The sequence below is a fragment of the Rana temporaria genome, chromosome 2 (assembly GCF_905171775.1).
Source record: "Rana temporaria chromosome 2, aRanTem1.1, whole genome shotgun sequence".
In the NCBI taxonomy this organism is placed as follows: domain Eukaryota; kingdom Metazoa; phylum Chordata; class Amphibia; order Anura; family Ranidae; genus Rana; species Rana temporaria.
In genome coordinates, this window is record NC_053490.1 from 261,893,979 (window position 1) to 261,966,067 (window position 72,089).

The 72,089-nt window shown below is 44.5% G+C and overlaps 1 protein-coding gene across 1 annotated transcript; it reads left to right on the plus strand.

Annotated features, from left to right (window-relative positions):
* The first annotated feature begins 23,303 nt into the window (after window positions 1-23,303).
* Window positions 23,304-57,108, plus strand: UPK3B (uroplakin 3B). The gene is made up of 6 exons (XM_040336867.1): window positions 23,304-23,455; window positions 29,814-29,957; window positions 30,053-30,251; window positions 35,495-35,574; window positions 37,488-37,617; window positions 56,804-57,108. Exons 1-6 carry the CDS (start codon window positions 23,401-23,403, stop codon window positions 56,925-56,927), a joined length of 732 nt encoding a protein of 243 aa, XP_040192801.1. The 5' UTR covers window positions 23,304-23,400; the 3' UTR covers window positions 56,928-57,108.
* Window positions 57,109-72,089: the final 14,981 nt, after the last annotated feature.

The window sequence follows — 72,089 nt, forward strand, 5'->3', positions numbered from 1 at the left end:
GGGGGAACCCCATGTCATTTTATTTTTAAAATTGACCGCGGGATTCCCCTTAATATCCATACCAGACCTGAAGGGCCTGGTAATTGAATTTGGGGGGACCCCCACGCTTTTTTTTAATGAATGAATTCTCTCTGAATTGCCGGGAGCCGACAATTCATTTTGGCCGCGAGTCCGGTTTTAAAGAGACAGTTCTAAGTACGGGAAACATGCGCTTTTTCACATGCTTTCTTTACACCCCCCCCCCCAGGTGCGAAATTTAAAGGAATATTTCACTTTTATTGTTTCACTCTAAGCATTTTTAAATTCACTGCTCCCGAAAAAACGTCCGTTTTTAAAACTTTTTTTGCATTGATACATGTCCCCTGGGGCAGGACCCAGGTCCCCAAACACTTTTTAGGACAATAACTTGCATATTAGCCTTTAAAATTAGCACTTTCGATTTCTCCCATAGACTTTAACAGGGTGTTCTGCGGCTTTTCGAATTTGCCGCGAACACCCCAAATTGTTCGTTGTTCGCCGAACAGGCGAACAGGCAATATTCGAGTCGAACATGACTTCGACTCGAACTCGAAGCTCATCCCTAGTCAGCGGGCTAAAACAGGCAAAGGCATGAAAATATTGAAGAATACATAGTGCACTTGTCATATTTATTCTACATACTGTAAGCAGATGTGAGTGTTTTATATTTGATAGACATGGGGTTTACAACTACTTTAAAGTGATTGCAAAGCTTTGATTCAAAATAAATAAAAAACATGTCATACTTACCTCCACTGTGCAGCTCGTTTTACACAGAGTGGCCCGATCCTCGACTTCTGGGGTCCATCAAGCTCTAGCGCTTCCTCCCTGCATCGTATAACCCCCTAGGAGAAGCGCTCTCCTGGGGGTTTACCTTGTGGGCGTGCTCCTGAGTCCATCATTCGGCGGGGGCTGTAATGGCCGACACTTACCGTATTTATCGAGCTATAACGCGCCCCGGCGTATAGCGCGCACCCCCGAACTTCAAGGAAGATTCCTGCAAAAAAAAAAATACTTACAGTTTGGATGCCCCTCGTCGGTGTCTTGCCCATCGTCCATCGCGTCCTGCCCATTGTCCAGCGCGTCTATCGGCGGCCTCGTCCGGTTCGGCTTCCTTCTGCGGCCATCCCGCTCGATCCCCGCTTCCCGCGCTGTGTTCGAACCACGATGTGATCGCGAGAGGAGCCGAGCCTGCCCGACTATACCCGAGTGTACTGCGCTCGGTATATGTCGGCGCAGTGGTTCGAACAAAGCGCGGGAAGCGGGTATCGGCGTATATCGCGCACCCACGATTTTGCCCTGTTTTTCAGGGCAAAAAAGTGTGCGGTATACGCCGATAAATACGGTACTTTTGTATCCGTTCAATGCCTAATGAACCACCAGCCACAGAATACAAAGTTGTTTGCTGTCCGGTGAACGCCTGTGGCCGTGCGCTAATTTTTGGGGCCTGTAATGGCTGACACTTACTTCTGTATCCGTTGAATGCCTAATGTACCACCAGCCACAGAATACAAAGTTGTTTGCTGTCCGGTGAACGCCTGTGGCCGTGGGCTAATTTTTAGGGCATATAATGGGCGGCACTTACTTCTGTATCCCGTGAATGCCTATTGTACCGCCAGCCACGGAATACAAAGTTGTTTGCTGTCAGGTGAACGCCTGTGGCCGTGGGCTAATACTATATGTACTCTCAAAGTACCTGAGCTATATTGCCTCTCATACACAATTAATACTTCTTACTACAAATACTATATGTACTCTCAAAGTACCTGAGCTATATTGCCTCTCATATGCAATTAATTCTTGTTACTACTAATACTATATGTACTCTCAAAGTACCTGAGCTATATTGCCTCTCAATATGCAATTAATACTTGTTACTACTAATACTATATGTACTCTCAAAGTACCTGAGCTATATTGCCTCTCAATATGCAATTAATACTTGTTACTACTAATACTATATGTACTCTTAAAGTACCTGAGCTATATTGCCTCTCATACACAATTAATACTTATTACTACTAATACTATATGTACTCTCAAAGTACCTGAGCTATATTGCCTCTCATATGGAATTAATACTTGTTACTACTAATACTATATGTACTCTCAAAGTACCTGAGCTATATTGCCTCTCATATGCAATTAATACTTGTTACTACAAATACTATATGTACTCTAAAAAATACCTGAGCTATATTGCCTCTCATATGCAATTAATACTTGTTACTACAAATACTATATGTACGCTCAAAATACCTGAGCTATATTGCCTCTCATACATTTCTATTAGTTGCCAGTACAACTTGTGTATTATACGTGTATCCTCAAAGTACCTGAGCTACACTATCTCTCGTATGTAATTAATACTTGTTACTACAAATACAATTTACTACGTGCTTGACAGAAGTATAAAATACTTATAGGCCTCATTCTGATTGTTGAACATGTTCGCTCTAACTTTTCTATGCTAGGGGTTGATCCTATTTCATAGCATCTTCCCTAGTGGCCTAAATGCATCTCTACATGGTAAAGTTGATATGATGTAGAGAACCCCCAAACTCCTGTTGCTAGGCGTGACACCTGGGGTCCCTTACTGATAATCACCTGCATGTAGTGGTGTATTGGGATATTGACCTTGAACTAATTTTAAACGCTAAGCCTTGGTCGCATGTTGTAATGCGTCCATGCTTAGTAGCTCAACGCCTTTCTATATGTGACACAGAGATGATGTATATATCCCCCAAACTCCTGTTGCAAGGAGTGACGCCTGGGGCCTAATACTAACTTGTCACATAGAGAATCGCATTGAATTCCTTGCTAAACGCAGTTGTGGTTCATGCCGTTCACCAGTGCTGTTACAATGCCTAATGTAACACCAGCCACAGAATACAAGGTTGTTTGCTGTCAGGTGAACGCCTGTGGGCGTGGGTCAATTTTTGGGGCCTGGAATGGCCGACACTTACTTCTGTATCCGGTGAATGCCTAATGTACAATACCACCAGCCACAGAATACAAGGTTGTTTGCTGTCAGGTGAACAACTGTGGGCTAATTTTTAGGGCCTGTAATGGCCGACACTTACTTCTGTATGCAGTGAATGGCTTAATGTTCCTCCAGCCACAGAATACAAAGTTGTTTGCTGTCAGGTGAATGCCTGTCGGCTAATTTTTGGGGCTTGTAATGGCCGGCACTTACTTATGTATCCCGTTTTTCACTTAATACTTCTGGTAGGTCAGTGTCCATGTTGTGGGACTATTTGTGCACAGCTAGTAAGTATTTTGTGGCTGCAAATATGACCTGAAGGTTTTTAATATTCGCCTGCCATCAAAGTCAATGGGGACATTTGCGATTGTTCGCTGTTAGCGTTTGCAAACCGTCCCGTCGGATGTTCGTCCATCACTAGTTAGGACAGCTCACTCCCACGTATTCATGGCTCTGTCCCTTTGTTGTGGAGTTGACGGGAATATTTTTATTTACAGGGTACTGTATTTTGGGGTTATATACACATTAGAATAGATCTATGTGTTATTCAAGCAGGCCAAAGTAATAAGTCCACTTAAATATCAGACCCTTCTATTGCTTATTGCTCACCCATCCATTTTCCTGCAGGCAATGGTTATTTCTATGGCCCCCATTGCTCAGATAAACGTATCTCTAATGTCAAATGCAGATATCTAGAGAATTGCTGTAAAGATAATTTTATCTTTTCTGTGAGCCCCTCCCTGCTACCGTACATAGTTGTGGAATGATAGATTTATCTTAGTCCATGTCGAACAGGTTTAACATGTTTCAGAAAAACAACACAGTATTTTTATTAGGGTACTTAATCCATGATTTCCTAGAGGCAACTATTATATCTGATTAGACATCTCATGCTCACTCACTTGTAGTTATTTGCTAAAGGAGTAGCTCTTAACTTTAGTAAACCAATTTTGACTTTCGACATTCAACCTTGTGCAAGACAGGTTTCTGTAATGGACTAGGGATTTTAAGTGAAGACAGGTTTACCTAAACCAATAATATGATATCCATGTATGTGATATATGAATGGTAACTATAATTACAGTACATCTAAGCAGTGGCGTAGCGTGGGGGGGCAGGGGGGCCATGGCCCTGGGTGCAACATTTTAGGGGACAAAATTCTGGCTCTGTCCCCAAACTTTTAATTGTTTGTGTCCCCGCGCCCTGCGCTCCAGCCGCCATGTTTAGTCTCCGGCTGCCCCTGTGATTGGGCGAATGTGGTCATGTGCCTATGCGGCTTTTCTCTTCTACCTACCGCTCGACGCTGACGTAATTTTAGCGCACCGCACACCTTCAGCTCAGCTCCCCTGAGACAAGGCTCTGACCGACACCCCGGGCCCTTGGACACCAGCTTGGCCTAGGCCGCCCGCCTGCGGGGGGCTTTTCTTGTCAGAACACTGGCCCCCACATCCTCAGTGTAGTGTAGTATGTGTTGCAGTGGTCAGTGTAGTGTAGTGTGTGTTGCAGTGGGTAGTGTAGTCTGTGTTGCAGTGGGCAGTGTAGTGTAGTCTGTGTTGCAGTGGTCAGTGTAGTGTAGTCTGTGTTGCAGTGGTCAGTGTAGTGTAGTCTGTGTTGCAGTGGTCAGTGTAATGTAGTCTGTGTTGCAGTGGTCAATGTAGTGTAGTCTGTGTTGCAGTGGTCAGTGTAGTGTGTGTGTTGCAGTGGTCAGTGTAGTGTAGTGTGTGTTGCAGTGGTCAGTGTAATGTGTGTGGGCTGCAGTGGTTAGTGTAGTGTAGTCTGTGTTGCAGTTGTCAGTGTAATGTAGTCTGTGTTGCAGTGGTCAGTGTAGTGTGTGTTGCAGTGGTCAGTGTAGTCTGTGTTGCAGTGGTCAGTGTAGTCTGTGTTGCAGTGGTCAGTGTAGTGTGTGTTGTAGTGGTTAGTGTAGTGTAGTATGTGTTGCAGTGATCAGTGTAGTCTGTGAGTTGCAGTGGTCAGTGTAGTGTAGTCTGTGTTGCAGTGGTCAAGGTAGTGTGTGGGTTGCAGTGGTCAGTGTAGTGTAGTCTGTGTTGCAGTGGTTAGTGTAGTATATTCTGTGTTGCAATGGTTAGTGTAGTCTGTGTTGCAGTGGTCAGTGTAGTGTGTGGATTGCAATGGGCAGTGTAGTGTAGTCTGTGTTGCAGTGGTCAGTGTAGTGTAGTCTGTGTTGCAGTGGTCAGTGTAGTGTAGTCTGTGTTGCAGTGGTCAGTGTAGTGTAGGCTGTGTTGCAGTGGTCAGTGTAGTGTAGTCTGTGTTGCAGTGGTCAGTGTAATGTAGTCTGTGTTGCAGTGGTCAGTGTAGCGTAGTCTGTGTTGCAGTGGTCAGTGTAGTGTGTGTTGCAGTGGTCAGTGTAGTGTAGTCTGTGTTGCAGTGGTCAGTGTAATGTAGTCTGTGTTGCAGTGGTCAGTGTAGTGTGTGGTGTAGTGTGTATTGTAGTGGTCAGTGGACAGTGTAGTAATCAGTTTAATGTAGTGTGGACAGTTTAGTGTAGTGGTCAATGTAGTGGACAGGTAGGTCAGTGTAATGGTCAGTATAGGAATCAGGTTAGTCAGTGTAGTGGTCAGCACTGGAATCGGGTAGGTCAGTGCGGTGGACAGTTAGGTAATTGTAGTGATCAGTCTAGGAATCATGTAGGTCAGTGTAGAGGTTAGTGTAGTGGTCATTGTAGGAATTTGGCTGGACAGTACTATTGTTGGAAGGGAAGGGACTCAGGGAGTGCTAAAAGTCCATATGTTAGGGGGGGGGGCGCAAATTTCTTGCCTTGCCCCGGGCGCTGACAACCCACGCTACGCCACTGCATCTAAGGCCTCGTACACACGACCAAAACATGTCCGTGGACCGTTTTCATCGGACATGTCTGCTGGGATCATTTGGTCTGATGTGTGTACACACCATCAGACCAAATTCCCCGCGGACAGAATACGCGGTGACGTGGCGGCGACAATGAATCGGCGACGTGTGCGCACCAGGAAGTTCAATGCTTCCACGTATGCGTCGAATCACTTCGACGCATGCGTGGGATTTCGGGCCAGCGGACATGTCCAGTGAGTCGTACTGACCATCGGACATGTCCGACGGACAGGCTTCCAGCGGACAAGTTTCTTAGCATGCTAAGAAACTTTTGTCCGCTGGAAACCTGTCCGCTAGGCCGGAAAACTGTCCGGTAGGCCCTACACACGGTCGGACATGTCCGCGGAAACTGGTCCGACAGACCAGTTTCAGCGGACATGTTCGGTCGTGTGTACAAGGCCTAAGGGGTTCTGTGTGGCAGCCCAAGTAGGTCTCAAATTCATTTACTGTGATGCAAGAGCTTATAAAGATTATAAGCATAACATTTATTTTACCACCCTTGTGTCAGCCAAACCTCTTTAATTTGGGTCTTACACACACCTCCTCAAACGTTGAAGGGTTCTGACAAACCAGAAAGTAGTGGGCAGGACTAGGTGTCACCAGCTGCTGATTGACAAGCTATAGGCTTATGAATTAGTAGTGATGATACTGATATTTACTCCCCCGCAATATCTTTTCATCACACTGTAGTGCAGGCAGTTACAGCCTACATGAGGGACAACGCTGCTTTGAATTCAGCAGTAGTACAGCAGCATTGTCCCCCATCATAAGAAGCTACATGGGGTAGACTTTACTTCCAGGATTTGTGAGTTTTTTTTAGGGGGACTAAGGGAAACCGATAAATGCAGATGCACTTACAAGTACTTCAGCATATACTGTATTTGAAGGCGTTATTTTACATTTAGAGCATATGCATTCGATTTTGTGCTTGTCCCCCCAAAAAAAAACAATAAAAAGCATCCTTCATAATATGCTTTTTCACTTCCCCAGAAAAACGTCAAAAGGCATGTGTGAGTTCTTCAGTTCACCAAAGCACAACATTTCAATGCAATATTTTCAGCACCATTTTTAAACACAGGGAAATTGGTTCATTGTGTTCTAGTGCTAAAGCTAGCCATAGATGGTTCAAATCTTGGTCAGTTCAGCAGGCTATAACTGGTAGCAATAAACACTGGGGTAGATTCAGGTACGACTTGCCCATTTCTTACGGAGGCGCAGTGTACCGTTTTAACACTGCGCCTCCGTAAATTTCCTGCGCTACGCTTGATTCACTGAGCAGTAGCTCCGTAATTTGCGTGGGCGCTCCTGAAAAATGCCCGGCGTAAGCGCGCGTAATTTAAATGATCCCATAGGGGGCGTGGATCATTTAAATTAGGCGCGTTCCCGCGCCGAACGTAGTGCGCATGCTCCGTCGGGAAACTTTCCCGACGTGCATTGCGGCAAATGATGTCGCAAGGACATCATTTGCTTCAAAGTGAACGTAAATGGGGTCCAGCGCCATTCACGATTCACTTACACAAACGACGTTAAATTTTAAATTCGCGACGCGGGAACGACGGGTATACGTAGCATTGGCTGCCCCTGCTAATAGCAGGAGCAGCCTTACGCGGAACCCGACGAACGGAAACAACGTAAACTGCGTACGCAGGGCTCGCATAGGGTTGTGAATCGGCGTTAGTATGCAATTTGCATACTATACGCTGACCACTACGGGAACGCCCCCTAGCGGCCATCGTAAGAATGCAGCCTTCAATATGACTGGCATAAGAGCCTTATGCTAGTCATATCTTAGGCTGCAGTCGGTGTATCGAGCTTCCTGAATCAGGAGCAGTCGATACGCCGGCGCAACTAAGCAATTGCGCTGCGTAACTATGGTTACGCAGATGCAATTGCTTGTTGAATCTACCCCACTGTGTTCTCCCAGCAGGGAAGGTCCCCACAGCCCCGTGCAGGGAGAACACAATAGCTCTGCAAGAGGGATTCCCCCCATTATCACTGATTTTGTTGATGGGGGAAAGAAAATTGTTATGGCCAGCCTAAGATGTCTGTTGTTAATATTTTGGTTAATGATTAAGGTTGTGATAGAATTAGGAGATGGGTTAGTTTTAGGCCGTGTACACACCAGAAAACATGTACGATGAAACCGGTCCGCCGGACCGTTTTCACCGTACATGTCTGCCCAGGGCTTTCTGTACGATGGCTGTACTAACCATCGTACAGAAAGCCGCGCGTAAACAATACGCGGGGCGTGTCTGCGGTGTCGCCGCGTCGATGACGCGGTGTCGCCGAGACAATGACGCGGCGACGTGGGCGGGCCTGCCAGTTAAATGCTTCCACGCATGCGTCGAAGTCATTCGACGCATGCGAGGGATGGTGGGCGCTCGGACATGTACGGTAGGTCTGTACAGACGACCGAACATGTCCGAGCGGGCAGGATTCCAGCGGACTGTCTTAAAACAAGTCCAGGAATATTTGTCCGCTGGGAAAAGGCCCGGCGGGCAAATGTTTGCTGGAATCCTGCACGCTCGGGCCTACACACGACCGAACATGTCTGCTGAAACTTTTCAGTGACATGTTTGGTCATCTGTACGGGGCCTTAGGCCCCGTACACACGACCAAACATGTCTGCTGAAACTGGTCCGCGGGCCAGTTTCAGCAGACATGTTCGGTCGTGTGTAGTTACGAGCGTACAGAATTTCAGCGTACATTTGCCCGCCGGGCCATTTTTCAGCAGACATTTATTTCCAAACTTGTTTTAAAACCGTCCGCTGAAATCCTGTCCGCACGGACATGTTTGGTGGTTAGTACACAAAAGCAACTTACAAAAACCCCGCACATGCTCAGACTAAATGAGGCCACGGGAGCGCTTGTTCAGGTAAAACTCACGTTTGTTTGGGATATGGCACATTCGTCAATAGAAAGATTAATTCTAGCAATAGAACACTGAAGAAAACGAGCCAATAAACAACAGTTGATGCCGTCGTTTTATTCATTCTTCTCTTGCTAGAATAAACTGTTCCATACTGAAAAGTGACATTTGTTGCTTGGGATGTAGTAAGATTTTAGCAATCTTTTATAGGCCAGACGTCTCATGTTTTTTAGGGTCCTCCACATGTATATCTTATTTTAGGTTTTCTTTAATGTTTATCTTTGCCACTTTTTTTATGTGTTTATAGTTATGTCACCATTTAGAATTTTGTGTTACGTAATTTTTTTTATTTTGCTTTTGTTTGTATTTTTTCCTTGATTATTTTTAAGGTTGTTTCAATTGTCTACCATGTTGGCACACCAAATGCACCCCCCCCCCCCACAGGACTTTGTGTAATTTTTAAATGAAACATTGGATTTGTTTGGAATGTTTGATGCCTAAAATAATCCCCACAGTATAACAAACAATAGGCACGTTTTTAAATTAAACAAAAAGCCATTTATTTTTTGCAAATGTTAAAAAGGAAATAAAACAAAATGGCAGCACTTGAACAGCTAGCAAAATACATGCAGACTTGCATTTCAAACATGGTGAAGGATAAACTAGCAAACCTCAGGAGGCAAACAAACAAAAATCTGAAGCAGCAGCACATAACCAAAGGAACCCAAGCTGTGGTAGTCCAAACAAGATGCCATTTGTGGGGGATCAAATGGAAGGCAGGGAATCACCGTCTCCTCTTCCTTGCAACCTTCCCTCCAGGCTTCCTTTCAGTGGGTCTTCCCTGGCCCCTTGCAGGTGGGGATGATGTGGCAGCAGGAGGATGGTGTTCAGCAAGCCGGGCCGGGTCACATAGCCCAGTGTCTTTGGTCAGCAGCTCCCTCTCCATCCACCAAAGGGCCTGGTTGATCACGCCCTTTGCCAGTTGCTTCTGCTCCTCCGTCCCTTTTTTTGATATCGTGTGCCAGGGAGGCACTGTAGGCCTCAGTGGGGTTGAGGGGGGCCCTCATGATGGCACTCGCCTCCTGAATCATTTTGAGGCTGGCTTCCTTCACTGGCCCCAATTTCTTCTTTCGGCCTGGTGGCCTAATCTGGAGGGGAGGAGCCTGGCTGGTGGTGGTTGTCCTGGGGAGCTGCTGAACGCCACTGGGCCCGGCCTCCTCCTGGCTGCCACTGACCCCTTCGGCCTGGCTGACAGTGAGGAGAGGATCTGCCACCTCCTGGCTGGTCTCTTCTTCCTGTGTAAAAAAAAGGGACATGTTGTAATATATTTATAAATATAATCACTCACATTTTCATGCTTGAATGTCCTTTTTTGGGGCTAATTTAAACTTCAACAGACTCACCCTCTGACCCCTGCAGTTGTCATCCCTGACACCTATTTCTTTGCCCACGACTTTAGAATTATTTTTCCCAGCTTGTCTTTTATTTTACAATATCAAGTCAATAATCCAACAATAATTAATATTAGTCCAGAAATATTTAGGAAACTACTATACCTCATCATCGTAGAGGCGCAGATCTGCCTCTCTGTCAGCCAGGCCCTCTTCATCCGACTCTGCAGGGCTGTGGTGATCTGGGGAAGTCCCGCTGGAAGGTAGCGTGGAGGGAAGGCTGGGAGGCAGACTTGACATTGATGGCCTGCCCTCCAGTTGACATCTGGTTAAAATACCATAGCTTGGGTTCCTTTGGTGGTCTTGCTGCTGCTCCAGATCTTAGCTGCTTTTGGTGAGCTTTGTACGCTCTCCTATATGTGCCCCTGAGGTTGGCAAGTTTATCCTTCACCATGTTGGCACTGCATTCTGGCACCCATGTTCTCATGTATGCTGCTAGCTGCTCAAGTGCTGCCGCTCGTAGGTCCTTGTTGTGGTAAGTGGGCTGCTTGGAATCCCACAGGATGGGCATTTCTCTGAATTTATCCAGCAAGTGCTGGATAATCTCTTGGGTCTGCAGTAGATCCATTCCAAATATTTCTTGAGCCTAATTTTAGTCTAGATTCCCAAAACAAAAAGAAACCAAAAACACCAATAAAAAAAGGCTCAGCGTTTACATTGATAGAATATGTGGCCCAAAATGTAGGACCTATATAGAAATACAAACACAGTGTCTCTTGTTTACAAAATGCTGGCCAGCTCTGCCCCATTGGTTGTAGCTAACATTGTTTTTATACATGCCGCCCCTTTGGTTCCATTGCAGTAAATAAGTGTAATCTAGAACCATACCCAATTCTTACAAATGAGAGCATTCATCAAGGCACTATTTCATGTGTAGATATCCTGCCCCTCAGCATTGATTACATGAAAGTCACTTCCTAATGTCCTCTGTCCAACCAACACAGAACAATACTTGGCCTGATCTGAATACACCCTACATAAATTGGAATGAGGTAGAGCATTTTTCACATCTATATTTTGTGATGTCTACAAAAGCATTTGGCTACTAAAATCACATTCTGGGATCCAAGAGACATAATAGCTTAATAAAACTGTGCAACCAACAGACCAAACCCCCATCCCATGGCTCTCCATTTTCTAGCCCGCTGCTGATCCCATGTTTAAATTTCTTACCTTCCTCTCTGAAATTGGTCGTTTGTCACGCTCGATTAATGACCGCGTAACCTACGTAATCACGTCGTGCGCCTTTTATACACTCCGCGTATGTATGAAATGCCGCCCTCGTCACCTTTGCCATGCCCCTAATCAATTGGAAATGGAAATATGGCGTTAACTGTGTAGGTTCTGGAATCGCGCGAATATTCTCCGCGTAACCTACGCCAACACGTTGTTTGCATTCTCGACACTCCGCATATGCATGAATCCCCGCCCTCATCTCCGCCCATGACGGGACATTTCCTCGTTTCCACGCCCCTAATCTCTGTGGGAAGGAAAGATGGCAATGTCACACGAGCGGGCACGGAGCTCTCATGGCGCAAGTGAAGGGACAGAGGCAGGACCGTCCCAATCCAGGCCAAAAAGATATAAAGCCACTAATATGGCTTTCGACGAAATGGTGGAGTTAGTTTACATCATGCGGAGGAAGGACTATGATGGTGAATTTGGGCCCTACAAAACATCTAACCGCAGAAAGTCACACATTATGGACAAGGTGGCGAGGAGAATGAGGAAGATGTTTGGTGTCACCAGGTCCAAGGAGCAACTCAGGAAGCGTTGGTCCGACTTGAAATTGAGGGAGCCACATCACATGAAGAAGATCCTCAAAATTCTGCGGAAAAGTAAGTCCATATTATTTAAGGGGGGGGGGAAAATGTCTGCAAGAATGTGTTGACATGTAGTTTTTGACATCTGCCTCCTTGGCCTGCTTGTACTTTTGAACATGTGTAGATACTGTATTGTGTTTATGTAAAATAACAACCTTTACCAAATTTCGTGAAATAGTAAACACGCGTAATATGACATTGTTTCGCAGAAATGCGAGGTTAGTCCAGGAACAACACACCTGGACATGGCTGACTGGCCCCAAACTTTGTTTGCAAACATTGTTGAAAAGCTAAATCACAGAAATTAAATTGAGTGAATGTGACAGCCAAACAAGATTCATTCTCAACAGTGCTAATAAAGCATATGTTTTAACATCTGGAAATGCAAAGCACCTGTGTCTCAACAATCAAAGGAGATTTTGATGTAGGGTCTACGAGAATTAATGTTTTGGGGGGACATCCATGTGTGTCACTTCTTAGCAAAAAAGGGGCAGGATCAGAGCTTGGCCTAGAACTCCGCCAAAAATGTAGGATTGCTGAAAGAAGAAACTAACAAAAATCATAAAAAATGTCTCGTCTAAGCAATGTGTGCGATTTCTGCTCTACAATATCTGTGTGCTGATGAGTATACCTTTTGTTTTTTCTTATTTCTTATAGGGGAAAGAAGACGCCAGCAATTGGAGGAGGCAGAGAGGGCCAGACACCCCCAAAATCACACACCTCCGCATGTGGAGGAGGAGGAGGATGTGGAAGTAAGAGAGGAGGATGTGGAAGTAAGAGAGGAGGATGTGGAAGTAAGAGAGGAGGATGTGGAAGTAAGAGAGGAGGAAGGAAGAGAGGAGGAAGACTTAAATTTGGAGTTAGAATTCAGGGAAGATGAGGCGGAACTGGACGAAGCAGAATTGAGTGATTTTGAAGGGGTATTGATGGATAAAGAAGGAGTTCTGGAAGAAGATGGAGGAGTCGTGGAAGATGAGGGGGAGGTGGTGGAAGAAGGAGGAGTCGTGGAGGATGAGGCTGAGGTGGTGGAAGAAGGAGGAGTGATAGAAGATGGCAAAATTGTGGATGTGGAAATTAGCAGGCCATCAGGTCAGTGTCACCCCAACTTTAATAGGGCCAAAGATATGCAGATAGGCCGGAAACTCTTTACATATTTTGAATTCCAATGTGTTTCTTTTTAGGGGATGAAGATGGTGTAGCACATTTTTCACGTGCAAGTGCTTCAATAATAGTACAGCAGGTAATGGAGTGCAGCACGGAAATGGACAATATGCGGGAAAGGATGGTCGTCATGGAGCAGAATGTTCGAAATGTCATTTTGGAGTGCAGCACGAAAATGGACAACATGCGCCAAAGGATGATAGTCATCGAACAGAATTTCAAAAATATCATTGACATGATGGGCCGTGTCAAAGACTGAAACACCCCCCGCCCATCCCCCGCCCCCCCCAACCATTTTTAATTTTTGTACTTAACAATACGCCAAAATTTCAAGATGCACACACAGTGTGCCAATATGTGCTATCTGCCATCACAGAATATCTATTGTCTGTGCTTTGTGGGTACAAACCCCTCCTCGATCCTCAAGTAGTTTAGAGGAAGAAGGGTTTGCTCCCACAAAACACAGACATTGATCACCCATGATGTCAGATAGCACATGTGGCCATTTGTCTGTTTAACCAATGACATTTGGCGAATTCACACTGAATGTGTGCATCTTGAAATTTTGGCGTGTTCCAGTGTGAAAGCACACCATCCATGACTGACTGCTGTTTTGAAAAGATAAATCTTTTTGGTGGTGATCTTGTTTTGGTTGTAAATGTTTACAGTTTCAGATCCCAAAACTAACAACAAATCAACAAAACCAAAAAAAGGGAAATAAATGTAAGAAAATAAAATATTTATTAAGAGAAAATAATAAAAATAAGGATCCCAAAAAATATATGTAAATAGATATATTTTTCTAAAAGATAAATCTCACATTTTTGTTGAGTTAAAACAACAACAAAAAAATCATACAAAAACATAATTTTGGAGAAAAACACCAACAAAAAAATTTTAAATTTTAGAAAAATGTTTTTATATATAAAAAAAAAACTTAAAAAAACAAAATATTTAAAAAATTGTTTTTGAAAAACACCCCAAAAATATAAGCAAAAGAATACATCTTGGTTACAGAAAACCACCCAAAAAAATCCTTTATTTTGATGCTAAAAATAAAGATTTGTACGTTTTGAAGTGTGTGTGTGTGTATATATATATATATATATATATATATATATATATATATATATATATATATAGAGAGAGAGACAAGCCAGCAAATTATAATGTAGATTTTCAAAAAAAAAATCTGACATTGTGTTTCTATCAGTATTCTTGCTAATCACTGTAAAAAATATTAAAAAAATCTAAAACATATATAATAATAAAAATATTTTCACCACAAAATTCCTAAAAAATGTTGGACTCCAAAAATGCATAATTTTTTTTGGAGTAAGGAATAAAATAAAAAAACAAATGGTGACATCAAAAGCTGAAAAATGAGTGGCTTCTTATTTCTCGACTCAATACCCAGTTTGTAGATGAGTGAATAATGTGCAATTGTGGTTATTTACTAAATCTGCCTAACTAAAATTGGCACTAGAAGTGCAGAAGTTAGTTTGAGAACCAGGAAGACAGAAAAAAAGAGAAAAAGCATTAACCACTTGACCACTAGGCACGTAAACCCCCTTAATAACCAGACCAATTTTCAGCTTTCGGTGCTCTCACAATTTGAATGACAATTACTCAGTCATACAACACTGTACCCAAATGAAATTTTCGTCCTTTTTTTCACACAAATAGAGCTTTCTTTTGGTGGTATTTAATCACCGTTGGGTTTTTTATTTTTTGCGCTATAAAAGAAAAAAGACTGAAAATTCTGTAAAAAAAAAAATAATTTTTCTTTGTTTCTGTTATAAAATTTGGCAAATTTAGTATTTTTTCTTCATTCTTTTGCATAAATGTGAAAGATGAAGTAAATAGATACCCAACATGTCACCCTTCAAAATTGCACACGCTCGTGGAATGGCGCCAAACTTCGCTACTTAAAAATCCCCATAGACGACGTTGCAGGGTATTGCGGAGTATTGTGGGGTATTGCGGAGTATTGTGGGGTATTGCGGAGTATTGTGGGGTATTGGGGAGTATTGTGGGGTATTGCAGGGTATTGCGGAGTATTGCGGGGTATTTCGGGGTATTGTGGGGTATTGTGGGGTATTGCGGAGTATTGCGGAGTATTGCGGGGTATTGTGGGGTATTGCGGAGTATTGCGGGGTATTGCGGGGTATTGCAGAGTATTGCGGGGTATTGCGGATTATTGCGGGGTATTGCGGGGTATTGCGGAGTATTGTGGGGTATTGTGGGGCATTGCGGAGTATTGCGGGGCATGGCGGAGTATTGCGGGCATTGCAGAGTATTTTGGGGTATTGCAGAGTATTTTGGGGTATTGCACAGTGTGGGGGCATTGCAGAGTGTGGGGGCATTGCAGAGTATTTTGGGGTATTGCAGAGTGTGGGGGCATTGCAGAGTGTGGGGGCATTGCAGAGTGTGGGGGCATTGCAGAGTATGGCTGGTACTGCAGAGTATTGCACAGGGAGGGATCGATGACTGGATCTGTGACTGCATGTGTCACAGATCCAGCCCGCAGCAGCAGCAGCAGCTGCTGCTGCTTCCGCTCTCTCCCCTCTCCTCTCTCACACTGTACAGGTACAGAGAGGAGAGGGAGGAACCGGCGTCATCACATGATGCCGGTTTGTTTACTAGTGATCGCTCCGTCATTGGACGGAGCGATCACGTGGTAAACCGCCGCAATCAGCGGCGATTTACCGTGATCCGTGATCAGCCGGGTCCGGAGGACCCGGCGGTCACGGAGACTCCCGTGTGCGCGCCCCATAGGGCGCACGGGAGCGCGATTCTGGGAGGACGTACATTGACGCCCTCCCAGAGTTAAGCAACCGCCTTGTAGACGTATTTCGTTAGGGTGGTTAATGACAAACAACTGTATAAAGTCCAATGGTCTAATTATTTATTAGTTCTGTGAATATTTCTTTCTTTAGGGGGCCGAATTAGAAAGAAATATGATCTGGCATAGCAATGGCCCCCCCACCCATGAAGTACTCAACATATTTGTCGCGTACCTCACGAGCAGATAGGGGGGCCAAGCCAGCGCGACCAGTGTCCAGCCCAGGAATGTTATCTGAGGGTAGTCCTGCCTCAGAGCCCATGGGGGGTAGGTACGACTGGGAGTGCCTGCGTAGAAAATTGTGCAAAATGCAGCAGGCAAATACAATGGTGTTCAATTTATATTCCGCCAAGTGTATCGCTGTCAGGAACAGGCGGAACCGGTTGGTGAGGATCCCAAAGGCATTCTCGACTACCCTCCGAGCCCTGGCCAACCGAAAATTAAACACCCTCCTCTCTAAGGTGAGGGTCCTCTGGGGAAAAGGCCGCATGAGGTTAGGTCCAAGCCCGAAAGCTTCGTCCGCTAGAAACACAAACGGAAGTCCTTCAACATTTTCTTCATCTGGTGGCAATGCCAGACCACCAGCTTGGAGACGACTGTAGAATTCTGTCCGTGCGAATACTCCCCCATCTGACAGCCGGCCGTTCTTCCCCACGTCCACATATAGAAACTCATACTGTGCCGACACCACCGCCATCAACACAATACTATGATAACCCTTGTAGTTATAATAGTAGGACCCCGAGTGGGGTGGGGGCACTATGCGGATGTGTTTCCCATCTATTGCTCCACCGCAGTTAGGAAAATCACACCGCTGGCCAAATTGGGAAGCCACAGACTGCCATTCCTGTGGTGTGGAGGGTAGCTGTGGGGACAAACAAAAAAAGAGATTTAGTACTTTGGCACATAAACATTGCAAACATAATCCTACAAGCATCCTTGTGCAACTTCACAGTTTGCAAATAGCATTTTCTAATTGTGAAGGGAGTATTTCGGGGCACAAATAGATAGGCCCACTTAATTAAGAAGAGACTCCACAGCCCTCTGATGGGGACAAAAACACTTTTAAGGGGGGGTGGGGGGTGTTTAAACTGTTTAAAAATCAAAAATATGAAATTAAAAGAGGCAAGGTGGGGGTTGGCCCTAGGATAGCATGCTGGACAGCAGGCCCGGACTGGCCATAGGGCATACCGGGCATTTGCCCGGTAGGCCGCCTGGCTGTCAGGCCGATTGTTCTAAATTAGATCTCTCATGCCTCCTCCACTCCTCTCCCGGCCTTCTATCATCTTCTTCCAACTCCTGGGGGGACAAGGCAATGCCGAGCGAGCAGCGCCGGCCAGCCGTGGTTGCTCGGTGACAGGCCCGCCCCCCAGGGGTGAACTGACCATTCAGGCTCTTTGACTGAGTACCTGTGGGCCGAGGCATGCAGAGGGAACTAAGAGAGGCTCCAGCCGTGGGATGGATGGCGTGAACGGGCTGTGAGGAGAGAGGGGGACACTTCCTGGACTGAAGTGTTACTTGCTGTCTGTCTTTCCTGTCAGGCGTATCGATCTCCGCCCGACAGGAGCTTCCTAGTCCCGGCCGGCGTGATGTCATTCACAGGCTGGGAGGCGGGATGAGCCGAGGAGAGGCTGCTGCAAAAACCTGTGAAGAGCCAGTGAAGCGCCGTGCCTGTGCAACAGTGCAAGTAAGTTAGAAGAGGTTAAAAACCTTACCTAAGGCACTGTTGTCACAGTGGCTTTGCTGTGTTATTTGCCTAAAGTGATTAACTCTTTGGGGGGGGGGGGTTTAAATTTACAATTTTTAATATGCAGCATGAAGGGGGTTAATGTACTGCCACTGGTCACTGATGCATTGGTGACCAGTGGCAGTTAATTAACCCCTCTGTGCTGCATTAGTGACACCAGTGTCAGTGTTTATTAACCCCTATATTGTGCAGCATGAAAGGGTTAATAAACACTGACACTGGTGTCACTAATGCAGCACAAAGGGGTTAATTAATCGCCACTGACCACCAATGCATCAGTGGCCAGTGGTGTATTTGATACTACCCACTCCACACACCCTCTCATGTACATACCACCCACCGCCATACACTCCGCACCCCTCTCATGTACATACCACCCACCGCCATACACTCAGCACCCCTCTCATGTACATACCACCCACCGCCATACACTCCGCACCCCTCTCATGTACATACCACCCACCGCCATACACTCCGCACCCCTCTCATGTACATACCACCCACCGCCATACACTCCGCACCCCTCTCATGTACATACTACCCCCCAACATACACTCCGCACCCCTCTCATGTACATACCACCCCCTCCATACACTCCGCACCCCTCTCATGTACATACTACCCCCCAACATACACTCCGCACCCCTCTCATGTACATACTACCCCCCAACATACACTCCGCACCCCTCTCATGTACATACTACCCCCCAACATACACTCCGCACCCCTCTCATGTACATACTACCCCCCAACATACACTCCGCACCCCTCTCATGTACATACTACCCCCCAACATACACTCCGCACCCCTCTCATGTACATACTACCCCCCAACATACACTCCGCACCCCTCTCATGTACATACTACCCCCCAACATACACTCCGCACCCCTCTCATGTACATACTAGACCCCTCCATACACTCCGCACCCCTCTCATGTACATACTACACCCCAACATACACTCCGCACCCCTCTCATGTACATACCACCCACCGCCATACACTCCGCACCCCTCTCATGTACATACTACCCCCCAACATACACTCCGCACCCCTCTCATGTACATACCACCCCCTCCATACACTCCGCACCCCTCTCATGTACATACTACCCCCCGACATACACTCCGCACCCCTCTCATGTACATACTACCCCCCAACATACACTCCGCACCCCTCTCATGTACATACTACCCCCCAACATACACTCCGCACCCCTCTCATGTACATACTACCCCCCAACATACACTCCGCACCCCTCTCATGTACATACTACCCCCCAACATACACTCCGCACCCCTCTCATGTACATACTACCCCCCAACATACACTCCGCACCCCTCTCATGTACATACTACCCCCCAACATACACTCCGCACCCCTCTCATGTACATACTACCCCCCCAACATACACTCCGAACCCCTCTCATGTACATACCACCCCCTCCATACACTCCGCACCCCTCTCATGTACATACTACCCCCCAACATACACTCCGCACCCCTCTCATGTACATACTACCCCCAACATACACTCCGCACCCCTCTCATGTACATACTACCCCCCAACATAAACTCTGCACCCCTCTCATGTACATACTACCCCCCAACATACACTCCGCACCCCTCTAATGTACATACTACCCCCCAACATACACTCCGCACCCCTCTCATGTACATACTACCCCCCAACATACACTCCGCACTCCTCTCATGTACATACCACTCACCGCCATACACTCCGTACCCCTCTCATGTACATACCTCCCACCTCCATACACTCCACACCCCTCCGTACCGATCACTCACTGTGTTCTTTTAGTAAAGATAGGGGCTGGTAAATTACATTTAGGCTATGCTGCAGTTAATATTTAAATGTCCGCATTATGCAGCTTAGCTGCAATATGTAGTTGGAGATTGTGTAGCTGTGGCTTGAGTGTGGGCGGGGACACAGGGGGCCCCATGATCTCCTATTGCCCCAGGGCCCCATGAGTTGTCAGTCCATGACTGTATGGGCTGATCAATCTAAAATGCCCGGGCCTATTATTTGTCCCAGTCCGGGCCTGCTGGACAGGTTAATATTGGGTAAGGTACAAATATGCAGGTAGGCCAAAATAAAAATAACATGGAAAGCTGATATCAACATGCATAGGGAGAAAAGGGAACGTTAGTTAAACACACAGCATATCTGGGAAATAAAATAAAAAGTTAGTTGCCCACATTATTAAAGACACATTGTGAGGTTAAAATGAGGAAACTTACCTTAATATACTCCTCCTGCAGAACTTTGATGATGGCAGCACACGTGTCCGGTATGATGACCCCAAGCGCCTGCGGAGAGATGCCTGTCGAGAACTTGAGGTCCTGCAGGCTCCTCCCAGTCGCCAGGTACCGCAACGTGGCAATAAGCCTCTGCTCGGCCGTGATGGCTTGGCGCATCACAGTGTCCTGCCTCGTGATATAGGGGGACAGAAGATCCAGCAGACTGTTGAATACGGGGTCCGTCATGCGGAGAAAGTTCCTATAGTCATTAGGATTATTCTCCTGGATTTCCCAAAGCAGAGGCATATGTGAGAACTGGTCACGCTGGCGCAACCAATTCTTGGTCCAGGAATGCCTCCTCCCCCTGTTCCTGGCCAAAGTACTGGAATGATGAACATATCCAGCAGCCATCCCATAAACAGCACCAACTCGCGAAAATTGACGCTGCTGCTCCATCATGGCTTCAAACCGGCCGGCTGGTCAGTCAAGAACACACTCCAACAGAAAGCACAATCAAATCCAGCGGTACCTGCAAAGAACGCACGACACACAGATACGAGCGCACAGTACGAAACTGCAAAGCAGAACGAACTGCACGCCTGTACCCAAATGCCAACTACGTACCCACAAGCACAAGCACACGCACTGAACCAGAAAATACGACCTGCTAAAGCACGGAGACCCAGAAGCGCGAATCAGCTCTAACCAAACCTTCACTAACACGAGCAAAGCCGTAACTAGCAAAAGCGGAACAGAGGGCGTCGCCATTGACTTTGGCCTTTCCCTTTATAGTGACGTCAAACGTGGTTTACGTGCACGCGTTCTGGTCCGCCGGGAAATATGGTCCGCTGGTGTGTACAAGCCAGCGGGCCAAAAGACAAAACAGCCTTGTACGCCGGAAACTGCCCGTTGGACACTTTCCAGCGAACATGTTTGGTCGTTAGTACCCGGCCTTAGAGTTAAGTTTGGGGATTGGGTTGAGGTTTAGGTGATATGTTTTAGTTCTGTCCTAAGTTTAGGGCTTTGGTTACTTAAGTGGTTAACTTTGAATATTGGGTAAATTTTAGTGGTTAAATTAGTGGTTAAATTTAGGGGATAGGTTTAGTTTTAGTAATGCATTTAGGAGTTAGAAGTTAAAGGTAAAGCCTTTCACACGATCAGTCCATGCGGTAAAACATGGTGTCACCCCCCCCTCTGTCTAGGCTGCCCAGCACCAAGCAGGCAGCGCACGGGCACGGGGCGCACCCCAAACCAGCTCCTGTAAATGATAGTATAGGGCAGTATAGTGGCAGGTTAGGGTAGTAAAGAGTTGTATAGTGGCAGGTTGGTGTGGGGTGGTATAGGACAGGTTAAGGTGGTAAAGGGCATGTTGGGGTGATAAAGGGTAGTTTGGGGTGGTATAGGGCAAGTTAGGGTTGAATAGGGCAGGTTGGGTTGGTATAGGGCAAGTTAGGGTGGCACAGGGCAGGTTGGGGTGGTATAGTGCAAGTTAGGGTGGCATCGGGCAAGTTGGGATGGCATGGCAAAGGTTGGGGTGGCACAGGGCAAGTTAGGGTGGCATTGGGCAGGTTGGGTGGTATAGGGCAAGTTATGGTGGCATAGGGCAGATTGGGGTGGTGCAGGGCAATTTAGGGTGGCACAGGGCAAGTTGGGGTGGCATGGGAAAGTTTGGGGTGGTACAGGGCAGGCTGGGGTGGTACAGGGCAGGCTGTGGTGGCACAGGGAAGGCTGGGGTGTTACAGGGCTGTTTGGGGGGGGGGGTACAGGGCAGGCTGGGGTGGTATAGGGCTGTTTGGGGTGGTACAGGGCAGGCTGGGGTGGTACAGGGCAGGCTGGGTGATACAGGGCAGGCTGGGGTGGTACAGGGCAGGCTGGGGTGGCACAGAGCAGGCTGGGGTGGTAAAGGGCAGGCTGGGATTGCACAGGGCAGGCTGGGTGGTACAGGGTAGGCTGGAGTGGTACAGGGAAGGCTGGGATTGCACTGGGTAGGCTGGGTGGTACAGAGTAGGCTGGCATTGCACAAGGCAGGCTGGGTGGTACAGGGTAGGCTGGCATTGCACAAGGCTGGCTGGGTGGTACAGGGTAGGCTGGGGTGGTACAGGGCAGGCTGGGGTGGTACAGGGTAGGCTGGGATTGCATAGGGCAGGCTGGGTGGTACAGTGTAGGCTGGCATTGCACAGGGCAGGCTGGGTGGTACAGGGTAGGCTGGGGTGGTACAGGACAGGCTGTGGTGGCACAGTGCATCTTGGAACTCTACGTGGTGACACTGCAGAGTAACTTACTTACATAGCATGAATGCAAAAGAAGACCTGGACTTGTGGGCAGGGCTGCTGTGTCCTCACCTCAAGCTGCTTGAGCTGCAGCATCTTCGATGGTGAAGGAGTCTGTGGGAGGAGAAGAGGAGACAGCCACACCCACAGCTCCGCTCACCAACTCTGGCTCACACGGGGATAGCCTGACTGAGGAATGTTACAGGCAGCCGCCCCCCCCCCCCGCATGGCTAGATGCCCTGCTTGCACCGATCCAATCAATACAGCACGGTGTCTAGCGGTGCAGCGGCCCCGGTGTCACCCCTCTGGCGGGTGTCACCTGCTGGGCATGTCAGCTAAAAAAAAAAACGGGATGGTGTCACCCCTCTAGCGGGTGTCTCCCGGGTGCGGACCACACCACCCGCACCCCCCTAGCAACGCCTCTGCATGCCACTCCTAAGTGCCACACCTACAGTGCATCGTGTCCTCACCCATCTCCTGTCACCATTGCCTGAAAAGCCATGTGCAGGCACTTTCAAGTGGCTGTGCCTGCGCTCTTATGAAACTTTGCAGCTGACTGTACCTGGCAGACCGCCTCACCACTGAATGATGCTATAATGAGCAGCTTATGGTTCTTGAATAGTGTGCAAGAATGTATAGGGCAAGTCTAGCCAATAGTGGAACCAATGCATTATTATTTAATAATGTCACTCAATATGTGAATTGTATCATTTGTACAGTTGTTAGGTTGCAAATCCTCCTTTTTTTTAGTTATTGTAAAATGAGTGTACTTTAAAATGGCTACACAAAAATAAGGTCCTTTTACCCTCCCCTAGCAACGTTTTTGAAACTGGTTTGGTCACATTTTAATGGCAGGTTGAAGAATAGGTTGCAGTTAGCCCCTTGTGGGTCATCTTAAGACAATGCTTTGTATAGTAAAAAACAGGACTAACATGTTTTCCTAAGCATGAATTTGAAGAAATGTGAAAAATGCAGTTATCTAAAGCATCTCATTAGTTATTCAGTGTTTCTTAGGGAGAAGCTTGTAATCACACTTTTTAAAAAATCTTGTCATACTGATTCTGTTCCTCAACACATCCAGTAATCAAGAGAGGACCACATCAAAATGATCATAAGCGTTAAGTTATGGCTTCTTGTTTCTTTATCTTCTGTTGCAGCAGGTAAGTGAAGTTTACTAACTTGCTGTTGGATTTTTAGCAGTCACCATTTAGGACTTTGGTTCACAATAGTTGCGGTGCGAATTCCCAACAAATTTTGCTGCAAATCCGCACCGCATGAAAATCGCAACCCGTGCATGCAAACCAATTGCATAGTGTATGTTAAGTTAACGACACCCCGAAAATCGGTTTGCAAGACGCAGTGCAATGTGCAGAATCCAGGGGAAATATGTAGAGCAGAACGGTTTTATATCAAGGAGGACAAGTGGAACTCACTCTGAGAGGAGTATACATATATATATATATATATATATATATATATATATATATATATATATATATAGACATATCTCAATTATTGTCACATAGGAAGTATTATCTATTATTATCTCAACCATATTGAGTCCTATTTGTTGTCAGGTTATTGTCTTTGTATAATGTTATGAATTTTAATGTAGATCAAAAAATATATTACTTTTATACGTGCCTCTAAAGTCCATCATTCTAATTCTTATTCATTTCAGACTGTTTGGGATATGGCACATTATTACTATGGGTGCCTTATTGCCACCTAAGGGCATTGCAATTTAATCTAGTATTCCATTAAATCTGTAAATCTTTCATGTTTTTAAATTATAAACTGTCATGTCATCTGTAGTTAATGGCATGCAATCATCACGCTTGTCATCTTGTTATTTCAATTAAATAAAATCAACTAATCTGTTGGGCATAGAAAAGTAAACAGTGTAGTTGCATTTAAATGTGTTCTTGTACCAGCCAATTTTTTTTTATTTATTTACATTCTTAAAAAGTACAGATTTGGGAGATTTGAGCATACAAATGTTTGTTCGCGAAACTGTTCTTTTTTGTTTTTTTAAGTTATAGCTGCATTGGTAAAAAATAAACAACAGTGAACAATTACAGCACTTAAAACAATGATAAAAAAATACATTAGGGGTGAATACAGGAAGTTTGATACAGGAACAAAATTGTTCAGACATTAATAATTTCCACAATAAATTGGCAATATGTTAATAATGAGTTATACTGGGCGTGCCCTTAAAGCTGGCAATCACAGTAACACACCTTTGCTAGGATCCCCACTACTAAACAAGACTTTTTCATGTGTTACTGTTCCTAACCTGATTCAGGATATTATCAAAGATCTGACACAAGGATAACTTTGCAAGTTTCATTTGACACAGCTGAAAGCAATTGTAACTATTTTTTAAGATAAAGATCCTTATTCTGGTGTGTTTGTTTTGTAAACTATAGCTGAATATACATGTTGACTTTTTTTCTCATTCAACCAGCAAATTTAACGAAAAAATTAACTCAAAGATCCCCACATGCACACAAGCAATGTGGAATCAGAGATGTCCCCTCTTGCTCTATTGTATTCTGACAGCTGAGATTCCCCCATACCTGATCAGAATACACAGATCAGAGGTGCAGCCACCGGCTGCAAGCGCTGATCGAAAGCTTGTTTTCCAGCAGGTGTCAGACATATGTAACTCACAGGTGTAAGGTGTATAAAGCTGAGTGTAGTGGCCAGAAATACATAATGCACGGGTCAATCACACACTGCACATCAAAGCTATGCAGGAGCTTAAAGGAATCTTCCTTAGGTTCTGCAGCTCAGTATTTGAGGTCTTAACAAAACAACAGCTGCAGTGCAAGCAAAAACAGACATTTATGTTGGGACCTAGGGCAGTCTGCAAGAAATGTCGTTTTTAATAATTTAAATTACAAAAATGTTTGGATCCATGACATTCGGTTTGCCCATGATGCTTGACTGGGTTCACATTACAGGATGGAGGGGGTCACAGCAGGAGTCCAGTGTGTCTCCATTCACCGTTTCAGGTCCCATTTCAGCCTGAATTTTGGGCTGAATTCAGACCTGAAATGGACCAAAAGACGCACAGGGCTCCTGTGCAATTCACACTTGAGCCGCTGCGGAGATGTGTGAACTGGTTCCATTGAGAGCCGGTCACAATATCCTGTTATGAGAATTGCACATTATGAGCTACTCCCATATTTATGTTGCATTTCATGTCAGAGAAAATCCAAAATGAGGTAGGCTGCAACACCTTAAACCAGGGGTGACCAACCTTTTGAAGCGCAAGGGCCACTTAAGCGACTTGGTAACTGGTGGCGGGCCACAATCAGCGGAGCGGGCGGATGGCAGGTCCACGGGCACAGACGGATCGGATTGGAGGTAGGACACAAGTCGGTTTACATCTGCCACTCCTTGGAGGTGAATGGAGGGTCCAACTGGGTTGGACTGAGTCGTGTGAAAGGGGCCCATGGCTGCTTTCATACTAATGCGCTGTGGTTTACCTGCACCGCGGGTGCAACGCAGTGTACCTTTGGCTTTTCTGCACTTTGCAATAGACTTCTATTATATTCTGCAGGTTTGGTGCATTTTCTGAAAGCTCAAACTCGCAGGTAATAACAGAAGTCTAGGGCTCAGTGCAGGTAACCCTCGGGTGCGTTGCTCTGCATCTGCGGATTAGTTTGAAAGAAGCCCAGTAACCACTACAGAACACATATGCCCATATATACACAGATTTTAGTAATAAACTGACCTTTAATAACAGTACTCTATTCCATCCCAGAGCAGGGGGTCGCGGGCCACATCAGAGGGCTCCGCGGGCCACATGTGGCCCCCGGGCCACTGGTTGGGCACCCCTGCCTTAAACCCAAGTGCACAGGAACCAAGCATAAGAGCAGGAAAAGCTCACAGTGGGCGGGGGGGGGGGGGTATCCAATACCTTTCCCGGATAAGAAGGCCTGGCCACCTTAAACTAAAATATCACTTTTGGGTAGACAGAACCTTTAAACATACTTCTATACTACAGTGAACCCCTGTGTGTTTAATGCCCATATTACATACCCACAGGCTGTACAATATCACAGGGAGGTTTCTGCCATGTACATGAAATACCAATTTAGTTTCATTCATCTGATGTTAGAAGAAGCATAAGGGAACACACACAATGCTTAAAGGGTTTGAAAACGTACATGATGGGTCCACTTATATCATGAGCTGAGTGGCATCTTGACATAGCACGTTCATTTACCCTGTAGGATCCTGACACGCTGGTACATATACTTGGGCCAATTTAGATGGGAGCCAATTAACTTACCAGCATGTCTTTAGAGTGTGGGAAGAAACTGGAGGAAACCCACACAGGCACAGGGAGAACATGCAAACTCCAGGCAGATGGTGTTGTGGTCGGGATTCGAACCAGCGACCCTTTTTGCTGCTAGGTGAAAGTGCTAACCACTACACTAATGTGCTGCCCTGGCAAGCTGGCAATACACTGTTAGAATTTCGGTTGATTTAGAGGAACTGACCAAAATTATAACAGCGGGTGACTTATCAAAGAAAACAGGCCAAAAACTGGCAAGCCAATTAACTTTAGGAACTACTCAGGTATTCTGCCAGCCTGTGTTGGCAGCTGACAGAATATAATACACCAGCAGGGGGGAATCTTCTATCCACACTGATTATGTGGATGGAGGAATCTGTTGAATTTTCTTAGTTCAGTCCAGAAGCTGAATTAAATATATCTATTAGTGTATGGCCAGCTTTTGTGTGGCCCTGCTCAGTGATTGCAGTATTGCTTGGACTAAGAAGAAGAGGTGAGACCTTGAAAGTTTGTCCTAATGCATGAACTAGTATCGTCCCAAGCTGTCCCTTGCACACACTGTGTAGGAAGGCGAACTGAGTGTCTGACAATTATTCAGTGGTGTACGGGTTCCTCCTTACCCTTTTTCCTTTTTGGGGTTAATTGGATATTTGAGACATAATTAATTTAAGGTGGAAGTCCGTTCTTTAAGTATTATTCTCAGAGAGTTCATTCCCCCTCCCATCTTGGCTGCTGGATCATGTCAGATCTGTACACAAGAATATGGCACTGTGATTTTATATTGGCTGGTCTTTCTCTTAGATTTATACCAACAGTCAACATAGGTGGATCCAGACATTTTTTTTTGGGGGGGGGGGTGCTGTTCTGGAAGTTTGAGTGGGGGGGCTAACCTACTGTGCAGCTGTGGGCGTGGCCAACACATGGGTGTGTCCAGCACATGGGCGTGGCCGGCAAGTGGGTTTTTCTTCATGGGTACTAGTAAATTATGGTAACTCGGCAACACAAAAAGTGCTCTACCAAGGACAAATAAAATAATACAACTCAAATTCCCCCAACTTACTAATGTTGCTGCTCACACTGTGCTGTGTTTCCCACATCAAACCATAATATCATATCAAATAGTGGACACTCAATGAATATACCCAACAACTTAATATTGTGTATAATCAATACTCGGATAAATGTTAAAATATTTACAAAAAGTTAATAAATGAAAACAATCCTATATATAACTGTGCCACCTATACATGAATAAAAACAGTCATATCTACTGCTGTACTGTATGCACAAAAATAAATGAGTAACATTTTTTCAGTGAATTAATGAGTTCCACCACCATTGTTAAGCTGCAATCATCATATATGAAAATTTGCAAAACAACTTATTGAGTTCTAATATGTCTTGCCCACACTTCTTGTTTTTAACGTTATCCGGTGAGTTATGGTGATTATATGGTTGTGAATAGGTCAACATATTGAGATGAGTGCAGATTGTGAATGGTGGTGGAACTCACTGGATAGCATTTAAAACAAGGAGTATGGCAACACACTGTGCAGCATTCTGGAGTACGCTATGCACACAGGGTGCGGGGTTCAGGAGTATGCTGTGCATAGAGTGAAGGGCTGAGGATTGTGCACTGCAGAGTTCAGGAGTGCACTACTTGCAGAGTGCAGGGTCAAGGAGCATGCTATATGCACAGTTGCAGGGTTTAGAAGTGTTCTACATTCAGAGTGCAGTACTCATAATTCTGCTAAGTACAGAGTGCAGGGTTCAGGAGTGCTCTATGTACAGAGTTCAGGAGTGCACTATGTACAGAGTGCAGAGTTTAGGAGTGCACTATGTACAGAGTGCAGAGTTCAGGAGTGCACTTTGTACAGAGTGTAGGGTTCGGGTGTGCGCTTTGTACAGAGTGTAGGGTTCAGGAGTGCACTATGTACAGAGTTCAGGGTTCAGGAGTGCACTTTGTACAGAGTGAAGGGGTTCAGGAGTGCACTTTGTACAGAGTGCAGAGTTCAGGAGTGCACTTTGTACAGAGTGTAGGGTTCAGGAGTGCACTATGTACAGGGTGTAGGGTTCAGGAGTGCACTATGTACAGAGTGCAGAGTTCAGGAGTGCACTATGTACAGAGTGTAGGGTTCAGGAGTGCACTATGTACGGAGTGCAGAGTTCAGGAGTGCACTTTGTACAGAGTGTAGGGTTCAGGAGTGCACTTTGTACAGAGTGCAGAGTTCAGGAGTGCACTGTGTACAGAGTGTAGAGTTCAGGAGTGCACTATGTACAGAGTGCAGAGTTCAGGAGTGCACTATGTACAGAGTGTAGGGTTCAGGAGTGCACTTTGTACAGAGTGTAGGGTTCAGGAGTGCACTATGTATGGAGTGCAGAGTTCGGGAGTGCACTTTGTACAGAGTGTAGGGTTCAGGAGTGCACTTTGTACATAGTGTAGGGTTCAGTAGTGCACTATGTACAGAGTGCAGAGTTCAGGAGTGCACTGTGTACAGAGTGTAGAGTTCAGGAGTGCACTATGTACAGAGTGCAGAGTTCAGGAGTGCACTTTGTACAGAGTGTAGGGTTCCGGAGTGCACTATGTACAGAGTGCAGGGCTCCTTTCAACAGTGTAGGAAACAGATGAATAGCAGGGGCGTGGCCCATTTTTAAAGCTGAACTCCAGGAAGATATACAATATACAAATAAATGCGGCTCTGTAATAATTAATTATTTATTAAATATATTTTATTAAATGTAAGCAAAATATATACCTGAATTTGACCTGGTGTCAGACTTTTGCATTGTTCTGCACAGCAGAGCTTAGAGAGGGGATTGAAGAAGCAGCATTAGGAACCAATTAGGTGTGCTTCAATACCAGGAGACTGCTAATAGTCGGAGATAAGAAAGTAACAGAGAGATGAGCTCTTCAATGTGCTACTTCTGCTGTCACTGTCCAGATACAAGGTGGGGAGGGTAGGGGACTTGTAAGTGAAAGTGAAACTTCAGCAAAGAAGAATTTGGTCTCCTTACCTGCAAGGACAGGCTTTGCTGTGTGGTAGAACTGTGTAAATCTCAGGACTGGATGGTCAGAAATACAAATCCTTTGGCAAGAATAAACAGCTTCTGTATATTTTTTTATTAAGCGGCTTACCCAGAGTTCAGCTTTAAATACATCTAAATGTATGATATTTTTCTGACAATATTGTACATCTGTTTTTCAGATTTAACATCTTATGTTCCACAACTGACTAACAGTCCCATTCTAGGGAGAGTGACAACTTCTACGTTTGCACTAGACAAACCCCAGTGTCTATTTGGGAAGAATTCATCTAACACTGTTTGGTTAGTTGTTGCTACAAGCACAGGTAGGGAAAACTGAGGAAATCTTGCATACATTTCCATTTTGTAACATTAAAAATAAACCTTGTTTAACTTTTTATTTGCTTTTTCCTCCCTAAAGCTTCTGTGGGCGATTCATTACTGCAGGCCAAAACATCCTACCGTGATTTTAGTACGACAGGATACTACCATACCTACGCACATGACGAGACATTCTATAATTGCACTAGTACTCCTGAGTATATGAGAGTTGGCGGCGATTCTGTCTGCAGTGTCACAGACACTTACTGCAATAAGTATTTACCACAAGGAACTTACAAGTAAGTGACCATTTATGACCACGCCTGTTTACTTTTCAGTTTTAAAAACGTTATTGCTTCTATAGTAAATGTCTTGTTTAATAAAATCAGGAGGTTTGCAGGATTGCATCCTGAATGCCTGATGGTAGCCACTCTCTAAAAAAACATCAATCACAGATGTACGCATTTATTACTTCTCTATAAAAAAAAATGATCTGCATTTTCAAATTAAAGTGTATATCAAGGACATCTATAGATGTGGTGGCTGCATTCGTTTTCTTTATTCAGCTGTGTTTTCTCTACAATGCCAACAGGCATAGAGGTGAATGGGAGCTTTTTGTAAAAGTGCTTTTACTGCTTGTTTCAAATACATTTTTAGAGAGCACAGTCTGGGAACCTGTGCATTTTAAGGCTATATTTTCACAACAATTCAAGATTTGAGATTAGATTATTCAAAATTTCACATAGGACTGGTACACTTTAACCTAATCAGTGCAAAAAAACTCTAATCAATTTAATTATATACCATATTTGTCCTGGGGTGGGGTGTTTAGCATGTAATTCCAGGGACAGGGCCAAATGCACAGGTCAAATACATAATTTTTTCTTTTTTTTTTGTCTGTGGTGGAGCAAAACCTAGAACGAAAAAACCTGTAAGTGAACAAAAAACGTGCATGTGAGACACACACTGAAAAGTGCACTTAAGGGTGTGCTTTAGTCTACCACCCCAAAGGGGTAGGACCACTTCCAGTGGCGGTGTATCCATAAAGGGCGCAGGAGCGCCGCCCCCTCTCTCCCCTCTATCACCATAGATAGATTCATGCATTGCATGAATCTATCTATGGTCGCTGCTGCTGCCCCCTATTCAGGTGTCCGGGCAGTTAGCGGCCATAGCCGCCGACTGTATCACGGGAGCGCGCCCGCAAGAACTAACCCATATGCGAGAGAGCTCACATGAAGAGGGTTAATTCTTGCGAAGAGGAGGCGAGACAGCCGCCGAGGGACCCCAGAAGGCCAGGTTTCGGGGCCACTCTGTGCAAAACGAGCTGCACAGTGGAGGTAAGTATAACATGTTTGTTGTTTTTAAAAAAGAAAAAAATTTACTTTACAACCCCTTTAATGAGTCTGTTGCACAAATCACTTTATTACACTTTATTTATGACATCTATGGCTGCTATGCATATTCATATAATCCATATTTAGCACTATAATATTTAACTGCCTGCTTGCTTCTGCTTGGGCCTGGCACACACACACAATCGCATATGATGATGACGACTTAAAGTCATCATCATGTGCGATTGTGCGTGTGTGCCAAGCAGAAGCAGCCAATCAAATATAGTGCTTAATATGGATTATATAAATATGCATAGCACTAGCAGCCATAGATATCATAAATAAAGTGTAATAAAGTTGCCACAGGAACGGCGCCGCCCCTTTACCCACTGCCGCCCGAGGCCTGGCCTCGGTGGCCTTGTGGGAAATCCAGCCCTGTGTCCGGCCCCTTGTCGGGCACCGGGCATCTAAATTACAGCGGTGGGGGTGTTTTTGGAAGCTCCTAATTAGAGCCGTGGGTTCTAATAGGCGTCCTGATTAGAACCATAGGCTTCCAAAATGGCAAACAGCGGGCGCAATGCTGTGCGTTTGCGGTTTACTCAGTGCTGTGTTAGGGAAGCGAATAAATCGCTTTCCTAACACTGACCTGCCTCTCAGCCAATCAGGTGCTCAGGTCTGGTTACCTGTCACCTGATTGGCTGAAGCAACAGGAGCTGTGATTGGACGGCTATCAGGTGTCCAATCATAGCAGAGGATGGGAAGAGGATGGGAGAAGACATCGAGGACTCGGAGCGCAGAGGACAGCGCCGTGACCCGAAACAGGTAAGTGCCAGGTGGGGGATGCACACTGGCAGCATTTGATGGGGCACAGTAGCGGCAATTGATGGGGCACAGTAGCGGCAATTGATGGGCACACTGGCAGCAATTGATGGGGCACAGTAGCGGCAATTGATAGGGCACAGTAACGGCAATTGTTGGGGCACAGCAGCAGCAATTGATGGGCACAGTTGCAGCAATTGATGGGTACAGTAGCTGTGTTTGATGGCACAATGGCAGCAATTTATGGGTACAGTGGCTGGGTTTGATGGCACAGTGGCTGCGCTTGATGGGCACAGTTGCTGCGCTTGATGGGCACAGTGGCTGTGCTTGATGGGCACAGTGGCTGCAATTGATGGGGTTTTTTTCAGTTTGTTTGTGCCCCCCCAAAAAAATTTAGAGCACCAGCCGCCACTGACCACTACCCTGACCTCCAGGGCGCAAGGCTCCTGACAGGTCTACACGGTCTGCCTAGCCAGAAGGCCTGGCAGACCCCCGTTCTTCTAAGACAGCCGAAGCCATCCTCGAATACTAGGTCAGGGGAGCTCTCCCAAAGAGAAATCCCCCAGAGGCAGGGGAGGACGGAACCTGATCGCCACACATCCTCCCCCTAGATGTCAGGGTAAGCCGAGGACTCGCACCCTTCATCCGTGAGAAAACACACACAAAAGTGAAAAGTGACGAACAAGCGGAGGAAAAATAAAAGATGAAATACATAAATTATATGTGTGCAGTTTACCTGTCACACTGCATAGCTAGTCCACTATTTCCTATTTTAGCTTTACAGATTCATGATTGAAGAAAAGCCAATGTAGCACCTATATATCCCTGGGATCTACAGACCAGTTAGCCTAACATCAATAGCATGCAAGCTCTTTGAAGGGATGATAAGGAACTATATACAAGAGTTTAGTAATGAAAAGGGTATTATTAGCAGTAATCAGCATGGATTCATGAAAAATCGTTCTTGCCAAAAAAATCTACTAACCTTCTATGAGGAGGTGAGCTGCCATCTAGATGAAACAAAGAAAAATGTGGCGCTGCAAAATAAATGACACAGGGGTAGGATAAAATCCGCTGAATAGAAGGTGAATCCTTGTTACAAAAATAAATAAACAAAAACATGTATATATTTAAGACCAAAAACAAAATATTTGTTATTTAAAAAATGAAAATGAAAGGATATAAAAAACAAAAACAAAAACAAATTAATTGAAATTAAAAAATAAAATAAAAATAAAAATATATATGGTGAAACCTGGGATTGGGTAGTGTTGCAGTGGGTCATGAGGGAAGGAACACTGTTCTGTGTAGAGCTGATTGTCCCAATAACGTTGTCCTAGGGCGAGCCTTTCAAAGCAGGGGAGACCAGAGCAGGGACTCCAAACATGTGTACAGAGAAGAAAACAAAAAGGCGCCTCCAGGTTAAAACGTAAATGAAGCTTTTAATACACAAATAGCAGTGTGAACTTACATTTTAAAAATCTTAAAATCCGGTGAGGAAAATGTGCGCCACGATGGCGCACATTTTAATACTTACAAATAGACTTTCTCCACGTCCTTCCCCATGCTTGAGAAAGAAGCGCGCTTAGTCATCCGACGGCGCCAGCTTTGAAACGCCGTCGCAACTAGGTGACGTCACCGTGGTCTACGCTGCGCTCCGGGCCTCGTTTCCCACTACCCTCCCGGACCGGCTGTTTTACAGCACAAGACCCGACAGGTACAGGAGTGTTCCCGGAGAAACTACCAGCACAAACAACCAGCCCGGATAGACGTCCCTCTCATCCTCCTCTCCCAGCATCTGATTCTACTATTTCCTCACCGGATTTTAAGATTTTTAAAATGTAAGTTCACACTGCTATTTGTGTATTAAAAGCTTCATTTACGTTTTAACCTGGAGGCGCCTTTTTGTTTTCTTCTCTGTAGCCATCTAGATGAAGGAAGGCCCGTAGACGTAGTAGATCTGGATGTGGCAAAGGCATTTTATACAGTTCCCAACAAAAGTTTACAATACTAGATAAGGTCTGTCTGCATGGACCAAAGGGTACCTGGATTGAAAACTGGCTACAGGGGCAAGTGATAAATAGGGAGTACTCTGAATGATCCAATGTGAAAAGTGGGGTCCCCCAGGGTTCTGTCCTGGGACCAATCCTATTTAATTTATTCATAAATGACCTAAACAGCTCAATCTCAGTATTTGCGGACAATACTAAGCTAAGCAGGGCAATAGTTTCTCCACAGGATGTGGAAACCTTGCAAGAAGATCTGAACAATTTAATGGGGTGGGTAACTACATGGTAATTCAAATCGGCGAGTAGGGGGCGTGTTTCATTTAAATGAAGTGCGTCCCCGCCCCGAAGAACTGCGCATGCGCGGTCCCTAAATTTCCCGCTAAATGATGTCGCAAGGACGTCATTGTTTTGACGTGGACCTAAATTACGTCCAGCCCCATTCACGGACGACTTACGCAAACAAAAAAAAAATATTTTCAAATTCGACGCGGGAACGACGGCCATACTTAACATTGCGTACGCCACCAAATAGCAGCTTTAACTATACGCCGGAAAAAGCCGAACGGAAATGACGTAAAAGAATGCGACGGCCGCTCGTACGTTCGTGGATCGTCGGAAATAGCTCATTTGCATACTCGACGCGGATTACGACGGGAACGCCACCCAGCGGACGCCGAAGAATTGCATCTACGATCCGAAGGCGTACGAAGACGTACGCCTGTCGGATCTAACCCAGATGCCGTCGTATCTTGTTTTGAGGATTCAAAACAAAGATAGGACGCAGGAAATTTGAAAGTACACCGGCGTATCAGTAGATACACCGGCGTACTTCCTTTGTGGATCTGCCCCATTCTCTCTGGAGAAGAGCCACTTGAGAGGGGCTATGATTTCAATGTACAAATACCGTACTGATGACCCCACAATAGGGATAAAACTTTTCCGTGAAAGGGCATGTAAAAAGCCTTGCGGCCATTCACTAAAATTAGAGGAAAAGCAATTTAACCAGAAAGAGTGTAGAGGGTTCTTTACGGTAAGAGTGGTAAGAATGTGGAATTCCCTTTCACAGGCAATGGTTTCAGCAGGGAGCATAGATATTTTCAAAAAACTATTAGATAGGCATCTAAACGACCACAACATACAGGGATATACAATGTAATATTGACATAAAAGAGCACACACACAGGTTGGACTTTATGGACTTGTGTCTTTTTTTAATCTTACCAACTATGTAACTATATGTGTCACCAGTCTGCTCACTGGGAGGATGCATAGAATAATATACTTTTAAAGTTTGTCATAGAATTTAGTAGGATTTTATTCATGCTTTACTATTATAAAATGCACCCAATAAACGGTATTACATTTTGTTTTTACTTACAGGGTGAAATTTGTGGTCTTCAATAATACAAATATATTGATTGATCAAACAAAGTGGTCAAATTTAATCACACTTAGTGCAGGTAATATTACTAAAGAACTTTTTCATTTACATTGCAAATGTAATCTACGGTATATTTTATAATAATGAAATGTACAAATGTGTTCTTTTTAGGAAAACATTTATAAAGTGACCACAATCGCTCAGTCATGTAAACACGTGGAATTGCTCTTTAGGTACTAGACAATTGTTTTGAACAGAGTGAGAAAAGTATAGAACTCTGGTCATGTTTTTATTGTGTTCTGTGTTCGACTGGGGAGATTTTCCTAACAGGGAGGGATCGGAAATTGCTACAGAGGGAACAAAGCCTTTTTTTTTTCAGTAAAGTGGGTATGGGTTAGAGGCTCTGTCATGTAAATTCTCTGATTGTTGTCTGGCTGTCAAAGGATGTCAGAGAGACAGGGAGTGAGGTGAATCCCCCAATAGGGGGGCGAACACCTATAACAATTTTACAGAAGTATTACATTTTTTCAAGTTTATCCAAAACTAAAAAAAAAAAAACATCTGATTGGAGGACACAAGAGCCTTTTTTCTTGCCACCCTCCCATACAAGCCACATTTGTGGAGAATTTGTGATATTCTAGTCACATGCACACAATGACCACAATTTGTCATAAATTCCTGCCACTACTTCAGAGTTGCTGTATGCCTCTTGTTAGCCTCTCTGACTAGTTTCCTCCTGGCTCTTTCATCCAGTTTGGAGTGATGCCCTGATCCAGGGAGGTTCTGTGTTGTACCAAATACCTTCCACTTCTTAATAATACAGCTCACTGTGCTTCTAGGCATTGATAAAGCCTTTAAATTGTTTTTGTATCCATCTCCTGACTTGTGCCTGTCCACAACTTTTTCCCAGAGATCTTTTGACATTGCCTTTTATTGTTTGCTTCAGTTGCACTACCAGGCACTGGACTGCTCCAGGAAAGTTATTTTCATGCTGAGCTAATCAAAATGACCACATCTGATCACAGTTGATAGTCAAATGGCTCTGTGTACTATTCGGAAGATGATTAGCTATACCTGAATGTGTTTACAATACATTTTTAAGAGGAGGGTGATCCTTTTTCCAACTTAGTGAGTCAGTTTTTTCTAACACGTTGCTACACTATGGTGCTGGGAGAAGAGCAACATCAAAAATTGAAAATAAATGAAAAAGTATATAGATCCTAGACTCCTGTATACCCCATAAAAACAAGGCAATGATGGAAAATATCCAAAAATCACATACCCCACTTACAGTGGAGTTGTATATATATCCAAAAGCTTTTAAGATCCCAAAATCACAAATGAGGTAAAAGCAGAATCTAAACAATCAAAAAAACACAATAAATTGGAAGGCACTCCAATAATAATAGTACTAATAAATCCATCCCTTCCAAAAACATAAAGGAAAAAAAGAAAGTCCATTGATCTATAATTACCATGTCTGAGCAATAGCTCCAGTCAGTCATTTAAATATGGAGCCCCATGGATGCTGCCTTGCCCACCACCCTGGGAGATGTGTTATTAGGCATGCGTAGCTTCTCCATCCAAGATGGCGGCAGCCGCACATGTAAAATGCCGTCAGCTGCTGGTAGCTTTTGACATGTGCGGCCGCATGTCTGCAATATATAAAAAGGTGGTTCCAAAGAAGCCAAACAACATCATTTTGACAAGGAATAGATTAGCAATGGACAAGACAAAAATAACTGAAACTGATAACTTTTCTATGAGTTAGTGAAAATGTGGCCATATTGTTAAAACCGCCATCTATATTTACAATGTGTATTTGTTAAGCTAAGAACTCTTGGAAACGTTTTGGGGAAAGCATACCGATGTGAATACCCATCTGTTATTTTAGAAGATTTCTGGGGAAAATATTTTTAGCTAGCTGACCCTATTGAAAAAAGTAGACCAACCAAGGCTGTTTAGTAAATCCTTCATTATTTATGTTAACAGGAAAGGATCCAGCAGGAATTGATACTTGGCCAGGAGGACGTAGTGGGTGTATGATTGTTATTACTTCTATACTATCAGTCCTACTTGCTTTGGTCGTTGCTGCTCTGATTGGGGCTTTCATCATTGGAAGGTAAAAAAATTACTTTATTTACAGAAGTTATACTATAAGTGTGCGCATTTAGGTTGTAGTAACAACTGTAAATAGTAATGTTTTTTTTTTTTTTTTGTGTTCATACTTAAAGCATAGTTACAGTTTTTCAGTCAAATTTGGCGTACCTCATTATATTTTTATTTGTGATGAGCTGAACTGCCTTGGGTTTAGTTTCAAGCAGGTTTTGATTAACTTCAAAGAAGTTGGAATGGCTAATAGGCAATGAGATGTCAAAATAGCACTGGAGGTGGGGGATAAGGTGGGCACTGCCCTGGGGAACATGTACCATTGCAAAAAATAAAATAAAAATGTAAACGTCTATTCAACCAGTAGCAGTAATCCACACTAGAAATAGCTGCATCTTTGTGATGTTCAAAAACTGACATATACATAGGGAAAAAAACTGTTTAAAATTGCTGGCACACAGACCCTCCAATGGCCTGCTATGTATTTTGGGGGACCATTGGCGTGCTGTTTTTTTTTTTTTTTTAAGAAACTGGCAATGAATGTAATTTGCTGGAAATTTAAACTGTATAATTTTTTTTTTCTTTGTAAGTGAAACTTTTGCTGTAGCGATTTCTTCACCAAGAATGAAAAAAATTCCATAGAGACCCCCCAAAATATGTACTGGACTCATGCAAAAAAATGTGTATGCAGTCTAGCTGGCCAGGAAAGGGGAAATGAGTGTGCACCCTCCTTCTGAACCATACCAGAACACATGCCCTCATTATGGGGGGTCCCTCCTGGCAAAGCACCTTGTCCACATGTTGGACAAGTGCCTCATCCCCACAACCCTGGCCAGGTGGGGGGCTTCTCAGAATCTGAAAGCCCCTTTTAATAATAAGGGGGTCCTCAGGTACCACTACCGCCCCCCCCCCCCCCCGTGAATAGCTATAGGGTTCAACACAAAGTTGAAACCTAGAAAGATACCCAAAGTCCTTTATTTAAACAACATTTTAATCCACACAAAATTGGGCAATCCATCCATCGCCAAATCCATTGCCAATTACAATAACCCCAGCATGCACGGCCGATCCCAACAGTACACATGCTCCCCAAGCTGTGATTAACTATATATAAGGGAAATAACTGGGATAGTGGTGACCTTAGAACCAGTGACAGCGGGAATCTGTCAAATATAAAAGTGGTAGAAATCGAATTAATGTCTGCACAGTGCAGACAGGGTTAAAGTGATAGTAAAACTTTATTTATTATGTTCACTTGTCATGTCATACTTAACTGCAATACCTGCTCAGAGCAGCCACGGCCAGGGCCGATCCTCCCTATAGGCTCACTATGCAAGCTGCTTAGGGCCCCGCAAAGCTGCAAAGGGCCCCCCAAATTACTAGAGGCCCCGTCTGTTGAGAAGTCATTTTCGCCCCCTCACCCCGCTTCTAAACTCGCTGGCTGAGTCATTTACGACAGCAGAACACCCCTCCCCCCGCTTCTCAACTTTCTTTAATGTGACATGTCACTGTCGTCAGCGCCCCCTGCTTCTCATTTTTAATGTGCCATGTCATTTTGCTTAGGGCCCCAGGGAGGTCAGGATCGGCACTGGCCACGGCTCTTCTCTTCTGGGGTCCCCTGTCAGCGCCCCCCCCCCACTGATTACCCTCATAGGAAGCCGCTTCCTATGGGCCACTCATGTGGGCTCAATCCCAAGCTAGACTGTTTGTAGCTATTCAGACACACAGCTTGGCTCAGCCCGACCCTCCCTCTCTGCTCACAGGGTTAGACTGACAGCAATGGGAGTCAAGCCTATGGGACGGGGAAAGGGAGAAGAGCACAGTACTGGATTCAGATTGGGCTCAGGTGAGTATTTAGGAAGGCAGGGAGAGAGAATGCAATGAAGTAAACAAAACCATTGACCTTTACAACCACTTTAATTATGGCAAACACAGTTGCCTAGCTCATTCATGAACAAAGAGAACTATGCAGTATTTTCCTGACGGGAAGGTCCAGTATAGAGCTTTTACAAAAGGTAAACTGCAATAAAAAAAAAAAAAAAAAAGTAAGATATAGTATATGAATGGGAACACAAATATAAAGTAGGTGTTATCCCACTTTGCTGCAAAATTATAAATGCACTTTAAAGTGCAACTTCAGACAAAACTTAAATTTTTTGTTGAAATAGAGTTGAAATTAGTTAGAACCTCAGTCAGGTTTTAATTGGTGGTTGTGTTTCCACTTCTAAAGGTAAAATCAGTTTCTAACAAGGTTCTTTTGCAGCTTCTATCTAGGGATTACTACAGAACTATGACATTAGAAATTGAGAAATAAAAAGCTTAAACTGATTTCTATGTATACAGATATTGTTAGATGTATGATGTGTGCCTGGAACTCAAGAATTCTGTGTTCTTTAGATATGACCCTAAACAACTACAGCCCTAAATGCAAGTACCGCTTTGTACAGCCATTGCTGAGCCTGTTATAGATTTTAACAGGCTGCTGGCAGTGGGACTGCACATTGCACATGTGCCTCCTGGGTGGCCAAAAACCCCAGAATTTTACTTATACAGGCCAAACAGTGCAAGTAGCCTAACTCCCTTCTGCTCAAAGAAAGGAATTTGATCAGAACATGGACAGTACAATACAGTGGAACCTCAGATTGCAAGTATCACAGTTAACAAGCGTTTCGCAATACAAGCTTTTTTTTTTTCAAAGTCCTGACTTGGTTTGTGAGTGTTGTCTCGCGAAAACGAGCAGGATTCAAGCCTCTGCAGTGTGCAGTACCGCATTTGGCCAGAGGTGGGGGGGGCGCCGGTGACACTCAGAGCTCTTCGGAAATACTACCAAACAATCAGAAATACTCCATTCCCGAGTGTTTCTGAGCCTTTCTGGGGGTTTCCGAGTGTATCCAAGCATTCTCCGAGTATTTCTGAGTCTCTCCGACGCCCCCCACCTCTGTCCACATGCGGTCAGAAGTCAATGTGGAAAGAATTATCTTCTTTCTATTGACTTCTGTGGGGAAACTCGCTTTGATACGCAAGTGCTTTGGATTACAAGCATTCTCCTGGAACAGATTATGCTTCAGGTTCCACTGTATAGAATAATTTAGTTATTTATTTAGTTTAATTTAGTTTTTTATTATTATTATTATTATTATACAGGTTTTACATAGCACCAACAGTTTGTGCAGCACCTAACAAAATAAAGGCAGACATTTCAGTTACATTACAATTTGGTACAAGAGGAATCAGAGGGCCCTTCTCATTAGAATTTTTTGAACTTTTAGCCTTGCAAATTTTCTTGTAAGCACACACCTCTCCACATATTTTTTGTCACATGTTTCAATATCAAATAATAAGTTCTGCGCTAATCAGATAAATAATTAAGATTGAGTGAATGCAAATTAAGCGCTTATATCAATAATGTGCAAGAAAAAATCTGAACAATCACACACAAATTACAGTCAGTGAAGATTAAAAACTGTGAATAAAGTCCAATGCCAAGGAATCCTGGTGTAAAGATAAATAGATGCATCCGAAAACACACTTTGCAATGAGGAACACACCACCCAAGTGGATTTCAAGGCTTCTTACCATAAAAATATGACCCTCTTTGTCTGAGTGGTCACATGAGCTGAACTGAAATGTGGCCCCCGGACTGATGCAAAATCTCTACAACTCGTTTCAGTTTGCCATCAATTAAGTGTCAGATACAAAAAGAAAATGTACACGGGTGCACTCCCAATAATGTAATTTCATCAAATAACATTTATTTAAAAAGGAAAACACTTTGGGGCAGATCCTCAAAGAAATTACGCCGGCGTATCTGTTGATATGCCGCGTAATTTCAAATTTTGCGCGTCGTATCTTTGTTTTGGTATCCACCAAACAAGATACGACGGCATCTGTGTTAGATCCGACAGGCGTAGGCCTTAGTACGCCGTCGGATCTAAGATGCAATTTTCCGGCGGCCGCTGGGTGGCATTCACGTTGCATTCTTTTCCGTCATTTCCGTTCGGCTTTTTCCGGCGTATAGTTAAAGCTGCTATCTGGTGGCGTACTCAATGTTAAGTATGGCCGTCGTTCCCGCGTATAATTTTGAAAATTTTACATCGTTTGTGTAAGTCGTCCGTAAATGGGGCTGGACGCCATTTACGTTCACGACGAAAACAATGACGTCCTTGCGACGTCATTTGGAGCAATGCACCCTGGGAGTTTTGACGGAGTTTTGAAACACGCCCCCTACTCGCCGCATTTGAATTCCGCGCCCTTACGACGCGAGAGATACACTACGCCGCCGTAACTTACGGCGCAAATTCTTTCAGGATTCAAAGATTTGCAAAGTAAGTTACAGCGGCGTAGCGTATCTCACATACGCTGCGCCCACGCAAATGTATGTGGATCTGCCCCTTTATGACCAGGGTTAACACAAACATAAACACCCAAACCCAATTTTGCAGCTTTTGCACATATACTGGACAGAGACTGAGTGAAAATAACAAAAAACTGACCAAGTCGGATACGTAGAATTGGTCCATGCTCACTTCTTACTCAACACAGTATTATGCAATAAAGAGCATTTTTTTTAAATGTTGGTGTTAAGAAATAATAAAATATGAGGTCCTCTTCTACCCAATAATGCATCTATTATATTTAGGGGTGTTCAGTCCCTAATATTATCAGTCAACTTCAGTTCCTAATATTATCAGTCAATCATAAAAACATATTTTTCCAGTCTAACCAAACTCTAACCACTTGCCGACCAGCCACCGTCATTATACTGAGGCAGATCGGCATGTTCCCACAAACCGTTTTAGCTGTACTTTGGCCCTTTAAGCGGGGATAGCAGGCGTGCACACGCCGCACTGTGGGGGTGCCGATGCGCGTGGCCGCGATCTCGCGGGCACTAGAGCCAGAACAGGGACGTGTGTCAAAAGTGTCCGATCTGTCCGCCATAATGTCGCAGTCCCGATAGAAATCGCTGATCACCGCCATTACTAGTAAAAAATAATAATAATAATAAAAATGCCATGTCTTTCCCCTATTTTGTAGATGCTATAACTTTTGCGCAAACCAATCAATAAACGCTTATTGCGACTTTTATTACCAAAAATATGTAGAAGAATACATATCGGCCTAAAATGAGAAAAAAATTCACTTTTAAAAAAAAAAAACAATTGGGGATATTTGTTATAGAAAATTGTCGCTCTTTTTTTGTTTATTGCACAAAAAATTAAAACCACAGAGATGATCAAATACCACCAAAATAATGCTCTATTTGTGGGGAACAAATGACATAAATTTTGTTTGGCTACAGCTTCGCACGACTGCGTAATTGTTAGTTAAAGCGACGCAGTGCCGTATTGCAAAAAATGGCCTGGTCATTGAATCTTCCATGGCTGAAGAGGTTAAGGCTATATTCTATAGATTAATTCAATACATGTTTCTCTAAGGCCCCGTACACACGACCAAACATGTATGCTGAAACTGGTCCGCGGGCCAGTTTCAGCATACATGTTTGGTCGTGTGTAGGCGCGAGCGGGCCGAATTCCAGCAAACATTTGCCCGCCGGGCCTTTTTCCAGCGGGCAAATATTCCTGGACGTGTTTTAAAACCGTCCGCTGGAATCCTGCCCGCTCGGACATGTACGGTCGTCAGTACAGACCTACCGTACATGTCCAGGCGCCCGCCTTCCCTCGCATGCGTCTAATGACTTCGACGCATGCGTGGAAGCCTTTAAATGGCAGGCCCGCCCACGTCTCCGCGTCATCGCCGCGTCATCGTCGCGGCGACGACGCGGACACGCCCCGCGTAATGTTTACGCGCGGACTTCTGTACGATGGTGTGTACAACCATCGTACAGAAGCCCTCTGGCAGACATGTACGGTGAAAACGGTCCGACGGACCGCTTTTACCGTACATGTTTGTTCGTGAGTACCCGGCCTAAGAATATTGTGTATATGTTGTAGTGCCTGTGTGGCCTCCAATATGTGGAGAGGACCACATGTGCCTTACAAGTGCACCTGGATAAACTTAGGCCCCGTACACACGACCGAGGAACTCGACGTGCCAAACACATCGAGTTCCTCGTCGAGTTCAGTGTTGAAGCCGCCGAGGTTCTCGGCGGGCCGACTTTTCCCATTGACTAACGAGAAAATAGAGAACATCTCTATTTGGCCCGACTAGTTTCTCGTCGGCTTCCTCGCTGAAAAGTGTACACACGACCAAGTTTCTCGGCAGAATACGGCTCGGACCGAGTTTCTGGCTGAATTCTGCCGAGAAACTCGGTCGTGTGTATGGGGCCTCATAGGTAACATAAAGCATGCCTTTAAGAGACATAGAATCCCCAAACACTGTGTGATCTTTCACAATAAAGATCTGGCAAGTACTCTTTTTATTGGTATAGATAAACTTGTCCCTCAATGGAGCGGAAGTTACATTAAAAGAGAGATCTCAAGGTTGTAGAAAAAATGTATATATGAGTTAAAAGCTTTTACTCCATTGATCTCAACATTGAACGGGAAGTTAATTTATTCATTAATAACAGTTTAAAGTGTTACTAAACCCACAACAGTAAAATCAGTCTGTATATGCAGAATAGCATGCTTGACATACTCACTGTGGAACTTAAGGGGTTAATCCTCTGCATTGTGTTAAAAGGCGGTTTTATCCTGTATGCTATCTGGGGAAAGCCAGCTAACACACAAGCAGGGTAGCCAACCTGCACATGCTCAGTTGTGTCTTTTATGCTGGAGAGAACATTTCCCTATTCTCAGAGCTAGCCTGGTCACATGATATTGACATCACACATGTGAGCGTGTATACAGACTGTAGTGGAAATTTGCTCCTACCTGAACACAAAGCTCTGGACAAACTCTGCAGGTTATCATGTGACCATGGTATACAGATCAGCCAAAAAGGTATATAGTGGCAGTATTTTATTGTAAAAAGAAGATTTATAAGCTGTGGGCACTGTGGGTGGGCAGATTAACTATTTTTATATTACTGGGCTTAGTAACACTTTAAGGTTTTCGGTGGTTATACACTGTATATATTTTTGAATTATTTATTTAACATGATGTTTTATACATATATTGTAATATCCTGTAAAAGGTTGCAGATCTTTCTTAGCTTTTTTGTTATTTTATTTTTTACAATTAAATTTGTGATGAGTGGATAAATGAATACATTGGACATTAATTTCATTTTTTTTTTATTTTCATGTTAATAAAGTTGTCAATTTGATTTTGCCCACTAAATGGATTTTTATAACAATAAGGAATTTTTCCTGCTTTTTAGTATGTTTAATTTTTAATTTTAATGTGTGAATCTGGATGTTCCTTATCCCATATAACACTAATGCGGGAAGAGGGATCGGCCTTCCTTGCATTGCAGTGATTTAAGGCTATGTTCACACATGTCTAGTGCAAATTCCCTGTCCGTTTTCACAGCGAATTTCCAAAGCAGCTGTTCAGTGGTTCAGCTGCGATTTCCACATACAGTTCAGATGCAAATTTTCAGAGCCAACAGCCACCCGCATATTTAAGAACTGACATACAGCAGAGTGAGCGCGTTTATCATGATTGACGCTGGATTTACACATTTTTTGGGGGGGTTTTAAATAAAGGAATTGTCAAAAACTGTCTCTGTTTTTTTTTTGTATTTTTTTCCAATTTTTCATTCACAAGGGGGGGGGGGGCGGGATTCTGGGCTCTTCCAGATTCCGATAAGCCTCCTGCCTGAAGACCCCCACAACTACCAGTCAGCGTTTTGGGGAAGAGGTCTTTGTCCCCAGCAACATAGGGACAAGGTGCTTTGGCTGGGGGGCAGAACCCCCCTGCCCAACTCCCTCCATGTTGAGGGCATGTGGCCTGGTATGGTTCAGGAAGGGGGGGGGGGCGGTCACCTGCCAGGCTGCATGCTCGAATAAGGGTCTGATATGGATTTTTCTTTTTTTTTTTGGTGTGGGGATCCCTTTAGAATCCATACCAGATGGCCGAGTATGGATTTTGGGGTAGACTCTGCACCGTTATTTTTTATTTTATTTTTGTGTGGGGCTTCCCTTAAAATCCATACTTGACCCCAAGGGCCTGGTATAGATGGGGGGGACCCCAATGCTGTTTTTTTTATTTTTCAATGCTGGCAATTTTTTGATTTACATTCAGCTGTCAGCAGGGAATCCGCTGACAGCTAATGAGTCATCGGTTGTTCACAACACGGCGGACGGTTTCCCATCCCGTTCCTTAACAATCAGATATTGTTAAAGACACCGGTGGTCGCCACCTCTAAATATTTGCATCTGAATTGTACATGGAAATTGCAGCTAACCCGCTGAACAGCTGCTTTGGAAATTTGCAGTGAAAACAGATGGTGAATTCACATGTGTGAACCTAGCCTAAGTGTGTGATGGATGTTTCTCCTCTATGCCCCTGATGTCTGTCACATATTGACAAAATGCATAGGGAGGAGCTAGACGTGCTGACATGATCACACACATCAGTCGAAGGACTGGGACTTCCTTGTTTGATATTCTGCAGATAAAACACTATCTGTTCTAGACTGTGAGTGTTGAGTTTGGGAGTGCTATATTTCTTCTTGTATGTGACACTTGATTGGTGGCAAACTAAGAGGAGTTGGAGAGATCTTTGCGTCAATCTCGTGGGTCCACATATTAGTTCAGCTCATATGACCACTCAGAAAAATTTGAGCTCTTATTTTTCTGGTAAGAAGTCTTGTGATCTACATGGGTGGCGTGTTCCTCATTGCAAAGTGCATATTTGAATGCATCTATTTATCTTTACACTAGGATTCCTTTCTTTTGGACTTTATTCACAATCTTCACTGATTGTAATCTGAGTGGGATTGTTTGTGATTTTCCTTGCACATTATTTATTTTTTATAATTTTTTCCAGTTCTTAATTTAAATAAGACATACAGTAATACATAAACCACAATATTGGTGAACATCCAATGGATCACTTTCACATACAAGACCACATGCGCAGACATTGCATTGTCAACACTGTTATAGACATATTGGGCCAGATCCTCAAAAGAGATACGCAGACTTAACTGCTGTTCAGTCTGTGTCTAACTTTGGAAACGATCCTCAAAAGGCTTTTTCCAAAGTTAGGCAGAAGATCAGGCATGTGTAATTGAATTACACTGCCGAATCTTAGGATGCAGTACCGCATCCGCCGCTGGGGGCATTTCGAGTCGAAATGCCGTTTCTAGTATGCAAATTAGCACTTAAGGCGATCCACAAAGCTTTCCAGCTTCGTTTTTTCGCCGTAAGTGTTATTTTGCAAGTGTAAAACTAGGGCTGATGTTACAAAGTGTAAACTAGTCACACCATGTAAAAGCCCATTCCAGCGACGGCATTTGGTATGCATTCCCGAGGGAGAACTCCACGGCAATTTGTAAAAACAAAACCGGCATGGGTTCCCCCCCAGGAGCATACCAGGCCCTTAGGTCTGGTATGGGTTGTAAGGGGACCCCCCTACGCCGAAAAATCGACGTAGGGGGTCCCCCTACAATCCATACCAGACCCGTATCCAAAGCACGCTACCCGGCCGGTCAGGAAGGGAGTGGGGACGAGCGAGCGCCCCCCCCCCTCCTGAGCCGTGCCAGGCCGCATGCCCTCAACATGGGGGGGTTGGGTGCTCTGGGGCAGGGGGGCGCACTGCGGGCCCCCCCACCTCAGAGCACCCTGTCCCCATGTTGATGAGGACAGGACCTCTTCCCGACAACCCTTGCCATTGGTTGTCGGGGTCTGCGGGCGGGGGCTTATCGGAATCTGGGAGTCCCCTCAAATAAGGGGGCCCCCAGATACAGGCCCCCCACCCTAAGTGAATGGATATGGGGTACATCGTACCCCTATCCATTCACCTGTAGGCAAAAAGTTAAAGTTAGTAAACACACAACACAAGGCTTTTTAAAATAATTTATTATTCTGCTCCGGATGCCCCCCCTGTCTTCTTTATTAGCTCTATTAGCAGGGGGGCTTCTTCTTCCACTCTCCGGGGGTCTTCTCCGCTCTCCGGGGGGGGTTTCTTCTTCCGCTCTCCGGGGGGGGGCTTCTCCGGACTCCGGGGGTGTTCTTCCATCTTCTCCCCTCTTCCGCTGTTGACTCGGCGAACCCCGGTTCTTCTGCAGATGTCCGGTGCCTTCTTCTTCAGCGCTGGCTGCCTGCTATCTTTGTGTGTTAGCTCAATTTCTAACAGGCAGCCGGCGCGGTCTTCTGTGACGTCAGGGTCTTCTCTTCCCTTCTTCCGATGTTGCCTCGTCGCCTGTTGTCGCTGTAATGATGGAAGCGCGCCTTGCATCCCATTTATATAGGCATCACCGTCCCATCATGCTCCGGCAGGTACCCACGTGGTGGGTGCACGTGGGTAGGCACCCACCACGTGGGTACCTACCGGAGCATGATGGGATGGTGATGCCTATATAAATGGGATGCAAGGCGCGCTTCCATCATTACAGCGACAACAGGCGACGAGGCAACATCGGAAGAAGGGAAGAGAAGACCCTGACGTCACAGAAGACCGCGCCGGCTGCCTGTTAGAAATTGAGCTAACACACAAAGATAGCAGGCAGCCAGCGCTGAAGAAGAAGGCACCGGACATCTGCAGAAGAACCGGGGTTCGCCGAGTCAACAGCGGAAGAGGGGAGAAGATGGAAGAAGCCCCCCGGAGTCCGGAGAAGCCCCCCCCGGAGAGCGGAAGAAGAAACCCCCCCGGAGAGCGGAGAAGACCCCCGGAGAGCGGAAGAAGAAACCCCCCCCGGAGAGCGGAAGAAGAAGCCCCCCCTGGTAATAGAGCTAATAAAGAAGACAGGGGGGGCATCCGGAGCAGAATAATAAATTATTTTAAAAAGCCTTGTGTTGTGTGTTTACTAACTTTAACTTTTTGCCTACAGGTGAATGGATAGGGGTACGATGTACCCCATATCCATTCACTTAGGGTGGGGGGCCGGTATCTGGGGGCCCCCTTATTTGAGGGGACTCCCAGATTCCGATAAGCCCCCGCCCGCAGACCCCGACAACCAATGGCAAGGGTTGTCGGGAAGAGGTCCTGTCCTCATCAACATGGGGACAGGGTGCTCTGAGGTGGGGGGGCCCGCAGTGCGCCCCCCTGCCCCAGAGCACCCAACCCCCCCATGTTGAGGGCATGCGGCCTGGCACGGCTCAGGAGGGGGGGGGGGGCGCTCGCTCGTCCCCACTCCCTTCCTGACCGGCCGGGTAGCGTGCTTTGGATACGGGTCTGGTATGGATTGTAGGGGGACCCCCTACGTCGATTTTTCGGCGTAGGGGGGTCTCCTTACAACCCATACCAGACCTAAGGGCCTGGTATGCTCCTGGGGGGTGAACCCATGCCGTTTTTTTCTTTGAAAATTGGCATGGAGTTCTCCCTCAGGAATGCATGCCGAGCGACGCTGTCATTTTTTTTTTTTTTTTCCCGATGCAACTTTTTTAAGCCGTCGCGATCCTCAAAACTCGGCGTAACGTAACTTCGCGCATGCGCAGTACGGCCGGCGCGGGAGCGCGCCTCATTTAAATGGGACTCGCCCCATTTGAATAGGAACGCCTTGCGCCGGCGGAATTTTAGTTACACAGCCTGAAATTTCTAGATAAGTGCTTTGTGGATCGGGCACTTAGGTAGAAACTTTAAGGCAGTGTAACTTAAATGGGATTTTTTAAGTTACGCCAGGTTTTTATGGATCTGGCCCATTGATAGCATTCCCGACAAAGGGCTTCAGGATCTAAGAAGTCTCCACATCCTGCACAGTTTTTGATGGTTAACACTGTTTTACTCAAACTGTAGAAAGAGTAGGTTTGACCTTAAAGGGTCAAGCAACAAAGGAGAGTAAAAGCGAAAAAAGAAGGAAGAAAGACAGGGGGGGGGAGAAAAAAAAGGGGGGGGGACAGCTACCAACCAGTAGCCTTTACAATAGTCCTAACCCCAGGGGAGTCAAGTCACCAGTTCTACATGCTCTTCAGAGTAAACAAACTTGTGCCAATAAAACCACTTCTTGAGAAATTTCTCGCATAGGCACCTGTCCGTGGCCACCAAGTCCTCCATTGCATTGATTTTGACTACTTTTTTCAACCAGACGGCCAGCGTTGGTGGTTGTGTCTGCTTCCAACACAGTGGGATGCAGCTCCTCAACACTGTGAGCAGGAGAGGCAGCTCCTCTAGATCTTGTTTGGAATCTTGTGGGGGGATAAGGAGGAAGAACACGGGGTCCAAGGCAACTCTCGATCAGTACGTTTCGGAAACAATGCAGTGAACCTCGGTCCAGTAAGGAATCAGAAGGCGACTAGACCAAAAGATGTGGAGGAGAGACCCGGGTTCCTCCCCACACCTCCAGCACTGATCTGTGCTCTGAGGGAACATCCTATGGATCCTCACTGGCATATAATACCACCGTGTCAGCACCTTATATCCCGCCTCCTGATGGTTGGCACAGATAGAAGTTTTACAAGAGAAGAGAAACAGTCTCTCCAAGTTCCAATTTCTGCTCCCATTTAAATATATAGGGAGGTATGAAATTTGGGGGAGGTGCTAATAGCAGTTGGTAGGTCTGGGAGACCACATGATGTATATGGGACTGCTCCAGGCACAATAGCTCAAAGGTTGGTAGTCTCCTCCGGAAGGGTTCTGGGGAAGGTAAAGAGCCAATGAAATGGGCTAACTATAGATTTTGCCAGAAGGAAAGGCCCACCAAAGATGGGTCATCCATGATTTGTTGCCCTTTGTCCACTGTCGATTTGTGAGGAAATGATGGACCTGGGATCTTTCGATCTCCTTCAGATCCTGGAATCTGGGGTTACTGAAGGCTGGGTTCCGCGTGACAGGGGTGAGCGACAAGGGAGTGTGCGCGATAGGGTTTTTGGGCAATCCATCACATCTAATCCTTTGTGGTAAATTTGTCTGGAACCATGGTTTCAGACCCCAGTCCAGGATTTGTTTCAGATAGCAAGCAATATGGTAAAGTTTGGCATCCGGGACATGATGCCCAATGCTTTTGGCAGTCGCAGAATGGACTGGGCCAGCTGCAGGGGTTTCTGGGCCCAGAGGAAAAAGATAATAACACAGTTTACCGATTTAAGAAAGGAACTTGGGGTCCGGATGGGGAGGGCCTGCAGGTGGTATAACAACTGAGGCATAATGTTAATTTTTACTATGCCGCACCGACCGATCCAGGAGAACAGTCCGTGTTTCCAGGACTGAAGGATTGGTTTAATGGCCGTTAATGGAGGAGGAAAATTGAGAGGAAAAATGTCTTCCATCCTACTTGGCAAAAGGATGCCCAGGTATTTGATGTGTGACTTTGCCCATTTGAAAGGGAAATCTGACCGAAGTAGCGTGGCCATGGAGGCTGACATGGAGACCGTTAATGCCTCTGATTTACTGTAATTGATCTTAAAACAGGATAGTGCCCCATACGTCTTCAATTCCTGTAACAGGTTGGGGATAAACACCAGTGGGGTACATACAAAGAATAGGAGGTCGTCAGCAAACGCCGCGATTTTTGGGGAAAGCTTGTCATTCAAGTGAAGGCCCATGAAGTTTGGATTATCCCTAACTGACTGCAGAAAGGGTTCAAGGGTCAGGATAAATATTAAAGGGGACAGTGTCACCCCTGTCTGGTCCCATTATCTATCACCAAGGATGAGGAGAGGTGACCATTCACCTTCACTTAGGCCGACGGGTAAGAGTAAATTGCTTGAACCCAATTCATCATCCATTGTCCTAACCCCACACAGCAAATGGTCTCCAACAGGAAGGGCCAGTTCACCATGTTGAAAGCCTTTTCAGCGTCAGTCGAGAGTAGCAATACCGCGGCCCACCACGTCCGAGCAGCATGCACCAGGTTAATCACAATTGTAGTGTTGTCCCAAGCCTCTCTCGTGGGTACAAAACCCACTTGATCGGAGTGGACTAATTGAGAGATCAAATCCATTAAGTGTAGCAAGAGGACTTTGGTGAAAATTTTTAGATCCACATTTAGGAGAGATACCGGCTGATAATTATGGCAAAGGAGAGGATCCTTGCAAAACCCACTTGATCGGAGTGGACTAATTGAGGGATCCAATCCATTAAGTGTAGCAAGAGGACTTTGGTGAAAATTTTTAGATCCACATTTAGGAGAGATACCGGCTGATAATTATGGCAAAGGAGAGGATCCTTGCCCTCTTTCGGGATCACCATAATGTAGGCCCATATCGTGTCCTCTGGGAGGATAGCCCCCTCTCCAGCGGCATTATAACCCGTAAGGAAATTTGAAGTAAAGAGATCCCCAAAGGTCTTATAGTATAAGAGGGAATATCCATCTGGGCCACTTCCGCAACGGAAAGCGGGGCCTCCAGTGCCGCCAATTGCTCGTCTGGGTGTCAAAGCAATTCTGACTTTTGTAGGTAGTCCCTTATTACTCTGCGTTCTAAACATGCACATTATTAATATATGCACTTTATTTGCATTAATTTATTCTTAATTATTTATGTGAATACCACAGTACTTCTTATTCAGTTAGAGTGTCAGGATAAATATTAAAGGGGACAGTGTCACCCCTGTCTGGTCCCATTATCTATCACCAAGGATGAGGAGAGGTGACCATTCACCTTCACTTAGGCCGACGGGTAAGAGTAAATTGCTTGAACCCAATTCATCATCCATTGTCCTAACCCCACACAGCAAATTAATATATGCACTTTATTTGCATTAATTTATTCTTAATTATTTATGTGAATACCACAGTACTTATTATTCAGTTAGAGTGTTTATCCTGTATCAGGATGTTGTGCAAGCAGCTTTTCACATTGGATGATTCATGCACAAAGCGTAGATCTACAAGCACGTTTTCACGTGTATCTATATGCTTTATAGGGTGTAGGAATTTAAACAGGCAAGATTTTTTAAGCAAGCCTCAAGAAAAAAAAAGGTGTAAGAAGAGGGTGTATAAACACATTAGCCTCCTGAAAAAAGTTGAAGCTGTATAAACACATTTGTAATACTTAATTTTATTCAAAATATTACATTATTTTAAATAATCATTTTTATTAGGGTTGTCCCGATACCACTTTTTTAGGACCGAGTACAAGTACCGACTTTTTTTCATGAACTCGCCGATACCGATTACCGATACTTTTTTTTAATGCCAAGTGTCAGTTCGACTGATGGGCACTGATAGGTGGCACCGACTGATGGGGACTGATAGATGGCACTGACTGATAGGTGGCACCTATGAGCACTGGCACTGACAGGTAGCACTGATAGGTGGGAGTTTTGGGCACTGATGGCACTGACAGGTAGCTGGCACTGATAGGCGGCAGTTATGTGCACTGATAGGTGGCTGACACTGTTAGATGGCACTGATAGGCGGCACTTATAGGCACTGACAGGTGGCTGGCACTGATAGGCGGCAGTTATGGGCACTGATAGGTGGCTAGCACTGTTAGATGGCACTGATAGGCGGCACTTATAGGCACTGACAGGTGGCTGGCACTGATAGGCGGAAGTTATGGGCACTGATAGGCGCCAGTTATGGGCACTGATGGCACTGACAGGTGGCTGGCACTGATAGGCGGCAGTTATGGGCACTGATAGGTGGCTGGCACTGTTAGATGGCACTGATACTGGCACTGATACTTATAGGCACTGACAGGTGGCTGGCACTTATGCAACTGTGATAGTGTGTACTGTGTACTGTATACAACTGTGACAGTATTCATTCAGCGTTTTACCAAGGGCTGCTATGATGTCCGTCCTGCTCTCCGCCCTTCCTGCTCTCCGCCCGCTCTCCACCCCTCTTAGCAGTTAGCATGATCTCAGCCCCCCGCTCTCCGCCCCTTCTCAGCCCCCGCTCTCCGCCCCCTCTCTGCCCCCACTCTCCGCCCCCTCTCGTCACCTAAAAAAAAAAGTATCGGCAGAAGCATCTTGAGCATTTGCGCGAGTACAAGTACTCGCGCAAATGCTCAGTATCGGTTTCAGATACCAATACTAGTATCGGTATTGGGACAACCCTAATTTTTATTATACATTTTTACAGAATCCTTCCCTTCCTAGGCTACGAACCTCAAATAACCCAGAGCTCCAATTACCCAGCTACTTACTTACCTTTTACCTTTGCTGCAAGTCTTTATAAATGTCAAACGGGCCATACGCCAAGACTGGAGACACTCACACTAGAAATGCAAACCATCAAATATCAGATTTCATAAGAGCATCAGAATCTAGAACAATTATAAATTTTTTGTGTTGGCTAACTTACAATAACTAATATCCCCTTTCCTTTTACACAGGAAACAATATAATTAGGCAGTCTCACTAAATAGTCTAGAATTATTCACATTTTCCACTTTCTTACTACTGAATTCTAAGCAACTGTGAGCTTAAAGTTGAACTCTGAAATAAGCACTTAAATACAAGAGGAATGTGTATTCTTACCTGAATCTTGGGATCATTTGTGTATTTTTTCTAGATCTGTGTAGTGATCCAGTGTAAAACCTTTCCTTTAAATATGAAGCATTTGTGATCAAGACTAGTCACTGTGACTCTGTCCTTGTGCACGGGGTGACTGGTCTTGTATCCGCCCCCCCTTATAGTTTTCTGCAGGTAGGGGTCAATGCCTCTGGCTAGATGCCCTCCTCCTCCCCCCCATGGTGATGGTGTCCCATTCCCCCCCTACATGTGTGGGTGTATCCCCCTTTTCCCCAGCTCCTATCCCCTCCTTGTGGGTGGCTCTCCTCCTGGTTGGTCCCCCCCCAGGGGGTGGGGGTACGTAAGTTCGTGAAACGACGACTGGGGTGATCTGTTGACTTGAACCCCCCCTTGCTTGATCCTACTGCTTTGTTGATTTAGGTTCGGCTCACCTCTCTATTGGTCTGTGGCCCTTACTACTGCATCTGCCTTTGATTCCCCTACTTGAATTGTTAATGCAATCTTGACTGACTGTGTTCATTATGCTTTTCAACTGTCATTGCTTCCTGTCACTTGTTAATTTTTCAATAAAGAGAAAACTTTTTACTGTCAAAAAAAAAAAATAGATTCAGCCTAGGTTCACACTGCTGCAGGGTTTAAAATCATGCCAGATCAGCTGAACTCGCACAATTTCATACCCACATGTCAGTTCCGACTTCTGGGGCAATTTCAGAGACATCTGTGCGGGTTCCTGCCTTGTGTCTATTGAAATCGCACCCAAAGTCACCAAAAGTAGTACAGAAACGACTTTTGGAATCGGTGCGGCACGGCAAAGCAGCGCGTCCGATTCAGGCAATAGCCACCGATTTGGCATACGGTTTGACATGTCAAATCGCATGCCAAACCGCAGTCAATGTGAACCTAGGCTCAATGTTACAATCCATTACAACAGATCAGTCACTTGTTCTGTCTTGAACTAAAGCAAACTTATAAAGAGAAATATACATATATCAATCTCAATATCTTAAGATATGTTTATATATCTCAATCATTAACTCCTTTGTTCCCATTTTCTTTTTAGCAAATACCATTTTTTTTTTACCTTTTATATGCAATCATTAGGCCCCTTTCACATGGGGTGGATTCCATCCTCTGCGGATTGGAGGGAAGTGGGCAGATAACACATCTGTGTCTGCTCAGTTTCTGCAGAACGGACATGGACAGAGCCTGCTCTGCTCTATGGGCGGCCAGGAATAAATCAGAATCTGTTTACACACAACTATCCTCTGATCCAATCTACTTAAATGGAAGAGGACGGATTCTCTTCCATTTTTTTTAGTGAACCTGGTGGTTGGCGGGTGTAAAAGGACACAAGTCCATTTACACACTGCCTGTCCATAGGAATGCATAGATTTTCCGATCAGGTCAATCTGAAAAACTGACAGGCAGACCTGATCGGATCGCCCTTGTGAAAGGGGTCCTATATTTTGCTTCTTTTGTTTAAAATAAATACACTTATATATGTGTATATATATATATATATATATATATATATATATATATATATATATATATATATATATATATATAAATATATATATATAAAAACTGTATTTAATTTGTAAACAACTTCAGCACACTTTGTACTAGGAATATGATTTCAGTGTCCTAATAAACGGGCTACATTGCAGAACAACATTTTAACTTTCTATAGCCTACCACTGCCCAAAACTATTTTTTTTTTATGTTTTTCACTTTTTTTTTTTACCTTTAAATTACATAAAAATTAAAGTAATTCTTGGAGATCACTTCCTCTAAAAAGCCAGGTTTGTCTCCAAAAACAATATATCGATTGTAGGTGATGAAAAGGTTACTTGAAAATCAGTAACTAATCTTACAATCGGACGCATAAAGCGCAGCAGGAGAATAGGCATCTGACACATCTGAAAGTGTTCTGGATGCTGAAAAATATTAGAATTATGTTATATTCAAAGTTTCAAACATTTATTTTTGCTAAATGAGCTCTGCTAATAGTAGACCTTAAATTCTCCTGCTGTTGTTTGTATATTTTTTCTCCTCTGAGCTGAAGTGTCCACTATGTGCAAGCTCCCATTTAGAATTACAGCCTTACATGCAGCCATCACCAAGAGGGACACAAAGCAACGCTGATCGGAGGCGGCTGTCAATCCCTGCTGTGGTACTGGAGGAGAGGCATGGCTTTGTGTCCTTCTCTGTCTTCCTGTGCGTGAGGTGCTGGGAATGGTTGCACATAATGATGCAGCTCTAAACAGGAGAATGCATGTAGTGGAGACTCCAGGGGGATGCCATAGGTCACGGCAGGCACAGGGGGCACCCACATACCTGGAGCAGGGATACAGAAGTAGGAGATAGCTCAAAGGGAAAAAAATGATAAAAAAACATCAAGTTCTGCAAGTTATGATATCAGCAGCTCATTAAGCAATAAATAAATAAAAAATAATAATAATAACCTAATATCATCTTAAGTCAACAACCTTACAAATTCAAAGCTGGCAAAATAAGAAGCAAGGCAGGGAAATATGAAAAGATTTCCTTTCCATACAGTGTTTCTTTGAATTTCTTTACAGCATGACAGAGTCACTTTGGGAATAGGTTATACTGACAATATTTAAATGGCTTGAGTTCAAATAGGTTTAAGTAAAAGAAAATTGTGTTAAAGACAATGTTTTATATGTCTTTTTTATGTTATTTTTAAATATATATTGTATGTATTTTTATATATATATATTCATTTTCTATTTATTTTTCTCTTCTCAGAAAAAACCTTCCATGTTTTACACAGAAGACACAAAGTAAACCGAAAACTATGCCTCAAGAAATTGATCTGAAGAATTATAAAACACACCATGTGTCTGAATTTTATGACTTGCCAACGCACTAGCTTTTAGCTTCACATACTATGACCCTTTAAAAAAGGGCCCCATCCGCCGGCAAAATACAATTGTACTTCAGGAGGGATTCTCCCATCAACACTGACTGTGCTGATGGGGGAATCAAGTGATTTTCTTTCCTTCCACCCATGGTGGCTTGCCTTAGAGATTGTCCATTTCAAAGAGCAAAAACAAGAAAAATTCAATATTTCTGACTTATACTCATATGTTTCATTGTTATGGAGATGCTCTGTAATACATATTTCTGTGCAAAAGTTTTAGGCAGGTGTGAAAAAATGCTGTAAATTAAGAATGCTTTTAGAAATGGAAATGTTAATAGTTTATTTTTCTCAACAACAAATAAAAATTTAATGAACAGTAGAGAAATTCAAATCAGATTAATATCTGGTGTGACTACTCTTTCCCTTCAAACAGCATCAATTCTTCCAGATACACTTGCACACAGTTTTGAAGGAACTCGGCAGGTACTTATCCATCATGCCATACTATCAGGGAGGCATGTGATTGCCCTCAAATGTAGACCCCATTCACACCTTCGCGTTTTGTCGCATGTAGCGCGACGCGAACAAACGCCAGAGGGACGAAAAGCAATGAAAGTCAATGGGGATGGTTCACATCTGCACGCTGATGCGCCTGACGCGCATCGCCTGTAGTCAAAAGAAGTTCCGGACCCTTTTTTGTCGCGCAATACGCGCGATATGCGCGTATTTGAGCGTTTTTGGTTTTCCATTGAAATCAATGTAAAACGCCAGATACGCGCGTATTGCGCGACAACAAGCGTTTGCTACGGGCGTTTTGTCAATAGAACTTGTCGCCCATGCAGAAGATTAAAAAAATCTACCAACATAGCAACAAGTGATGAAAAGATGATAGTTTTTCCTATTGGCTAAAAAAAAAACGTCTAAGTACAAAAACGTCGGACAACGCTGTATGCAAACGCGCATATTAGCATGAATACGCGCGAAAAAAACGCCTAAAAAAAACGCCGGAAAACGACGCTATTGCCTACGCCTAGGTGTGAATGCAGCCGTATCCTGCAGCAGGACAACAACCCAAAACATACAGCCAATGCCATAAGGAACTATCTTCAGCGTAAAGAAGAACAAGGCGTCCTGGAAGTGATGGTTTGGCCCCCACAGAGCCCTAATCTCAACATCATCAAGTCTGTCTGGGATTACATGAAGCGACCCAAAGATTTAAGGCAGCCTACATCCACAGAAGGTCTATGGTTAGTTCTTTAAGATATTTGGAACAATCTACCTTCCGAGTTCCTTCAAAAGCTGCGTTCGTAGAAGAGTTGATGATGGTTTGAAGCCAAAGGGTAGTGACACCAAATATTGATCTGATTTAGATATTTCTTCTGTTCAGTCACTTTGCATTTGGCAAATTGATTCATATAATACATTAAAATATATATTTTGAAAGTTATGTCTATTTTTAAAAAAATGGAGTAAAATGGAGTTGTTGTCCAGGGCAGCAAATCAGATTTCAACTGCCATGTGCCAGATTAGAAGACAAATGTTATTTTCTAATAATTGGTAAGCTATGTGTGACAACTATACTATTTGATTTTAGACATGAGAAAAAACATGCCGAGTTATGTTAGTTCTCCCTGTTGTTCCCTGTGGATCTGTTTATTCGTTTTTCTTGCTTTCCTCTTTTCTCTCTTTTCTATTTTTTTTTTCACTCCGTGATCTGATTTGCTTTTCTCCAGTTATGCTTCCTGCGCTTAGACACTGCCCTGATGGGCCAGTATTTGGCGCACTATAAATCCATTAAATCAATCAATCAATCAATCAATCAATCAATGAGGCTATAAAATGGCAATAGTTTCCCTAAAACCTGCTATGCCTCATTAAATGTAAGGTGGAAGTAAAACAAGAAACATGCATTAGTTGATTTTCTTCCTGGTGAGAGGGTACTTATATATATTTTTTTACCATGTTGTTCTGATAAATCCTCTTACTTAAAGAGGCTTCGTAGTAAATACTGGTCTTGGGTAAATTCTATGTAACTGTTCTTTTATATAGTTTATGTGTTTTTCAACTGCTGGTTTGTGTTTTTTTAAATGTATGTATGCAGTCTTTATTTTACAAATAAACATTTATTACAAAGACGTCACAAACCTGACATGAGACTGGAAATGACAAGGGTGACCTCTCTTGTATTTCTTACTCAAACACCCCAAGATATGGGACAGAGAGTGCCAAGGGACTAGAAGAAACACAAGTGCCAAAACATGTTGTTTGCAGAAGCTTGGACTGGAGATCAGCAGAACCATGAGGGGAACCAGCAGAAGTTAAAGAGGAACTTTGATTGGGCCACAGGTTCAGGATGGCCAAGTCCACCAGTGATACCAATGACAGGTGGCAGGGATTTGCATAGACGGCTCTAGCTGGTCGCAGAGGAGTCCAGAGCTAGCAATAGGTGGATGGAACATAATCAGAGGCAGTAGCAAAATTAAAGAGAAAGCCGGGGTCAGCAAAAAGTGGGAAATGCAATACAAAATCACAAGCTGAATCAAGGTCAGGCGCTAGTAGGCAGTAGTGCAGAGCAGGACCTAAAATCAGATGAGGGGAGAGCCAGCTACATAGTTACATAGTTAGTCAGGTTGAAAAAAGACACAAGTCCATCCAGTTCAACCACAAAAAATAAAAAAAATAAATAAAAAACACAGTACAATCCTATACACCCAACTCCATACCCACAGTTGATCCAGCTAAGTGACAGAAATCATAAGCAGGATAGGGGTCAGAACAAGAAGAACAAGCTGAATACCAATCATCACTGATACTGAGTTAGATCATCCTAAATAGGCCCCTACTGGAGCCAATACTGGCTGTGGGCATACACATGCATTGTGTGCGCATACTGCAGGTGAACGAACGTGCGATCTTCTGCACGCAGGTGCGCACCTAGCCACAACTCAATCTGCAGACCTGTGAGTAAAGATATGCATATGAGTGTGTTTCTGAACCAGCTGGATAACAGGAATTCCCTGATAAAGGATTCCAAGTGCATGAAGGGTTAGCTAAAGAGACATCACAGAAGTAGGTGCCTTCCTTTTGTCTGATTGAAATGATCAGAAAAGGAATGAATCACTGTGGGGAGTCATTTACTTGTATTTGTAAACTTCGGTTTGAGTCAAGCTGTTGTCACCTAGGAGGCAACAGGTGAGAAATGTTTAAAAAAGAATCAACCGCTCCACCTACTTGCTGAAAAGAAAAAAAAACCTTACTGAATATTATCACACATTATTTCATATTTATGTGTTTTTTTAACCTTGACTATGAATGAAAATATGTACAAAACCACAATATATTACTTTAAACAACAGAAAGTTTTGTAGATTTCTCTGGCATGTTTTCTTAACAAGCAAAAGGAAACTCTACTCTACAGAATCAACAAAGCTGTCTATCTGTAATCCAAACACCAAAGGAACAGCAAAACTAGGAAATCATAATTTTATATGCTGGGTACCTTTAACATTTTTAATAATATTCATAAATGTAGTCATGGCTATTATTGATAGAATTGTTGTTGTATTGTATCAGAAATGTGAATATTATGGGGGTTATTTACGAAAGGCAAATCCAATTTGCACTACAAGTTCACTGCAAGTGCAAACTACAAGTGCAAAGTGCACTTGGAAGTGCAGTCGCTGTAAATCTGAGGGGTAGATCTGAAATGAGGGGAAGCTCTGCTGATTTTATTATGCAATCATGTGCAAGCTAAAATGCTGTTTTTTATTTTCCTTGCATGTCCCCCTCGGATCTACAGCGACTGCACTTCCAAGTGCACTTTCAGTGCACTTTCAAGTACACTTTGCACTTGTAGTGCAAAGTGGATTTGCCTTTCATAAATAACCCCCTATGTGTTGCACAGTTCCTTGCACAGTTGCTTACATAGCTTGATGAACTTCAGCCTGAATAAATTCAGTAATTTGCTTGCAGCATCAATTTATTGTATGTCTGTATTAAATACCAAATATCATGAAATTCCAAAATTTTCCAACAGGCAAAACTGCTATTTTCAGCTTTCAATCAAAGTTTCTTTCTTTTTTCACAATAAACATTTATTGAAAAGAAAGGGTTGAATACATACATGGTATAGTATGGAGCAATAAAAAGAAAATCAAAATAAAATAAAGTAAATAGAAATGTAATATAAATTGAACCAGTTTCTAACTATTATTTATATGTGCAGAAAAAATTTAACAAGTGCCTAAAACAGCTACCTTGTGATCAGAAGGTTTAAATGAAAAAAATAAAAAAACTGTTGCTACAATTCTTCAAGCTCACTTGGGGGTGTTGTAGTTTGTCCCAACCCCTGTAACTGTCATTTTAAAGTGGATGTAAACCCTCCATACACCCAGTGAAGTGAACAGCCTCAGATGATACACAGGGATGAAAGAAATCTCCCTACAAAGGTTTTACATGTATATCTGCTGTCTTCACATTTATATACTGTTTAGAAAGTTCAGCTCGTGTTAGGAAATGTTCTCTTCCTGTTTAACACAGAGGGGTTGATTTACTAAAGGGAAATCTACTCTTGTAGTGAAAAGTGGATTTGCCTTTCGTAAATAACCCCCAGAGTGTGATGTCTGGGCAAACAGCCAAGATATCTAAAATTGCTGATTGGAGGAAAGGCACACACCCCCTCTCCACATAGGCAGAGACTCTCAGAGGTGTTTTGTAACAGGGCCAGCTCCCTGCTAATCTATTTATAACAACCTCCCCGGACAGAAATGTCAGGCTGTTTTTATCTGATGTGTCCAAAAATTTGTCAGGGGTTATCAGGCTGATAACAGAGGAATGGTTCAGGAGAGAGATACGGGACTTTAAAGAGAGATAACAAAACACTGCAGATACAGTTGAACCTTGGATTACCGTTCCAGGAGTATGCTCGTAATCCAAAGTACTTGCATATCAAAACGAGTTTTCTCATTGAAGTCAATGGAAATGAAAATAATTTGTTCCGCATTGACTTCAATGGGATGCAATACCGAATGCAGCCAGATGTGGGGGGTTGCCAGAGAGCACCAAAAAGGCCTGAGGACACTTCGACTCGTTTCCTTCTCCCTCGTACCTCAGGCCAAATGCGGTACTGCAGGCCAATGTTCGGCTTTTCTCAGCTCCTGCACCCCCGTACCTCAGGCCAAATGAGGTACTGCAGGCCTATTTTTGGCTCTGCTCGGCTTCTGCGCCCCCGTACCTCAGGCCAAATGAGGTACTGCAGGCATGTTAAGCTTGAATTCTGCTTGTCTTGCGAGTCACTCACAAACCGAGTCAGGATTAAAAAAAAAGTTGCTCTCGAATCAAAACGCTCTCAAACCAAGTTACTCTTAAACCGAGGTTCCACTGTATATGTGCCCCATGAATTGGGTTTACATCCACTTTAAGGCCCCTTTCTCTTTAAGGCCCCATTTCTTGCTTATGCAGAGCAGACACAGACACAGCCCGCTCTCCTCTATGGGTGGTCGGATGTAAACGGACCAGGGGAACAGATTTCAATCCATCTGTTTTTAGCGGATCTGATTGAATGCAGACAGGTATAAACAGACACGTGTCTGATTGGGTCCGTGTGAACAACTGACCGATCGGACCACTAGCACGAAAGGGGCCTAGGGAAAAAAGTTTATATTATAAAGGAATTCATAAATTGAGTACTAGTATTGTATTTTTTCCTCAGTGTTTTTTTTTTTGGAAAGAGTAGGTTACGTTTAATTGTTAATTAGGTTATGTGTTAAGTTTCAGCATTCGTGGGCCATTTAGGTGTTTTGGGTTAACTTAAGAGGGTAGGTCCAATGTTAGGGTTGTAGGGAAATCTGGAGGTAAATGTGAGCATTAAGAAAAGTATAAAGGATTGAGTGATAACTGGGTGGCCATGGTTAATTCTAGAAAAGTTCACATTTGATTTTCAACACCAAAGCTCTACATCAAAGCCATTGCCAGGCTTGAGGTGTCAGAAACAAACTTTCCGACTCTGAGACCCATTGCAGTCTTCATGGAGGGTCAGATAGCACCCTCTGTCAGTATCTGGAAGACATATGCTCATCTATGGCCAGCCTCATTAACCAAACTGCTGAGCTAAAAACATGAACAGCCTAATAGACTTATGGATATAAAAAAGTAATGATTTTATCACTGCATCTACAAGCAGTACAAGCAAGAAGGAAACAGTATGCGTATACACTATATTGTCAAAAGTATTGGGACGCCTGCCTTTACACGCACATGAACTGTAATGGCATCACAGTCTTAGTCCGTAGGGTTCAATATTGAGTTGGCCCACCCTTTGCAGCTATAACAGCTTCAACTCTTCATGGGATGGCTGTCCACAAGGTTTAGGAGTGTGTCTATGGGAATATTTGACCATTCTTCCAGAAGCACATTTGTGAGGTGAGGCACTGATTTTGGATGAGAAGGCCTTGCTGACAGTCTCTGCTCTAATTCGTCCCAAACTGTTCTATTTGGTTGAGGCCAGGTCTCTGTGCAGGTCAGTCAAGTTCCTCCACCCTAAACTCGTTCCTCCACCCTAAACTCATGTATTTATGGATCTTGCTTTGTGCAGTGGTCCAAATTATTTGTTGGAGGGGGGATTATGGTGTGGAGTTGCTTTTCAGTGGTTGGGCTTGGCCCTTAATTCCAGTGAAATGAACTCTTAAGGTATCAGCCAAGACATTTGGGGTAATTTCATGCTCCTAACTTTGTGGGAACAGTTTGGGGATATCCCCTTCCTGTTCCAACATGACTGGGCACCAGTGCATAAAGCAAGGTCCATAAAGGCATGGATGAGCGAGTTTGGGGTGGAGGAACTTGAATGGCCAGCACAGAGTCCTGACCTGAAAGAACACCTTTGGGATAAATTAGAGTGGAGACTGTGAGCCAGACCTTCGTGTCCAACATCCGTGCCTGACCTCAGTAATGTGCTTCTGGAAGAACGGTCAAACATTCCCATAGACACACTCCTAAACCTTGTGGACAGCCTTCCCAGAAGAGTTGAAGCTGTTATAGCTGCACAGGGTGGGCCAACTCAATATTGAACCCTACAGACTAAGACTGGGATGCCATCAAAGTTCATGTGTGTTAACCACTTCGTTACCGGGCCTATTTTGGCACTTCTCTCCTTCATGTAAAAATCACATTTTTTTTGCTAGAAAATTAATCAGAACCCCCAAACATTATATATTTTTTTTTAGCAGACACCCTAGGGAATAAAATGGCGGTCATTGCAACTTTTTTTCTCACATGGTATTTGCGCAATAATTTTTCAAACGCCTTTTTTTAGGGAAAAAACAGTTTCATGAATTAAAAAATAACAAAACTGTAAAGTTAGCCCAATTTTTTTGTATAATGTGAAAGACGATGTTACGCCGAGTAAATAGATACCTAACATGTCACGCTTTAAAATTGCGCACACTCATGGTGTTCTGTTCCCACATGAAGGCGAATGAAGGTATAACTGATAATAGCTGTGTGACTTCTTACCTTCGTATCCAAGCAGTGGGGCAGACAGGACCGGCAGATGTTCAGGTTAGATGGATCCAGACTCAGACATGAAGATGAAATCAGCGTGGGTTTATTCAATCCAGATAAGACAACAAACAGTGATACAATACTGTTCTGTAGTAGTGGTATCAATGCTGACTTGTTAGAATATGTCCTGAGGCTAGCTGCAGTGGCTGCTGAGCTGCTGCTGAGCTGCTGCTAACTACTGCTGACTTCTGCATGACTTCTGCGTGACTTCTGCGTGACTTCTGCGTGACTTCTGCGTGATCAAAAACTGATGCCTTCTCGAGCCCAAAAATGTGGAGTGTCTAGTCACACAGCCATGAGGAGATACTGAAATGGCTGCCCCCAGTGAAGAGACCTGCCCAGCAAGAGTCCACGCCTCCGATACAAAAAACTTTACTAACAAGAACAGGGACGTGTGGCATGCAAATTCTGGCCAGCAGATGGCAGCAGTGAAAGAAATGCATGAAAACAAACATGTAGAAATAAAGATTAATAATGCAATGTACAAATAACTATAAGGAGAACAGCACACTCCCCGTCTGAAATTTACGTAAGGAGATTTCACTATGACGAATGTCCATAAAAATATAATACAACCTGTAACGAAGAACATGTGAAATGCAATAAACATGACATAGTGGGTTGGCTGACCCATAGCGGGTAAAACTGTGAAGTTCGAGTTCAGTCCTTTTTCATCCTTCGGGAACGTTCTCGATGGGTAATATTAGAATGAGTTCGTTAATCAGCCTTGCAAAAGTTTTAAGCTCATCCTTCCTGAAGATCTTCAGCTCCACCTTTCGGACCTTGCCATCCTTGCTAGGAAGAACCTTTATAATTAGTCCCATAGGCCAGGTGATCCTTTCGGTTTGTTGCTCCTTCATCAATACGAGGTCTCCTTCTTTCAAGTTTGGTTTTTGATGTTGCCATTTCCTCCTTCCTTGAAGAATATTGAGATACTCTTTACGCCATCTGTTCCAGAAGTAATCTGCCAGGTGTTGTACACGTTTCCAGTGTTTTTGGTAGATATTCCCATGGGTAAATTCTCCACTAGGCGTGAGCATATTGTCCGTTTTTTGGGTAAGTAGAATAGCCGGAGACAGTATGGCTGGTGTTTCAGGATCCATAGATACTGGCACAAGGGGTCTTGAATTGATGATAGCTGAAACTTCAGCGAGAAGAGTGACGAGAGTCTCGTGTGTAAGTCTTGAAGAGTTTACATCCATCAACATAGAATTTAAGATGTTGCGTGAGATCCCGATCATTCTCTCCCAGGAACCCCCCATGTGGGAACTATGAGGAGGATTAAAAATCCAGGTGCAACCTTTCTCCGCCAACTGATCTTGGATAGGCTTAGTGTCGATGTTCAGTTCTCTACAGGCGCCGATGAAGTTACTTCCCTGGTCTGACCTCAACTGTTTCACTGGTCCTCTGATGGCGAAGAACCGTCTTAAGGCATTAATGAGGCTGGATGTGTCCATAGATTCTATCACCTCTATATGAACGGCTCGCACACTCATGCAAGTAAATAGCACGGCCCAACGTTTACTGTTTGCGTGACCACCACGGGTTCTACGTGCGGACACCATCCATGGTCCAAAGACGTCTAGGCCAGTGTAGGTGAAGGGCGGCTCTGTGCATAGTCTATCCGCGGGCAAGTCGGCCATTTGTTGGTGTAGCTGTTTTCCTCTAGCTTTACGACAGTGCACACAGTCATGCAGTAGTTGGGCTACACGTTTCTTCATACCTATAATCCAAAGACCCGCAGACCTTAACTTGCCCTCAGTGATTTGTCTGCCCTGGTGTTCAGTCTTTTTGTGGTAATGTCGGATCAGCAACGTGGTGATATGATGTTTGCTGGGAATAATGACAGGATTTTGCTCCGCAACTCCTAGGTGGGCTTGATTCAAACAACCACCGACTCTGAGCAGGCCAAAACTGTCCATAATTGGGTTTAAGTTTGCAAGGGGACTTTTTATAGGAATCTGCTGTCTGTTGTTCAAGCACTTCCATTCTACGTTAAATTCCTGCTGCTGGACATGACGTATTATGAGAGACTCGCTATGAGAAATGTCCTCAGCAGAGAATGGTTTATGGCAGACGTGCCAACCATGACAATCTTTATCTTCCTGAGTATTGTGATAACATCTGGCGATGTGCACTAACCTTGCAATGGTTCTGACAAGTCTCATCCAACTGGAGAAATGTTCAAAACGATGACAGTCAAGCCTGGAGGTCTGCTTTGTTTTAGTGACTAATGCGCTAACTTCGGCGCGGATTTCTGGATCATTATCCGGATCCTGGATGCTGTAAACTTCCTGTTCACATTTGTCTGCCCGTCCTAGCAGAAACTCTGAGCCTGTAAGCCAAGTAGATTTAGCAACGGAACCCACAGACGTAGGCCTGGTGGCGTGATCTGCTGGATTAAGTTCAGATGGTATGACAATGTGTTCTCTCGTCTCAGGCTTGCTGTTCATGGTACGCTGAAGAGAGTTAAATCTGGATCGCGCTTGCTCCCGATTGTCCGGGAGACTTACCCTGGTGGTTCGGAAGGGTAATGGAGAAACACAGTGATTGGTTTCGTCTTTAAAGAACTCTCAGTCTTCTACTGATAAGGCTACCTTATTGTCATCCTTGGTTGTGTGGAAGACCGATCTCCCCGAGTCGTCAGCAAAGAGGGGAGAAATGATGTCAGGTGGTTGTACGAGGTCTGGAGACTTCTCCTTCACTTCATAGTGATGAGGACACGGCTTAATACAAGTTGTGCGTCCGTCTCCACGCACGTACGTTTTGAAGGAGTCGATTTCTGGTTGATTCAGGCATACATTTCCTATGACTACCCATCCCAGGTCCAGCCTCTGGGCATATGGTGCGTAGTCAGGACCATTACACTGTTGGCGCACCTTGTGCACCCTTAGATTGTCTCTGCCAAGCAGGAGTAGAATCTCAGCATTGTTGTCCTTAGGTGGGATAACGTTGGCTAGGTGCCTTAGGTGCGGTTGGTGAAACGCAGCTTCTGGGGTAGGAATCTCATCCCTATGGTTGGGTATTTGATCGCATTCAATCAGTGTTGGTAGGGGTATTTCTGTATTCCCACTGATGGGGGAAGCAATGAATCCTTGCGCCCTCCTGCCGCTAGTCTCTATGCGGCCTGAGCAGGTGTTTAAGATGTAGGGTTCTGATGGTCCCATTATCCCAAAGGCTTCAAAGAATTTAGGTCCTGCTAGGGACCGGTTGCTTTGGTCATCGATGATGGCATACATTTTTACTGCCTTTTCTGGTAGTCCCTCTGGATAGACCTTGATTAGGCATATTCGGGCACAACATTTCTCACCCTGGCCCTCGCCACATACTTCCAAACATGAGCAGGAAACAGCGGCGGCTGCGTTAGCGTGGTTTTGGGGCTCCCCGCCATGACTTGGAGCGGGACTGGTGGTGACGGTAGCTGGCGAGTCTCTGGGCAGTGGAACTGGGTGCATAGCCGAGGCATGTCTTTCACTATGACACTCCTCACACTTGATGATAGATTTACAGTCCTTAGCGATGTGCTCCAATGAAGCGCAGCATCTGAAACACACCCCAAGCTCGCTGAGGAACTTCTTGCGCTCCTGTATGGGTTTGGATCTAAACCCCCTGCATTTGTTCAGTGAGTGTGTTTTTTTATGAATGGGACATTCACGATTGAAGGACTTGTCTCCTGATGAGGTATTGTACTGTTTACCCATGGGTGCTGCAGAAGATGGTAGGTTAGTCTTTCTAACACTCACGCTGCTCTTAAAGTCTCTGTGTTTATGCATGGCACTCTCATACCTTGGTGATGGTGTTGCTGGAGCTGTAGTGTTGAACTCCAGGAAATCGAGGCTGGGGTCATTCCTCATCTGGGACTGTTCTTCAATGAATCTGCAGAAATGAATAAATGGGGGAAAGGTGATGTCATGCACCCTTTTGTACCTTGAGACTGATGCCGCCCACTTTTCTTGCAGACTGTATGGTAGTTTCACGACAATTGGGTTCACTCCATGGGCTGTATCCAGGTAGCATAGCCCGATCAGACGAGGGTCTCTTTTGGCAAGCTCTAGTTCCATGAGCAGGTCACTCAAATCCTGAAGCTTATGGACGTCCTTAAGATTGATCTTTGGGATGTTCTGCAGTCTCTTAAATAGGGCCTTCTCTATTGCTTCTGCACTGCCGAAGGTACGTTCGAGTCTCTGCCAGGCGGCAGCGAGACCTGCTTCTGCTTGTCCAACATAGACAGTTCTGAGGCTCTTGATGCGATTTGTGGAGCTTGGGCCCAGCCATGTGATCAGGAGGTTGAGCTCCTTCTCTGCGTCTAGTTTGAGGTTGGCAATGGTGGCCTTGAAAGTTGCCTTCCAAGCTCTGTAGCTCTCTGCACGGTCATCAAATTGTGAGAGACTTGTGTTAATTAGCTCTCTGATCGCCATAATCCTGGCCAACTCAGACATATCTGATTTCTCACTGCTTGTTGCCACGACAACCTGTGGTGCCGCCGGGGCGTGTAGGCTTTGCGGCGTGAAAGGGTGAGATGCATCCAGGTAGAATGATGCTGCTGCAGGGTTGAGCTGTGATCTAGTCTCTGTAGATCGTGAGGACTGCTGCTTGAGCTGTGGAGGTAGGCCAGGAAACGCCTGATGGCCCTTTTTGTAGTTTCGTAATAACTGTCCTTGAGAAGGCACATCTGGGTGAACACCATCAGATTTCTCGGGTGCTGTAAGTGACACTGTAGGTGGAGATGACTTTGAGGTTTCGGCGTTGTCGGCTTGGACGGTACTGCATACTGGGGGTGATGCAGATAATTGTTTCAGTACATAGTCGCTGGTGCGGTCAGCTGAATCTTCTACCTCCTGTGGTAGCGAGCAGACTGGATCAAGACCTTGGCTTAATGCTTGCTCAAGTAGTCTTACTTTAGCTAATGCAACTTCCTCTTCCATCTCTGATTCAAGAATCTTTATTCGAGCCTCTGCTTCTGCGTCTGCCCTCTTGGCCTCTGCTTCTGCCCTCTTGGCCTCTGCTTCTGCGTCTGCCCTCTTGGCCTCTGATTCTGCCCTCTTGGCCTCTGCTTCTGCGTCTGCCCTCTTGGCCTCTGCTCTTGCCAGAGCTTCTTTTTCAGTGAAGGAACGTCTGACTTTGGATTGCTCTGCATTTATGCGGGCTTCTAGTAATCTGTCGCTTAGGGTTGAGCTTCTTGAGCACGATGATCTGTATGACCGAGAGGAATGTTTGGATAAATTTGATCTGTGTGATCTAGTTTCTTGCAAATGGGAGATGTGGAGTTCCGCTTTATCTTTAGCAAGCAGCACCATGGTGTCTCTTTGAATGTCTATAGATTCTGCCTTGCTCAGTTCTGAAAGGGCTTCATCATTATTAACATTTTTTAGAAAGGTTATATACCTTGTGAACAGTCTCTTGTATCCTTCATGAGCTGTGTTCAGCCGCCTGATGCCAACTTGTAAGCTTGAGGTATCACCAGAGGATTTAAGTCCTGACATGAGGGAGGAAACTCGCTCCCATAGCTCTTCCAGGTTATCGCATAGCTCATCTTTTGTAGTTTGATAGTTTTCCCTGACCTTTATTGTCGGTTTGAGGGAGCGTCTTGGTCGCACGACTTGGTCTGCTGGAAGTGTGGGTTCTGCTTCCTGTACTTCTTGGTGATCAGTATCAGGCTGCATTAGCTCTGTTTCATCACTGGGGAACTGTGCAAGGTCCTTTTTGTCCATTTTGATTTAAGGTGCGCTGTCTCTTTAAGAAAATAAACTTTTGAATTGGGGGCTGAAAATCGCAGTGCGGCTGCGCTGGGGCACTCTGGCAAGGTTCCTCAGGTGTTTTAAGTGATTTGCGGGGGTTTAGGTTAGAGAGGGACCCCGTGTGCGTTAACAGTTCTGCTATGCGAGCAAAGGTTGATATGGGATATAGAAAACGGCTTGATGAGTTGTGGAGGGCTTTCAGGCAACAGTAAAGATACTGTGGACATGCGGTGCTTGCCCTGAGACTTGTGGAACATGCACTGTAGCCGGGCAGATTCGCTGCAGATGGGCCTGTTACAAGGGAGATTCCTTAGTGTGGTAACTTTGAGGGAATCTGTGACTGGGGTGTGGACAATAAGGCAGTTTTTGACTGTTCTGTTCCCACATGAAGGCGAATGAAGGTATAATTGATAATAGCTGTGTGACTTCTTACCTTCGTATCCAAGCAGTGGGGCAGACAGGACCGGCAGATGTTCAGGTTAGATGGATCCAGACTCAGACATGAAGATGAAATCAGCGTGGGTTTATTCAATCCAGATAAGACAACAAACAGTGATACAATACTGTTCTGTAGTAGTGGTATCAATGCTGACTTGTTAGAATATGTCCTGAGGCTAGCTGCAGTGGCTGCTGAGCTGCTGCTGAGCTGCTGCTAACTACTGCTGACTTCTGCATGACTTCTGCGTGACTTCTGCGTGACTTCTGCGTGACTTCTGCGTGATCAAAAACTGATGCCTTCTCGAGCCCAAAAATGTGGAGTGTCTAGTCACACAGCCATGAGGAGATACTGAAATGGCTGCCCCCAGTGAAGAGACCTGCCCAGCAAGAGTCCACGCCTCCGATACAAAAAACTTTACTAACAAGAACAGGGACGTGTGGCATGCAAATTCTGGCCAGCAGATGGCAGCAGTGAAAGAAATGCATGAAAACAAACATGTAGAAATAAAGATTAATAATGCAATGTACAAATAACTATAAGGAGAACAGCACACATGGAATGGCGCCAAACTTCGGTTCTTAAAAATCTCCATAGGCAACGCTTTAATTTTTTTTACAGGTTACTATTTTTGAGTTACAGAGTAGGTCTAGTGCTAGAATTGTTGCACACGCTTTAACGCACGCGATGATACCTCACATGTGTGGTTTGACCGGTGTTTACATATGTGGGCGGGACTTGCATGTGCGTTCGCTTCTGCACGCGAGCGACCGAGACAGGGGCGTTTTAAATTTTTTTTTTTATTATTTTATTTTATTTTTTTACTTAATTTTTTTATTTTTACACTTTTTTTGTCATTTTTTTTTTTTGATCACTTTTATTCCTATTACAAGGAATGTAAACATCCCTTGTAATAGGAATCAGTGTGACAGGTCCTCTTTATGGAGAGATGTGGGGTCAATAAGACCCCACATCTCTCCTACAGGCTTACAAGCATGACAGCCGCGATAGCGGCTTTGTTTACTTCTGGGTACCGGGCGTGACGTCATAACGTCCCGCCTGGCCCTCCGACGGTCATAGAGATGACTGTGACCGTCTGGTCACCAGTCATCTCTATGGTTCACCAACGAGCGCTGGCCGATTCGCTCTCCGGGCCCCCGATGGCACGGGAGAGCCCGGAGAAGCACCGGATGGCGGCGGGAGGGGGGGTCGTCCCCTCCCGCTGCCTAGAAGAAGGATCGAGCGGCGGAATCGCCGCTTTGATCGTTCTTCTGGTGCACAGAATCGCCAGCTGAAAACAGCGATATCTGAATGATGCCTGCAGCTGCAGGCATCATTCAGATATCACCTTTCAAAGTCCAGGACGTCCTACGGATCTGAAGTGGTTAAGGCAGGTGTCCCAATACTTTTGACAGTATAGTGTATAGCCAGCAAATATTA

Bases quoted from the DNA above. Each gene is read 5' to 3' on its own strand.
- UPK3B (XM_040336867.1), top strand. From the start codon at position 23,401: ATGATCATAAGCGTTAAGTTATGGCTTCTTGTTTCTTTATCTTCTGTT. The intron at 30,252-35,494 runs GTAAGTGACCAT...TTTTACTTACAG, and splicing joins TTACCACAAGGAACTTACAA to GGTGAAATTTGTGGTCTTCA. The intron at 35,575-37,487 runs GTAATATTACTA...TTATGTTAACAG, and splicing joins TTTAATCACACTTAGTGCAG to GAAAGGATCCAGCAGGAATT.